The sequence below is a fragment of the Manis javanica genome, chromosome 7 (genome assembly GCF_040802235.1).
Source record: "Manis javanica isolate MJ-LG chromosome 7, MJ_LKY, whole genome shotgun sequence".
NCBI lineage: Eukaryota > Metazoa > Chordata > Mammalia > Pholidota > Manidae > Manis > Manis javanica.
Window position 1 is genome coordinate 92,684,297 of NC_133162.1, and position 69,833 is coordinate 92,754,129.

Here is a 69,833-nt window from a genome sequence, read left to right on the forward strand (position 1 = left end):
CGTGCAACCTCCTCCTCTGTGATACGGAAATCTAAGTAAACATTCCAGTAGAAGGCTGTCCTCTCTGTTCGCCCTCTACCTGGCAGACTTCGACTCGGACGAATTTGGCACTAGGCACACGGGAAGGTGGAGAAGATGCTGTGAAATGAGAGCAGCAGAGGCAAGTCGGCACTGGATTCAGGTAACGTGGGAGAAAGAGAGCAGTGCAGGACGCCTCATTACAGAAATCATTCAAGGTGTTGGAGTGGCTGCAGAGACTGTGCTTGCCAAGTGTTTTCCGTGCCTGTGCTGTGCGTCTGCCCTCTAAGCGCCTCGAATGAAGTCTGCAGTGTACGGCTCCCTCCTGCTGAGCGTCAGCTGCTCGCTTGTGTAGCCACTGAGCCGTAAGGCCTCGGTGAGGCAGCCTGGCTGACGAGAGAAACGCTTGCATACCATGAATTCCGCATGGCAGTGTGAAACGGCGCTTTCTCTCTGCTCCTGCCCGGCTGCCTCCGAGAGGTGCAGGTAGTCCGTGGATGTGGGGCGGGGCGGAGCGTGGGGCGGGGCGGTGGTGCCCTATATAAGTGGGCCTCCCGTGCCTCAGAGCCCAAGCTCTGAGAACCAGGTGAACGCACTGGCCTTCAGGCTCCAAGCAACACGGCCGGCAAGAGGTGTGTGTGAAGCGTCTCCGCAGGCTTGTTGCGGTTGGGCCCTAAAGCCTCGGAGGTGCGGTCCTGCAGAGGAGTCTCCGAGGCTGTCTCAGTCCCAGTGACTTTCTGCTCAGACTAATCCAGATTGACAGCTAAACACTGCTGTGGCAAGGTGAGCTTCTTATATATACTTGTACTCCCGGACACAGGGATACTGTGAAGAGGTCATCCGCCCAGCCTCAGGGGAGGAAGCAGAGCGAGTTGCTTTTGGCACAGCGTTGGAAGCAGGACGGCTGGGCGTTCTGCTCGACGGGCCTGAAGCAGGCAGCACCGGGAGCCTCTGTCAGGTACGCTGCTCTTTAGGGCTAGTGAAGGTGAACTCAGACCTGCAACGGAAACTGCTCCGCGGTACACAAGCTCTAACTTCACGACCTAAGCCTTTCGGTTGCTTTCTGCTCCCTCACGCAGAGCGGGATGGCAAAAACCTAGGTGTGCGGGGTGTCCTCTGTGAATGCGCTTGACGTCCAAGAGATGCGTGCGCGGTGAATAGGACGTGCAGCTGTATGTGGGGGCAGATGCTTTCGGGGCTCCTTACAAGCTGATCATCCGTTCATGAGCACAGAGCTCTGCTCGGGGCCGGAGGTCTGTCCACCTGAACTAACCATGGGCAGCATACCTCTGCGATGTGCGGGGAGAAACCCAAGCTTTGCTGGAATTCTCAGGCTAAATACTTACGGGCAGTCCTGAGACTTGCGCATTCAGGCACACTGAAGAAAGCCTCTCGTGCTGGGCTTGTTTTCTCCATAGGTTTGTAGTCCTGCGGGAGGGCATCGTATACTGAGGGTGATGGAAGAGGACGCACGGAGGTGCCTCGTCCCGGTGAGTAATCGAAGTGCCCTGAATATGCCTTTGCAGTCAAGACTCAGGAACTGCTGCGGGAGGGCCTTACGCCAGACACTGCTTGGGATGCATTCCATTGGTCACTGAGGAGACCCTCGTTGAGAGAGGACCACGCTGCTACCCCTTGCGTGCAAACTCCTCCTCTGTGATACGGAGATCTAAGTAAACATTCCAGTAGAAGGCTGTCCTCTCTGTTCGCCCTCTACCTGGCAGACTTCGACTAGGACGAATTTGGCACTAGGCACACGGGAAGGTGTAGAAGAAGATGCTGTGAAATGAGAGAGCAGAGGCAAGTCGACACTGGATTCAGGTAACGTGGGAGAAAGAGAGCAGTGCAGGACGCCTCATTACAGGAATCATTCAAGGTGTCGGAGTGGATGCGGAGACTGAGCTTGCCTAGTGTTTTCCGTGCCTGTGCTGTGCTGTGCGTCTGCCCTCTAAGCGCCTCGAATGAAGTCTGCAGTGTACGGCTCCCTCCTGCTGAGCGTCAGCTGCTCGCTTGTGTAGCCACTGAGCCGTAAGGCCTCGGGGAGGCTGCCTGGCTGACGAGAGAAACGCTTGCATACCATGAATTCCGCGTGGCAGTGCGAAAAGGCGCTTTATCTCTGCTCCTGCCCGGCTGCCTCCGAGAGGTGCAGGTAGACCGTGGATGTGGGGCTGTGCGGAGCGTGGGTCGGGGCGGTGGTGCCCTATATAAGTCGGGCACCCGTGGTTCAGAGCCCAAGCTCTGAGAACCAGGTGCACGCACTGGCCTTCAGGCCCCAAGCAACACGGCCGGCAAGAGGTGTGTGTGAAGCCTCTCCGCAGGCTTGCTGCGGTTGGGCCCTATAGCCTCGGAGGTGCGGTCCTGCAGAGGAGGCTCCGAGGCTGTTTCAGCCCCAGTGACTTGCTGCTCAGACAAATCCAGATTGACAGCTACACACTGCTGTGGCAAGGTGAGCTGCTTATATATACTTGTACTCCCCGACACAGGGAGAGTGTGAAGAGGTCTTCAGCCCAGCCTCAGGGGAGGAAGCAGAGCGAGTTGCTTTCGGCACAGCGTTGGAAGCAGGACGGCTGGGCGTTCTGCTCGAAGGGCCTGAAGCAGGCAGCACCGGGAGCCTCTGTCAGGTACGCTGCTCTTTAGGGCTAGTGAAGGTGAACTTAGACCTGCAACGGAAACTTCTCCGGTGTACACAAGCTCTAACTTCACGACCTAAGCCTTTCGGTTGCTTTCTGCTCCCTCACGCAGAGCGGGATGGCAAAAACCTAGGTGTGCGGCGTGTCCTCTGTGAATGCGCTTGACGTCCAAGAGATGCGTGCGCCGTGAATAGGACGTGAGCTGTATGTGGGGGCAGTTGCTTTCGGGGCTCCTTACAAGCTGGTCATCCGTTCATGAGCACAGAGCTCTGCTCGGGGCCGGAGGTCTGTCCACCTGAACTAACCATGGGCAGCATACCTCTGCGATCTGCGGGGAGAAACCGACCCTTTGCTGGGTTTCTCAGGCTAAATGCTTACTGGCAGTCCTGAGACTTGCGCATTCAAGCACCCTGAAGAAAGCCTCTCGTGCTGGGCTTGTTTTCTCCATAGGTTTGTAGTCCTGCGAGAGGGCATCGTATACTGACCGTGATGGTAGAGGAAGCACGGAGCTGCCTCGTCCCGGTGAGTATTCGAAGTGCCCTGAAGATGTCTTTGTAGTCAAGTGTCAGGAACTGCTGCGGGAGGGCCTTACGCCAGACACTGCTTGGGACGCATTCCACAGGTCACTGAGGAGACCCTCGTTGAGAGAAGACCACGCTGCTACCCCTTGCGTGCAACCTCCTCCTCTGTGATACGGAAATCTAAGTAAACATTCCAGTAGAAGGCTGTCCTCTCTGTTCGCCCTCTACCTGGCAGACTTCGACTCGGACGAATTTGGCACTAGGCACACGGGAAGGTGGAGAAGATGCTGTGAAATGAGAGCAGCAGAGGCAAGTCGGCACTGGATTCAGGTAACGTGGGAGAAAGAGAGCAGTGCAGGACGCCTCATTACAGAAATCATTCAAGGTGTTGGAGTGGCTGCAGAGACTGTGCTTGCCAAGTGTTTTCCGTGCCTGTGCTGTGCGTCTGCCCTCTAAGCGCCTCGAATGAAGTCTGCAGTGTACGGCTCCCTCCTGCTGAGCGTCAGCTGCTCGCTTGTGTAGCCACTGAGCCGTAAGGCCTCGGTGAGGCAGCCTGGCTGACGAGAGAAACGCTTGCATACCATGAATTCCGCATGGCAGTGTGAAACGGCGCTTTCTCTCTGCTCCTGCCCGGCTGCCTCCGAGAGGTGCAGGTAGTCCGTGGATGTGGGGCGGGGCGGAGCGTGGGGCGGGGCGGTGGTGCCCTATATAAGTGGGCCTCCCGTGCCTCAGAGCCCAAGCTCTGAGAACCAGGTGAACGCACTGGCCTTCAGGCTCCAAGCAACACGGCCGGCAAGAGGTGTGTGTGAAGCGTCTCCGCAGGCTTGTTGCGGTTGGGCCCTAAAGCCTCGGAGGTGCGGTCCTGCAGAGGAGTCTCCGAGGCTGTCTCAGTCCCAGTGACTTTCTGCTCAGACTAATCCAGATTGACAGCTAAACACTGCTGTGGCAAGGTGAGCTTCTTATATATACTTGTACTCCCGGACACAGGGATACTGTGAAGAGGTCATCCGCCCAGCCTCAGGGGAGGAAGCAGAGCGAGTTGCTTTTGGCACAGCGTTGGAAGCAGGACGGCTGGGCGTTCTGCTCGACGGGCCTGAAGCAGGCAGCACCGGGAGCCTCTGTCAGGTACGCTGCTCTTTAGGGCTAGTGAAGGTGAACTCAGACCTGCAACGGAAACTGCTCCGCGGTACACAAGCTCTAACTTCACGACCTAAGCCTTTCGGTTGCTTTCTGCTCCCTCACGCAGAGCGGGATGGCAAAAACCTAGGTGTGCGGGGTGTCCTCTGTGAATGCGCTTGACGTCCAAGAGATGCGTGCGCGGTGAATAGGACGTGCAGCTGTATGTGGGGGCAGATGCTTTCGGGGCTCCTTACAAGCTGATCATCCGTTCATGAGCACAGAGCTCTGCTCGGGGCCGGAGGTCTGTCCACCTGAACTAACCATGGGCAGCATACCTCTGCGATGTGCGGGGAGAAACCCAAGCTTTGCTGGAATTCTCAGGCTAAATACTTACGGGCAGTCCTGAGACTTGCGCATTCAGGCACACTGAAGAAAGCCTCTCGTGCTGGGCTTGTTTTCTCCATAGGTTTGTAGTCCTGCGGGAGGGCATCGTATACTGAGGGTGATGGAAGAGGACGCACGGAGGTGCCTCGTCCCGGTGAGTAATCGAAGTGCCCTGAATATGCCTTTGCAGTCAAGACTCAGGAACTGCTGCGGGAGGGCCTTACGCCAGACACTGCTTGGGATGCATTCCATTGGTCACTGAGGAGACCCTCGTTGAGAGAGGACCACGCTGCTACCCCTTGCGTGCAAACTCCTCCTCTGTGATACGGAGATCTAAGTAAACATTCCAGTAGAAGGCTGTCCTCTCTGTTCGCCCTCTACCTGGCAGACTTCGACTAGGACGAATTTGGCACTAGGCACACGGGAAGGTGTAGAAGAAGATGCTGTGAAATGAGAGAGCAGAGGCAAGTCGACACTGGATTCAGGTAACGTGGGAGAAAGAGAGCAGTGCACGACGCCCCATTACAGGAACCATACAAGGTGTCGGAGGGGAAGCGGAGCCTGAGCTTGCCTAGTGTTTTCCGTGCCTGTGCTGTGCTGTGCGTCTGCCCTCTAAGCGCCTCGAATGAAGTCTGCAGTGTACGGCTCCCTCCTGCTGAGCGTCAGCTGCTCGCTTGGGTAGCCACTGAGCCGTAAGGCCTCGGTGAGGCTGCCTGGCTGACGAGAGAAACGCTTGCATACCATGAATTCCGCGTGGCAGTGCGAAAAGGCGCTTTATCTCTGCTCCTGCCCGGCTGCCTCCGAGAGGTGCAGGTAGACCGTGGATGTGGGGCTGTGCGGAGCGTGGGTCGGGGCGGTGGTGCCCTATATAAGTCGGCCTCCCGTGATTCAGAGCCCAAGCTCTGAGAACCAGGTGCACGCACTGGCCTTCAGGCCCCAAGCAACACGGCCGGCAAGAGGTGTGTGTGAAGCCTCTCCGCAGGCTTGCTGCGGTTGGGCCCTATAGCCTCGGAGGTGCGGTCCTGCAGAGGAGGCTCCGAGGCTGTTTCAGCCCCAGTGACTTGCTGCTCAGACAAATCCAGATTGACAGCTACACACTGCTGTGGCAAGGTGAGCTGCTTATATATACTTGTACTCCCCGACACAGGGAGAGTGTGAAGAGGTCTTCAGCCCAGCCTCAGGGGAGGAAGCAGAGCGAGTTGCTTTCGGCACAGCGTTGGAAGCAGGACGGCTGGGCGTTCTGCTCGAAGGGCCTGAAGCAGGCAGCACCGGGAGCCTCTGTCAGGTACGCTGCTCTTTAGGGCTAGTGAAGGTGAACTTAGACCTGCAACGGAAACTTCTCCGGGGTACACAAGCTCTAACTTCACGACCTAAGCCTTTCGGTTGCTTTCTGCTCCCTCACGCAGAGCGGGATGGCAAAAACCTAGGTGTGCGGCGTGTCCTCTGTGAATGCGCTTGACGTCCAAGAGATGCGTGCGCCGTGAATAGGACGTGAGCTGTATGTGGGGGCAGTTGCTTTCGGGGCTCCTTACAAGCTGGTCATCCGTTCATGAGCACAGAGCTCTGCTCGGGGCCGGAGGTCTGTCCACCTGAACTAACCATGGGCAGCATACCTCTGCGATCTGCGGGGAGAAACCGACCCTTTGCTGGGTTTCTCAGGCTAAATGCTTACTGGCAGTCCTGAGACTTGCGCATTCAAGCACCCTGAAGAAAGCCTCTCGTGCTGGGCTTGTTTTCTCCATAGGTTTGTAGTCCTGCGAGAGGGCATCGTATACTGACCGTGATGGTAGAGGAAGCACGGAGCTGCCTCGTCCCGGTGAGTATTCGAAGTGCCCTGAAGATGTCTTTGTAGTCAAGTGTCAGGAACTGCTGCGGGAGGGCCTTACGCCAGACACTGCTTGGGACGCATTCCACAGGTCACTGAGGAGACCCTCGTTGAGAGAAGACCACGCTGCTACCCCTTGCGTGCAACCTCCTCCTCTGTGATACGGAAATCTAAGTAAACATTCCAGTAGAAGGCTGTCCTCTCTGTTCGCCCTCTACCTGGCAGACTTCGACTCGGACGAATTTGGCACTAGGCACACGGGAAGGTGGAGAAGATGCTGTGAAATGAGAGCAGCAGAGGCAAGTCGGCACTGGATTCAGGTAACGTGGGAGAAAGAGAGCAGTGCAGGACGCCTCATTACAGAAATCATTCAAGGTGTTGGAGTGGCTGCAGAGACTGTGCTTGCCAAGTGTTTTCCGTGCCTGTGCTGTGCGTCTGCCCTCTAAGCGCCTCGAATGAAGTCTGCAGTGTACGGCTCCCTCCTGCTGAGCGTCAGCTGCTCGCTTGTGTAGCCACTGAGCCGTAAGGCCTCGGTGAGGCAGCCTGGCTGACGAGAGAAACGCTTGCATACCATGAATTCCGCATGGCAGTGTGAAACGGCGCTTTCTCTCTGCTCCTGCCGGGCTGCCTCCGAGAGGTGCAGGTAGTCCGTGGATGTGGGGCGGGGCGGAGCGTGGGGCGGGGCGGTGGTGCCCTATATAAGTGGGCCTCCCGTGCCTCAGAGCCCAAGCTCTGAGAACCAGGTGAACGCACTGGCCTTCAGGCTCCAAGCAACACGGCCGGCAAGAGGTGTGTGTGAAGCGTCTCCGCAGGCTTGTTGCGGTTGGGCCCTAAAGCCTCGGAGGTGCGGTCCTGCAGAGGAGTCTCCGAGGCTGTCTCAGTCCCAGTGACTTTCTGCTCAGACTAATCCAGATTGACAGCTAAACACTGCTGTGGCAAGGTGAGCTTCTTATATATACTTGTACTCCCGGACACAGGGATACTGTGAAGAGGTCATCCGCCCAGCCTCAGGGGAGGAAGCAGAGCGAGTTGCTTTTGGCACAGCGTTGGAAGCAGGACGGCTGGGCGTTCTGCTCGACGGGCCTGAAGCAGGCAGCACCGGGAGCCTCTGTCAGGTACGCTGCTCTTTAGGGCTAGTGAAGGTGAACTCAGACCTGCAACGGAAACTGCTCCGCGGTACACAAGCTCTAACTTCACGACCTAAGCCTTTCGGTTGCTTTCTGCTCCCTCACGCAGAGCGGGATGGCAAAAACCTAGGTGTGCGGGGTGTCCTCTGTGAATGCGCTTGACGTCCAAGAGATGCGTGCGCGGTGAATAGGACGTGCAGCTGTATGTGGGGGCAGATGCTTTCGGGGCTCCTTACAAGCTGATCATCCGTTCATGAGCACAGAGCTCTGCTCGGGGCCGGAGGTCTGTCCACCTGAACTAACCATGGGCAGCATACCTCTGCGATGTGCGGGGAGAAACCCAAGCTTTGCTGGAATTCTCAGGCTAAATACTTACGGGCAGTCCTGAGACTTGCGCATTCAGGCACACTGAAGAAAGCCTCTCGTGCTGGGCTTGTTTTCTCCATAGGTTTGTAGTCCTGCGGGAGGGCATCGTATACTGAGGGTGATGGAAGAGGACGCACGGAGGTGCCTCGTCCCGGTGAGTAATCGAAGTGCCCTGAATATGCCTTTGCAGTCAAGACTCAGGAACTGCTGCGGGAGGGCCTTACGCCAGACACTGCTTGGGATGCATTCCATTGGTCACTGAGGAGACCCTCGTTGAGAGAGGACCACGCTGCTACCCCTTGCGTGCAAACTCCTCCTCTGTGATACGGAGATCTAAGTAAACATTCCAGTAGAAGGCTGTCCTCTCTGTTCGCCCTCTACCTGGCAGACTTCGACTAGGACGAATTTGGCACTAGGCACACGGGAAGGTGTAGAAGAAGATGCTGTGAAATGAGAGAGCAGAGGCAAGTCGACACTGGATTCAGGTAACGTGGGAGAAAGAGAGCAGTGCAGGACGCCTCATTACAGGAATCATTCAAGGTGTCGGAGTGGATGCGGAGACTGAGCTTGCCTAGTGTTTTCCGTGCCTGTGCTGTGCTGTGCGTCTGCCCTCTAAGCGCCTCGAATGAAGTCTGCAGTGTACGGCTCCCTCCTGCTGAGCGTCAGCTGCTCGCTTGTGTAGCCACTGAGCCGTAAGGCCTCGGTGAGGCTGCCTGGCTGACGAGAGAAACGCTTGCATACCATGAATTCCGCGTGGCAGTGCGAAAAGGCGCTTTATCTCTGCTCCTGCCCGGCTGCCTCCGAGAGGTGCAGGTAGACCGTGGATGTGGGGCTGTGCGGAGCGTGGGTCGGGGCGGTGGTGCCCTATATAAGTCGGCCTCCCGTGATTCAGAGCCCAAGCTCTGAGAACCAGGTGCACGCACTGGCCTTCAGGCCCCAAGCAACACGGCCGGCAAGAGGTGTGTGTGAAGGCTCTCCGCAGGCTTGCTGCGGTTGGGCCCTATAGCCTCGGAGGTGCGGTCCTGCAGAGGAGGCTCCGAGGCTGTTTCAGCCCCAGTGACTTGCTGCTCAGACAAATCCAGATTGACAGCTACACACTGCTGTGGCAAGGTGAGCTGCTTATATATACTTGTACTCCCCGACACAGGGAGAGTGTGAAGAGGTCTTCAGCCCAGCCTCAGGGGAGGAAGCAGAGCGAGTTGCTTTCGGCACAGCGTTGGAAGCAGGACGGCTGGGCGTTCTGCTCGAAGGGCCTGAAGCAGGCAGCACCGGGAGCCTCTGTCAGGTACGCTGCTCTTTAGGGCTAGTGAAGGTGAACTTAGACCTGCAACGGAAACTTCTCCGGGGTACACAAGCTCTAACTTCACGACCTAAGCCTTTCGGTTGCTTTCTGCTCCCTCACGCAGACCGGGATGGCAAAAACCTAGGTAAGCGGCGTGTACTCTGTGAATGCGCTTGACGTCCAAGAGATGCGTGCGCCGTGAATAGGACGTGAGCTGTATGTGGGGGCAGTTGCTTTCGGGGCTCCTTACAAGCTGGTCATCCGTTCATGAGCACAGAGCTCTGCTCGGGGCCGGAGGTCTGTCCACCTGAACTAACCATGGGCAGCATACCTCTGCGATCTGCGGGGAGAAACCGACCCTTTGCTGGGTTTCTCAGGCTAAATGCTTACTGGCAGTCCTGAGACTTGCGCATTCAAGCACCCTGAAGAAAGCCTCTCGTGCTGGGCTTGTTTTCTCCATAGGTTTGTAGTCCTGCGAGAGGGCATCGTATACTGACCGTGATGGTAGAGGAAGCACGGAGCTGCCTCGTCCCGGTGAGTATTCGAAGTGCCCTGAAGATGTCTTTGTAGTCAAGTGTCAGGAACTGCTGCGGGAGGGCCTTACGCCAGACACTGCTTGGGACGCATTCCACAGGTCACTGAGGAGACCCTCGTTGAGAGAAGACCACGCTGCTACCCCTTGCGTGCAACCTCCTCCTCTGTGATACGGAAATCTAAGTAAACATTCCAGTAGAAGGCTGTCCTCTCTGTTCGCCCTCTACCTGGCAGACTTCGACTCGGACGAATTTGGCACTAGGCACACGGGAAGGTGGAGAAGATGCTGTGAAATGAGAGCAGCAGAGGCAAGTCGGCACTGGATTCAGGTAACGTGGGAGAAAGAGAGCAGTGCAGGACGCCTCATTACAGAAATCATTCAAGGTGTTGGAGTGGCTGCAGAGACTGTGCTTGCCAAGTGTTTTCCGTGCCTGTGCTGTGCGTCTGCCCTCTAAGCGCCTCGAATGAAGTCTGCAGTGTACGGCTCCCTCCTGCTGAGCGTCAGCTGCTCGCTTGTGTAGCCACTGAGCCGTAAGGCCTCGGTGAGGCAGCCTGGCTGACGAGAGAAACGCTTGCATACCATGAATTCCGCATGGCAGTGTGAAACGGCGCTTTCTCTCTGCTCCTGCCCGGCTGCCTCCGAGAGGTGCAGGTAGTCCGTGGATGTGGGGCGGGGCGGAGCGTGGGGCGGGGCGGTGGTGCCCTATATAAGTGGGCCTCCCGTGCCTCAGAGCCCAAGCTCTGAGAACCAGGTGAACGCACTGGCCTTCAGGCTCCAAGCAACACGGCCGGCAAGAGGTGTGTGTGAAGCGTCTCCGCAGGCTTGTTGCGGTTGGGCCCTAAAGCCTCGGAGGTGCGGTCCTGCAGAGGAGTCTCCGAGGCTGTCTCAGTCCCAGTGACTTTCTGCTCAGACTAATCCAGATTGACAGCTAAACACTGCTGTGGCAAGGTGAGCTTCTTATATATACTTGTACTCCCGGACACAGGGATACTGTGAAGAGGTCATCCGCCCAGCCTCAGGGGAGGAAGCAGAGCGAGTTGCTTTTGGCACAGCGTTGGAAGCAGGACGGCTGGGCGTTCTGCTCGACGGGCCTGAAGCAGGCAGCACCGGGAGCCTCTGTCAGGTACGCTGCTCTTTAGGGCTAGTGAAGGTGAACTCAGACCTGCAACGGAAACTGCTCCGCGGTACACAAGCTCTAACTTCACGACCTAAGCCTTTCGGTTGCTTTCTGCTCCCTCACGCAGAGCGGGATGGCAAAAACCTAGGTGTGCGGGGTGTCCTCTGTGAATGCGCTTGACGTCCAAGAGATGCGTGCGCGGTGAATAGGACGTGCAGCTGTATGTGGGGGCAGATGCTTTCGGGGCTCCTTACAAGCTGATCATCCGTTCATGAGCACAGAGCTCTGCTCGGGGCCGGAGGTCTGTCCACCTGAACTAACCATGGGCAGCATACCTCTGCGATGTGCGGGGAGAAACCCAAGCTTTGCTGGAATTCTCAGGCTAAATACTTACGGGCAGTCCTGAGACTTGCGCATTCAGGCACACTGAAGAAAGCCTCTCGTGCTGGGCTTGTTTTCTCCATAGGTTTGTAGTCCTGCGGGAGGGCATCGTATACTGAGGGTGATGGAAGAGGACGCACGGAGGTGCCTCGTCCCGGTGAGTAATCGAAGTGCCCTGAATATGCCTTTGCAGTCAAGACTCAGGAACTGCTGCGGGAGGGCCTTACGCCAGACACTGCTTGGGATGCATTCCATTGGTCACTGAGGAGACCCTCGTTGAGAGAGGACCACGCTGCTACCCCTTGCGTGCAAACTCCTCCTCTGTGATACGGAGATCTAAGTAAACATTCCAGTAGAAGGCTGTCCTCTCTGTTCGCCCTCTACCTGGCAGACTTCGACTAGGACGAATTTGGCACTAGGCACACGGGAAGGTGTAGAAGAAGATGCTGTGAAATGAGAGAGCAGAGGCAAGTCGACACTGGATTCAGGTAACGTGGGAGAAAGAGAGCAGTGCAGGACGCCTCATTACAGGAATCATTCAAGGTGTCGGAGTGGATGCGGAGACTGAGCTTGCCTAGTGTTTTCCGTGCCTGTGCTGTGCTGTGCGTCTGCCCTCTAAGCGCCTCGAATGAAGTCTGCAGTGTACGGCTCCCTCCTGCTGAGCGTCAGCTGCTCGCTTGTGTAGCCACTGAGCCGTAAGGCCTCGGTGAGGCTGCCTGGCTGACGAGAGAAACGCTTGCATACCATGAATTCCGCGTGGCAGTGCGAAAAGGCGCTTTATCTCTGCTCCTGCCCGGCTGCCTCCGAGAGGTGCAGGTAGACCGTGGATGTGGGGCTGTGCGGAGCGTGGGTTGGGGCGGTGGTGCCCTATATAAGTCGGCCTCCCGTGATTCAGAGCCCAAGCTCTGAGAACCAGGTGCACGCACTGGCCTTCAGGCCCCAAGCAACACGGCCGGCAAGAGGTGTGTGTGAAGCCTCTCCGCAGGCTTGGTGCGGTTGGCCCCTATACCCTCGGAGGCGCGGTCCAGCAGAGGAGGCTCCGAGGTTGTTTCAGCCCCAGTGATTTGCTGCTCAGACAAATCCAGATTGACAGCTACACAGTGCTGTGGCAAGGTGAGCTGCTTATATATACTTGTACTCCCCGACACAGGGAGAGTGTGAAGAGGTCTTCAGCCCAGCCTCAGGGGAGGAAGCAGAGCGAGTTGCTTTCGGCACAGCGTTGGAAGCAGGACGGCTGGGCGTTCTGCTCGAAGGGCCTGAAGCAGGCAGCACCGGGAGCCTCTGTCAGGTACGCTGCTCTTTAGGGCTAGTGAAGGTGAACTTAGACCTGCAACGGAAACTTCTCCGGGGTACACAAGCTCTAACTTCACGACCTAAGCCTTTCGGTTGCTTTCTGCTCCCTCACGCAGAGCGGGATGGCAAAAACCTAGGTGTGCGGCGTGTCCTCTGTGAATGCGCTTGACGTCCAAGAGATGCGTGCGCCGTGAATAGGACGTAAGCTGTATGTGGGGGCAGTTGCTTTCGGGGCTCCTTACAAGCTGGTCATCCGTTCATGAGCACAGAGCTCTGCTCGGGGCCGGAGGTCTGTCCACCTGAACTAACCATGGGCAGCATACCTCTGCGATCTGCGGGGAGAAACCGACCCTTTGCTGGGTTTCTCAGGCTAAATGCTTACTGGCAGTCCTGAGACTTGCGCATTCAAGCACCCTGAAGAAAGCCTCTCGTGCTGGGCTTGTTTTCTCCATAGGTTTGTAGTCCTGCGAGAGGGCATCGTATACTGACCGTGATGGTAGAGGAAGCACGGAGCTGCCTCGTCCCGGTGAGTATTCGAAGTGCCCTGAAGATGTCTTTGTAGTCAAGTGTCAGGAACTGCTGCGGGAGGGCCTTACGCCAGACACTGCTTGGGACGCATTCCACAGGTCACTGAGGAGACCCTCGTTGAGAGAAGACCACGCTGCTACCCCTTGCGTGCAACCTCCTCCTCTGTGATACGGAAATCTAAGTAAACATTCCAGTAGAAGGCTGTCCTCTCTGTTCGCCCTCTACCTGGCAGACTTCGACTCGGACGAATTTGGCACTAGGCACACGGGAAGGTGGAGAAGATGCTGTGAAATGAGAGCAGCAGAGGCAAGTCGGCACTGGATTCAGGTAACGTGGGAGAAAGAGAGCAGTGCAGGACGCCTCATTACAGAAATCATTCAAGGTGTTGGAGTGGCTGCAGAGACTGTGCTTGCCAAGTGTTTTCCGTGCCTGTGCTGTGCGTCTGCCCTCTAAGCGCCTCGAATGAAGTCTGCAGTGTACGGCTCCCTCCTGCTGAGCGTCAGCTGCTCGCTTGTGTAGCCACTGAGCCGTAAGGCCTCGGTGAGGCAGCCTGGCTGACGAGAGAAACGCTTGCATACCATGAATTCCGCATGGCAGTGTGAAACGGCGCTTTCTCTCTGCTCCTGCCCGGCTGCCTCCGAGAGGTGCAGGTAGTCCGTGGATGTGGGGCGGGGCGGAGCGTGGGGCGGGGCGGTGGTGCCCTATATAAGTGGGCCTCCCGTGCCTCAGAGCCCAAGCTCTGAGAACCAGGTGAACGCACTGGCCTTCAGGCTCCAAGCAACACGGCCGGCAAGAGGTGTGTGTGAAGCGTCTCCGCAGGCTTGTTGCGGTTGGGCCCTAAAGCCTCGGAGGTGCGGTCCTGCAGAGGAGTCTCCGAGGCTGTCTCAGTCCCAGTGACTTTCTGCTCAGACTAATCCAGATTGACAGCTAAACACTGCTGTGGCAAGGTGAGCTTCTTATATATACTTGTACTCCCGGACACAGGGATACTGTGAAGAGGTCATCCGCCCAGCCTCAGGGGAGGAAGCAGAGCGAGTTGCTTTTGGCACAGCGTTGGAAGCAGGACGGCTGGGCGTTCTGCTCGACGGGCCTGAAGCAGGCAGCACCGGGAGCCTCTGTCAGGTACGCTGCTCTTTAGGGCTAGTGAAGGTGAACTCAGACCTGCAACGGAAACTGCTCCGCGGTACACAAGCTCTAACTTCACGACCTAAGCCTTTCGGTTGCTTTCTGCTCCCTCACGCAGAGCGGGATGGCAAAAACCTAGGTGTGCGGGGTGTCCTCTGTGAATGCGCTTGACGTCCAAGAGATGCGTGCGCGGTGAATAGGACGTGCAGCTGTATGTGGGGGCAGATGCTTTCGGGGCTCCTTACAAGCTGATCATCCGTTCATGAGCACAGAGCTCTGCTCGGGGCCGGAGGTCTGTCCACCTGAACTAACCATGGGCAGCATACCTCTGCGATGTGCGGGGAGAAACCCAAGCTTTGCTGGAATTCTCAGGCTAAATACTTACGGGCAGTCCTGAGACTTGCGCATTCAGGCACACTGAAGAAAGCCTCTCGTGCTGGGCTTGTTTTCTCCATAGGTTTGTAGTCCTGCGGGAGGGCATCGTATACTGAGGGTGATGGAAGAGGACGCACGGAGGTGCCTCGTCCCGGTGAGTAATCGAAGTGCCCTGAATATGCCTTTGCAGTCAAGACTCAGGAACTGCTGCGGGAGGGCCTTACGCCAGACACTGCTTGGGATGCATTCCATTGGTCACTGAGGAGACCCTCGTTGAGAGAGGACCACGCTGCTACCCCTTGCGTGCAAACTCCTCCTCTGTGATACGGAGATCTAAGTAAACATTCCAGTAGAAGGCTGTCCTCTCTGTTCGCCCTCTACCTGGCAGACTTCGACTAGGACGAATTTGGCACTAGGCACACGGGAAGGTGTAGAAGAAGATGCTGTGAAATGAGAGAGCAGAGGCAAGTCGACACTGGATTCAGGTAACGTGGGAGAAAGAGAGCAGTGCAGGACGCCTCATTACAGGAATCATTCAAGGTGTCGGAGTGGATGCGGAGACTGAGCTTGCCTAGTGTTTTCCGTGCCTGTGCTGTGCTGTGCGTCTGCCCTCTAAGCGCCTCGAATGAAGTCTGCAGTGTACGGCTCCCTCCTGCTGAGCGTCAGCTGCTCGCTTGTGTAGCCACTGACCCGTAAGGCCTCGGTGAGGCTGCCTGGCTGACGAGAGAAACGCTTGCATACCATGAATTCCGCGTGGCAGTGCGAAAAGGCGCTTTATCTCTGCTCCTGCCCGGCTGCCTCCGAGAGGTGCAGGTAGACCGTGGATGTGGGGCTGTGCGGAGCGTGGGTCGGGGCGGTGGTGCCCTATATAAGTCGGCCTCCCGTGATTCAGAGCCCAAGCTCTGAGAACCAGGTGCACGCACTGGCCTTCAGGCCCCAAGCAACACGGCCGGCAAGAGGTGTGTGTGAAGCCTCTCCGCAGGCTTGCTGCGGTTGGGCCCTATAGCCTCGGAGGTGCGGTCCTGCAGAGGAGGCTCCGAGGCTGTTTCAGCCCCAGTGACTTGCTGCTCAGACAAATCCAGATTGACAGCTACACACTGCTGTGGCAAGGTGAGCTGCTTATATATACTTGTACTCCCCGACACAGGGAGAGTGTGAAGAGGTCTTCAGCCCAGCCTCAGGGGAGGAAGCAGAGCGAGTTGCTTTCGGCACAGCGTTGGAAGCAGGACGGCTGGGCGTTCTGCTCGAAGGGCCTGAAGCAGGCAGCACCGGGAGCCTCTGTCAGGTACGCTGCTCTTTAGGGCTAGTGAAGGTGAACTTAGACCTGCAACGGAAACTTCTCCGGGGTACACAAGCTCTAACTTCACGACCTAAGCCTTTCGGTTGCTTTCTGCTCCCTCACGCAGAGCGGGATGGCAAAAACCTAGGTGTGCGGCGTGTCCTCTGTGAATGCGCTTGACGTCCAAGAGATGCGTGCGCCGTGAATAGGACGTGAGCTGTATGTGGGGGCAGTTGCTTTCGGGGCTCCTTACAAGCTGGTCATTCGTTCATGAGCTCAGAGCTCTGCTCGGGGCCGGAGGTCTGTCCACCTGAACTAACCATGGGCAGCATACCTCTGCGATCTGCGGGGAGAAACCGACCCTTTGCTGGGTTTCTCAGGCTAAATGCTTACTGGCAGTCCTGAGACTTGCGCATTCAAGCACCCTGAAGAAAGCCTCTCGTGCTGGGCTTGTTTTCTCCATAGGTTTGTAGTCCTGCGAGAGGGCATCGTATACTGACCGTGATGGTAGAGGAAGCACGGAGCTGCCTCGTCCCGGTGAGTATTCGAAGTGCCCTGAAGATGTCTTTGTAGTCAAGTGTCAGGAACTGCTGCGGGAGGGCCTTACGCCAGACACTGCTTGGGACGCATTCCACAGGTCACTGAGGAGACCCTCGTTGAGAGAAGACCACGCTGCTACCCCTTGCGTGCAACCTCCTCCTCTGTGATACGGAAATCTAAGTAAACATTCCAGTAGAAGGCTGTCCTCTCTGTTCGCCCTCTACCTGGCAGACTTCGACTCGGACGAATTTGGCACTAGGCACACGGGAAGGTGGAGAAGATGCTGTGAAATGAGAGCAGCAGAGGCAAGTCGGCACTGGATTCAGGTAACGTGGGAGAAAGAGAGCAGTGCAGGACGCCTCATTACAGAAATCATTCAAGGTGTTGGAGTGGCTGCAGAGACTGTGCTTGCCAAGTGTTTTCCGTGCCTCTGCTGTGCGTCTGCCCTCTAAGCGCCTCGAATGAAGTCTGCAGTGTACGGCTCCCTCCTGCTGAGCGTCAGCTGCTCGCTTGTGTAGCCACTGAGCCGTAAGGCCTCGGTGAGGCAGCCTGGCTGACGAGAGAAACGCTTGCATACCATGAATTCCGCATGGCAGTGTGAAACGGCGCTTTCTCTCTGCTCCTGCCCGGCTGCCTCCGAGAGGTGCAGGTAGTCCGTGGATGTGGGGCGGGGCGGAGCGTGGGGCGGGGCGGTGGTGCCCTATATAAGTGGGCCTCCCGTGCCTCAGAGCCCAAGCTCTGAGAACCAGGTGAACGCACTGGCCTTCAGGCTCCAAGCAACACGGCCGGCAAGAGGTGTGTGTGAAGCGTCTCCGCAGGCTTGTTGCGGTTGGGCCCTAAAGCCTCGGAGGTGCGGTCCTGCAGAGGAGTCTCCGAGGCTGTCTCAGTCCCAGTGACTTTCTGCTCAGACTAATCCAGATTGACAGCTAAACACTGCTGTGGCAAGGTGAGCTTCTTATATATACTTGTACTCCCGGACACAGGGATACTGTGAAGAGGTCATCCGCCCAGCCTCAGGGGAGGAAGCAGAGCGAGTTGCTTTTGGCACAGCGTTGGAAGCAGGACGGCTGGGCGTTCTGCTCGACGGGCCTGAAGCAGGCAGCACCGGGAGCCTCTGTCAGGTACGCTGCTCTTTAGGGCTAGTGAAGGTGAACTCAGACCTGCAACGGAAACTGCTCCGCGGTACACAAGCTCTAACTTCACGACCTAAGCCTTTCGGTTGCTTTCTGCTCCCTCACGCAGAGCGGGATGGCAAAAACCTAGGTGTGCGGGGTGTCCTCTGTGAATGCGCTTGACGTCCAAGAGATGCGTGCGCGGTGAATAGGACGTGCAGCTGTATGTGGGGGCAGATGCTTTCGGGGCTCCTTACAAGCTGATCATCCGTTCATGAGCACAGAGCTCTGCTCGGGGCCGGAGGTCTGTCCACCTGAACTAACCATGGGCAGCATACCTCTGCGATGTGCGGGGAGAAACCCAAGCTTTGCTGGAATTCTCAGGCTAAATACTTACGGGCAGTCCTGAGACTTGCGCATTCAGGCACACTGAAGAAAGCCTCTCGTGCTGGGCTTGTTTTCTCCATAGGTTTGTAGTCCTGCGGGAGGGCATCGTATACTGAGGGTGATGGAAGAGGACGCACGGAGGTGCCTCGTCCCGGTGAGTAATCGAAGTGCCCTGAATATGCCTTTGCAGTCAAGACTCAGGAACTGCTGCGGGAGGGCCTTACGCCAGACACTGCTTGGGATGCATTCCATTGGTCACTGAGGAGACCCTCGTTGAGAGAGGACCACGCTGCTACCCCTTGCGTGCAAACTCCTCCTCTGTGATACGGAGATCTAAGTAAACATTCCAGTAGAAGGCTGTCCTCTCTGTTCGCCCTCTACCTGGCAGACTTCGACTAGGACGAATTTGGCACTAGGCACACGGGAAGGTGTAGAAGAAGATGCTGTGAAATGAGAGAGCAGAGGCAAGTCGACACTGGATTCAGGGAACGTGGGAGAAAGAGAGCAGTGCAGCACGCCTCATTACAGGAATCATTCAAGGTGTCGGAGTGGATGCGGAGACTGAGCTTGCCTAGTGTTTTCCGTGCCTGTGCTGTGCTGTGCGTCTGCCCTCTAAGCGCCTCGAATGAAGTCTGCAGTGTACGGCTCCCTCCTGCTGAGCGTCAGCTGCTCGCTTGTGTAGCCACTGAGCCGTAAGGCCTCGGTGAGGCTGCCTGGCTGACGAGAGAAACGCTTGCATACCATGAATTCCGCGTGGCAGTGCGAAAAGGCGCTTTATCTCTGCTCCTGCCCGGCTGCCTCCGAGAGGTGCAGGTAGACCGTGGATGTGGGGCTGTGCGGAGCGTGGGTCGGGGCGGTGGTGCCCTATATAAGTCGGCCTCCCGTGATTCAGAGCCCAAGCTCTGAGAACCAGGTGCACGCACTGGCCTTCAGGCCCCAAGCAACACGGCCGGCAAGAGGTGTGTGTGAAGCCTCTCCGCAGGCTTGCTGCGGTTGGGCCCTATAGCCTCGGAGGTGCGGTCCTGCAGAGGAGGCTCCGAGGCTGTTTCAGCCCCAGTGACTTGCTGCTCAGACAAATCCAGATTGACAGCTACACACTGCTGTGGCAAGGTGAGCTGCTTATATATACTTGTACTCCCCGACACAGGGAGAGTGTGAAGAGGTCTTCAGCCCAGCCTCAGGGGAGGAAGCAGAGCGAGTTGCTTTCGGCACAGCGTTGGAAGCAGGACGGCTGGGCGTTCTGCTCGAAGGGCCTGAAGCAGGCAGCACCGGGAGCCTCTGTCAGGTACGCTGCTCTTTAGGGCTAGTGAAGGTGAACTTAGACCTGCAACGGAAACTTCTCCGGGGTACACAAGCTCTAACTTCACGACCTAAGCCTTTCGGTTGCTTTCTGCTCCCTCACGCAGAGCGGGATGGCAAAAACCTAGGTGTGCGGCGTGTCCTCTGTGAATGCGCTTGACGTCCAAGAGTGGCGTGCGCCGTGAATAGGACGAGAGCTGTATGTGCGGGCTGTTGCATTCGGGGCACCTTACAAGCTGGTCATCCGCTCATGAGCACAGAGCTCTGCTCGGGGCCGGAGGTCTGTCCACCTGAACTAACCATGGGCAGCATACCTCTGCGATCTGCGGGGAGAAACCGACCCTTTGCTGGGTTTCTCAGGCTAAATGCTTACTGGCAGTCCTGAGACTTGCGCATTCAAGCACCCTGAAGAAAGCCTCTCGTGCTGGGCTTGTTTTCTCCATAGGTTTGTAGTCCTGCGAGAGGGCATCGTATACTGACCGTGATGGTAGAGGAAGCACGGAGCTGCCCCGTCCCGGTGAGTATTCGAAGTGCCCTGAAGATGTCTTTGTAGTCAAGTGTCAGGAACTGCTGCGGGAGGGCCTTACGCCAGACACTGCTTGGGACGCATTCCACAGGTCACTGAGGAGACCCTCGTTGAGAGAAGACCACGCTGCTACCCCTTGCGTGCAACCTCCTCCTCTGTGATACGGAAATCTAAGTAAACATTCCAGTAGAAGGCTGTCCTCTCTGTTCGCCCTCTACCTGGCAGACTTCGACTCGGACGAATTTGGCACTAGGCACACGGGAAGGTGGAGAAGATGCTGTGAAATGAGAGCAGCAGAGGCAAGTCGGCACTGGATTCAGGTAACGTGGGAGAAAGAGAGCAGTGCAGGACGCCTCATTACAGAAATCATTCAAGGTGTTGGAGTGGCTGCAGAGACTGTGCTTGCCAAGTGTTTTCCGTGCCTGTGCTGTGCGTCTGCCCTCTAAGCGCCTCGAATGAAGTCTGCAGTGTACGGCTCCCTCCTGCTGAGCGTCAGCTGCTCGCTTGTGTAGCCACTGAGCCGTAAGGCCTCGGTGAGGCAGCCTGGCTGACGAGAGAAACGCTTGCATACCATGAATTCCGCATGGCAGTGTGAAACGGCGCTTTCTCTCTGCTCCTGCCCGGCTGCCTCCGAGAGGTGCAGGTAGTCCGTGGATGTGGGGCGGGGCGGAGCGTGGGGCGGGGCGGTGGTGCCCTATATAAGTGGGCCTCCCGTGCCTCAGAGCCCAAGCTCTGAGAACCAGGTGAACGCACTGGCCTTCAGGCTCCAAGCAACACGGCCGGCAAGAGGTGTGTGTGAAGCGTCTCCGCAGGCTTGTTGCGGTTGGGCCCTAAAGCCTCGGAGGTGCGGTCCTGCAGAGGAGTCTCCGAGGCTGTCTCAGTCCCAGTGACTTTCTGCTCAGACTAATCCAGATTGACAGCTAAACACTGCTGTGGCAAGGTGAGCTTCTTATATATACTTGTACTCCCGGACACAGGGATACTGTGAAGAGGTCATCCGCCCAGCCTCAGGGGAGGAAGCAGAGCGAGTTGCTTTTGGCACAGCGTTGGAAGCAGGACGGCTGGGCGTTCTGCTCGACGGGCCTGAAGCAGGCAGCACCGGGAGCCTCTGTCAGGTACGCTGCTCTTTAGGGCTAGTGAAGGTGAACTCAGACCTGCAACGGAAACTGCTCCGCGGTACACAAGCTCTAACTTCACGACCTAAGCCTTTCGGTTGCTTTCTGCTCCCTCACGCAGAGCGGGATGGCAAAAACCTAGGTGTGCGGGGTGTCCTCTGTGAATGCGCTTGACGTCCAAGAGATGCGTGCGCGGTGAATAGGACGTGCAGCTGTATGTGGGGGCAGATGCTTTCGGGGCTCCTTACAAGCTGATCATCCGTTCATGAGCACAGAGCTCTGCTCGGGGCCGGAGGTCTGTCCACCTGAACTAACCATGGGCAGCATACCTCTGCGATGTGCGGGGAGAAACCCAAGCTTTGCTGGAATTCTCAGGCTAAATACTTACGGGCAGTCCTGAGACTTGCGCATTCAGGCACACTGAAGAAAGCCTCTCGTGCTGGGCTTGTTTTCTCCATAGGTTTGTAGTCCTGCGGAGAGGGCATCGTATACTGAGGGTGATGGAAGAGGACGCACGGAGGTGCCTCGTCCCGGTGAGTAATCGAAGTGCCCTGAATATGCCTTTGCAGTCAAGACTCAGGAACTGCTGCGGGAGGGCCTTACGCCAGACACTGCTTGGGATGCATTCCATTGGTCACTGAGGAGACCCTCGTTGAGAGAGGACCACGCTGCTACCCCTTGCGTGCAAACTCCTCCTCTGTGATACGGAGATCTAAGTAAACATTCCAGTAGAAGGCTGTCCTCTCTGTTCGCCCTCTACCTGGCAGACTTCGACTAGGACGAATTTGGCACTAGGCACACGGGAAGGTGTAGAAGAAGATGCTGTGAAATGAGAGAGCAGAGGCAAGTCGACACTGGATTCAGGTAACGTGGGAGAAAGAGAGCAGTGCAGGACGCCTCATTACAGGAATCATTCAAGGTGTCGGAGTGGATGCGGAGACTGAGCTTGCCTAGTGTTTTCCGTGGCTCTGCTGTGCTGTGCGTCTGCCCTCTAAGCGCCTCGAATGAAGTCTGCAGTGTACGGCTCCCTCCTGCTGAGCGTCAGCTGCTCGCTTGTGTAGCCACTGAGCCGTAAGGCCTCGGTGAGGCTGCCTGGCTGACGAGAGAAACGCTTGCATACCATGAATTCCGCGTGGCAGTGCGAAAAGGCGGTTTATCTCTGCTCCTGCCCGGCTCCCTCCGAGAGGTGCAGGTAGACCGTGGATGTGGGGCTGTGCGGAGCGTGGGTCGGGGCAGTGGTGCCCTATATAAGTCGGCCTCCCGTGATTCAGAGCCCAAGCTCTGAGAACCAGGTGCACGCACTGGCCTTCAGGCCCCAAGCAACACGGCCGGCAAGAGGTGTGTGTGAAGCCTCTCCGCAGGCTTGCTGCGGTTGGGCCCTATAGCCTCGGAGGTGCGGGTCCTGCAGAGGAGGCTCCGAGGCTGTTTCAGCCCCAGTGACTTGCTGCTCAGACAAATCCAGATTGACAGCTACACACTGCTGTGGCAAGGTGAGCTGCTTATATATACTTGTACTCCCCGACACAGGGAGAGTGTGAAGAGGTCTTCAGCCCAGGCTCAGGGGAGGAAGCAGAGCGAGTTGCTTTCGGCCCAGCGTTGGAAGCAGGACGGCTGGGCGTTCTGCTCGAAGGGCCTGAAGCAGGCAGCACCGGGAGCCTCTGTCAGGTACGCTGCTCTTTAGGGCTAGTGAAGGTGAACTTAGACCTGCAACGGAAACTTCTCCGGGGTACACAAGCTCTAACTTCACGACCTAAGCCTTTCGGTTGCTTTCTGCTCCCTCACGCAGAGCGGGATGGCAAAAACCTAGGTGTGCGGCGTGTCCTCTGTGAATGCGCTTGACGTCCAAGAGATGCGTGCGCCGTGAATAGGACGTGAGCTGTATGTGGGGGCAGTTGCTTTCGGGGCTCCTTACAAGCTGGTCATCCGTTCATGAGCACAGAGCTCTGCTCGGGGCCGGAGGTCTGTCCACCTGAACTAACCATGGGCAGCATACCTCTGCGATCTGCGGGGAGAAACCGACCCTTTGCTGGGTTTCTCAGCCTAAATGCTTACTGGCAGTCCTGAGACTTGCGCATTCAAGCACCCTGAAGAAAGCCTCTCGTGCTGGGCTTGTTTTCTCCATAGGTTTGTAGTCCTGCGAGAGGGCATCGTATACTGACCGTGATGGTAGAGGAAGCACGGAGCTGCCTCGTCCCGGTGAGTATTCGAAGTGCCCTGAAGATGTCTTTGTAGTCAAGTGTCAGGAACTGCTGCGGGAGGGCCTTACGCCAGACACTGCTTGGGACGCATTCCACAGTTCACTGAGGAGACCCTCGTTGAGAGAAGACCACGCTGTTACCCCTTGCGTGCAACCTCCTCCTCTGTGATACGGAAATCTAAGTAAACATTCCAGTAGAAGGCTGTCCTCTCTGTTCGCCCTCTACCTGGCAGACTTCGACTAGGACGAATTTGGCACTAGGCACACGGGAAGGTGTAGAAGATGCTGTGAAATGAGAGCAGCAGAGGCAAGTCGGCACTGGATTCAGGTAACGTGGGAGAAAGAGAGCAGTGCAGGACGCCTCATTACAGAAATCATTCAAGGTGTTGGAGTGGCTGCAGAGACTGTGCTTGCCAAGTGTTTTCCGTGCCTGTGCTGTGCGTCTGCCCTCTAAGCGCCTCGAATGAAGTCTGCAGTGTACGGCTCCCTCCTGCTGAGCGTCAGCTGCTCGCTTGTGTAGCCACTGAGCCGTAAGGCCTCGGTGAGGCAGCCTGGCTGACGAGAGAAACGCTTGCATACCATGAATTCCGCATGGCAGTGTGAAACGGCGCTTTCTCTCTTGCTCCTGCCCGGCTGCCTCCGAGAGGTGCAGGTAGTCCGTGGATGTGGGGCGGGGCGGAGCGTGGGGCGGGGGCGGTGGTGCCCTATATAAGTGGGCCTCCCGTGCCTCAGAGCCCAAGCTCTGAGAACCAGGTGAACGCACTGGCCTTCAGGCTCCAAGCAACACGGCCGGCAAGAGGTGTGTGTGAAAGCGTCTCCGCAGGCTTGTGGCGGTTGGGCCCTAAAGCCTCGGAGGTGCGGTCCTGCAGAGGAGTCTCCGAGGCTGTCTCAGTCCCAGTGACTTTCTGCTCAGACTAATCCAGATTGACAGCTAAACACTGCTGTGGCAAGGTGAGCTTCTTATATATACTTGTACTCCCGGACACAGGGATACTGTGAAGAGGTCATCCGCCCAGCCTCAGGGGAGGAAGCAGAGCGAGTTGCTTTTGGCACAGCGTTGGAAGCAGGACGGCTGGGCGTTCTGCTCGACGGGCCTGAAGCAGGCAGCACCGGGAGCCTCTGTCAGGTACGCTGCTCTTTAGGGCTAGTGAAGGTGAACTCAGACCTGCAACGGAAACTGCTCCGCGGTACACAAGCTCTAACTTCACGACCTAAGCCTTTCGGTTGCTTTCTGCTCCCTCACGCAGAGCGGGATGGCAAAAACCTAGGTGTGCGGGGTGTCCTCTGTGAATGCGCTTGACGTCCAAGAGATGCGTGCGCGGTGAATAGGACGTGCAGCTGTATGTGGGGGCAGATGCTTTCGGGGCTCCTTACAAGCTGATCATCCGTTCATGAGCACAGAGCTCTGCTCGGGGCCGGAGGTCTGTCCACCTGAACTAACCATGGGCAGCATACCTCTGCGATGTGGGGGGAGAAACCCAAGCTTTGCTGGAATTCTCAGGCTAAATACTTACGGGCAGTCCTGAGACTTGCGCATTCAGGCACACTGAAGAAAGCCTCTCGTGCTGGGCTTGTTTTCTCCATAGGTTTGTAGTCCTGCGGGAGGGCATCGTATACTGAGGGTGATGGAAGAGGACGCACGGAGGTGCCTCGTCCCGGTGAGTAATCGAAGTGCCCTGAATATGCCTTTGCAGTCAAGACTCAGGAACTGCTGCGGGAGGGCCTTACGCCAGACACTGCTTGGGATGCATTCCATTGGTCACTGAGGAGACCCTCGTTGAGAGAGGACCACGCTGCTACCCCTTGCGTGCAAACTCCTCCTCTGTGATACGGAGATCTAAGTAAACATTCCAGTAGAAGGCTGTCCTCTCTGTTCGCCCTCTACCTGGCAGACTTCGACTAGGACGAATTTGGCACTAGGCACACGGGAAGGTGTAGAAGAAGATGCTGTGAAATGAGAGAGCAGAGGCAAGTCGACACTGGATTCAGGTAACGTGGGAGAAAGAGAGCAGTGCAGGACGCCTCATTACAGGAATCATTCAAGGTGTCGGAGTGGATGCGGAGACTGAGCTTGCCTAGTGTTTTCCGTGCCTGTGCTGTGCTGTGCGTCTGCCCTCTAAGCGCCTCGAATGAAGTCTGCAGTGTACGGCTCCCTCCTGCTGAGCGTCAGCTGCTCGCTTGTGTAGCCACTGAGCCGTAAGGCCTCGGTGAGGCTGCCTGGCTGACGAGAGAAACGCTTGCATACCATGAATTCCGCGTGGCAGTGCGAAAAGGCGCTTTATCTCTGCTCCTGCCCGGCTGCCTCCGAGAGGTGCAGGTAGACCGTGGATGTGGGGCTGTGCGGAGCGTGGGTCGGGGCGGTGGTGCCCTATATAAGTCGGCCTCCCGTGATTCAGAGCCCAAGCTCTGAGAACCAGGTGCACGCACTGGCCTTCAGGCCCCAAGCAACACGGCCGGCAAGAGGTGTGTGTGAAGCCTCTCCGCAGGCTTGCTGCGGTTGGGCCCTATAGCCTCGGAGGTGCGGTCCTGCAGAGGAGGCTCCGAGGCTGTTTCAGCCCCAGTGACTTGCTGCTCAGACAAATCCAGATTGACAGCTACACACTGCTGTGGCAAGGTGAGCTGCTTATATATACTTGTACTCCCCGACACAGGGAGAGTGTGAAGAGGTCTTCAGCCCAGCCTCAGGGGAGGAAGCAGAGCGAGTTGCTTTCGGCACAGCGTTGGAAGCAGGACGGCTGGGCGTTCTGCTCGAAGGGCCTGAAGCAGGCAGCACCGGGAGCCTCTGTCAGGTACGCTGCTCTTTAGGGCTAGTGAAGGTGAACTTAGACCTGCAACGGAAACTTCTCCGGGGTACACAAGCTCTAACTTCACGACCTAAGCCTTTCGGTTGCTTTCTGCTCCCTCACGCAGAGCGGGATGGCAAAAACCTAGGTGTGCGGCGTGTCCTCTGTGAATGCGCTTGACGTCCAAGAGATGCGTGCGCCGTGAATAGGACGTGAGCTGTATGTGGGGGCAGTTGCTTTCGGGGCTCCTTACAAGCTGGTCATCCGTTCATGAGCACAGAGCTCTGCTCGGGGCCGGAGGTCTGTCCACCTGAACTAACCATGGGCAGCATACCTCTGCGATCTGCGGGGAGAAACCGACCCTTTGCTGGGTTTCTCAGGCTAAATGCTTACTGGCAGTCCTGAGACTTGCGCATTCAAGCACCCTGAAGAAAGCCTCTCGTGCTGGGCTTGTTTTCTCCATAGGTTTGTAGTCCTGCGAGAGGGCATCGTATACTGACCGTGATGGTAGAGGAAGCACGGAGCTGCCTCGTCCCGGTGAGTATTCGAAGTGCCCTGAAGATGTCTTTGTAGTCAAGTGTCAGGAACTGCTGCGGGAGGGCCTTACGCCAGACACTGCTTGGGACGCATTCCACAGGTCACTGAGGAGACCCTCGTTGAGAGAAGACCACGCTGCTACCCCTTGCGTGCAACCTCCTCCTCTGTGATACGGAAATCTAAGTAAACATTCCAGTAGAAGGCTGTCCTCTCTGTTCGCCCTCTACCTGGCAGACTTCGACTAGGACGAATTTGGCACTAGGCACACGGGAAGGTGGAGAAGATGCTGTGAAATGAGAGCAGCAGAGGCAAGTCGGCACTGGATTCAGGTAACGTGGGAGAAAGAGAGCAGTGCAGGACCCCTCATTACAGAAATCATTCAAGGTGTTGGAGTGGCTGCAGAGACTGTGCTTGCCAAGTGTTTTCCGTGCCTGTGCTGTGCGTCTGCCCTCTAAGCGCCTCGAATGAAGTCTGCAGTGTACGGCTCCCTCCTGCTGAGCGTCAGCTGCTCGCTTGTGTAGCCACTGAGCCGTAAGGCCTCGGTGAGGCAGCCTGGCTGACGAGAGAAACGCTTGCATACCATGAATTCCGCATGGCAGTGTGAAACGGCGCTTTCTCTCTGCTCCTGCCCGGCTGCCTCCGAGAGGTGCAGGTAGTCCGTGGATGTGGGGCGGGGCGGAGCGTGGGGCGGGGCGGTGGTGCCCTATATAAGTGGGCCTCCCGTGCCTCAGAGCCCAAGCTCTGAGAACCAGGTGAACGCACTGGCCTTCAGGCTCCAAGCAACACGGCCGGCAAGAGGTGTGTGTGAAGCGTCTCCGCAGGCTTGTTGCGGTTGGGCCCTAAAGCCTCGGAGGTGCGGTCCTGCAGAGGAGTCTCCGAGGCTGTCTCAGTCCCAGTGACTTTCTGCTCAGACTAATCCAGATTGACAGCTAAACACTGCTGTGGCAAGGTGAGCTTCTTATATATACTTGTACTCCCGGACACAGGGATACTGTGAAGAGGTCATCCGCCCAGCCTCAGGGGAGGAAGCAGAGCGAGTTGCTTTTGGCACAGCGTTGGAAGCAGGACGGCTGGGCGTTCTGCTCGACGGGCCTGAAGCAGGCAGCACCGGGAGCCTCTGTCAGGTACGCTGCTCTTTAGGGCTAGTGAAGGTGAACTCAGACCTGCAACGGAAACTGCTCCGCGGTACACAAGCTCTAACTTCACGACCTAAGCCTTTCGGTTGCTTTCTGCTCCCTCACGCAGAGCGGGATGGCAAAAACCTAGGTGTGCGGGGTGTCCTCTGTGAATGCGCTTGACGTCCAAGAGATGCGTGCGCGGTGAATAGGACGTGCAGCTGTATGTGGGGGCAGATGCTTTCGGGGCTCCTTACAAGCTGATCATCCGTTCATGAGCACAGAGCTCTGCTCGGGGCCGGAGGTCTGTCCACCTGAACTAACCATGGGCAGCATACCTCTGCGATGTGCGGGGAGAAACCCAAGCTTTGCTGGAATTCTCAGGCTAAATACTTACGGGCAGTCCTGAGACTTGCGCATTCAGGCACACTGAAGAAAGCCTCTCGTGCTGGGCTTGTTTTCTCCATAGGTTTGTAGTCCTGCGGGAGGGCATCGTATACTGAGGGTGATGGAAGAGGACGCACGGAGGTGCCTCGTCCCGGTGAGTAATCGAAGTGCCCTGAATATGCCTTTGCAGTCAAGACTCAGGAACTGCTGCGGGAGGGCCTTACGCCAGACACTGCTTGGGATGCATTCCATTGGTCACTGAGGAGACCCTCGTTGAGAGAGGACCACGCTGCTACCCCTTGCGTGCAAACTCCTCCTCTGTGATACGGAGATCTAAGTAAACATTCCAGTAGAAGGCTGTCCTCTCTGTTCGCCCTCTACCTGGCAGACTTCGACTAGGACGAATTTGGCACTAGGCACACGGGAAGGTGTAGAAGAAGATGCTGTGAAATGAGAGAGCAGAGGCAAGTCGACACTGGATTCAGGTAACGTGGGAGAAAGAGAGCAGTGCAGGACGCCTCATTACAGGAATCATTCAAGGTGTCGGAGTGGATGCGGAGACTGAGCTTGCCTAGTGTTTTCCGTGCCTGTGCTGTGCTGTGCGTCTGCCCTCTAAGCGCCTCGAATGAAGTCTGCAGTGTACGGCTCCCTCCTGCTGAGCGTCAGCTGCTCGCTTGTGTAGCCACTGAGCCGTAAGGCCTCGGTGAGGCTGCCTGGCTGACGAGAGAAACGCTTGCATACCATGAATTCCGCGTGGCAGTGCGAAAAGGCGCTTTATCTCTGCTCCTGCCCGGCTGCCTCCGAGAGGTGCAGGTAGACCGTGGATGTGGGGCTGTGCGGAGCGTGGGTCGGGGCGGTGGTGCCCTATATAAGTCGGCCTCCCGTGATTCAGAGCCCAAGCTCTGAGAACCAGGTGCACGCACTGGCCTTCAGGCCCCAAGCAACACGGCCGGCAAGAGGTGTGTGTGAAGCCTCTCCGCAGGCTTGCTGCGGTTGGGCCCTATAGCCTCGGAGGTGCGGTCCTGCAGAGGAGGCTCCGAGGCTGTTTCAGGCCCAGTGACTTGCTGCTCAGACAAATCCAGATTGACAGCTACACACTGCTGTGGCAAGGTGAGCTGCTTATATATACTTGTACTCCCCGACACAGGGAGAGTGTGAAGAGGTCTTCAGCCCAGCCTCAGGGGAGGAAGCAGAGCGAGTTGCTTTCGGCACAGCGTTGGAAGCAGGACGGCTGGGCGTTCTGCTCGAAGGGCCTGAAGCAGGCAGCACCGGGAGCCTCTGTCAGGTACGTTGCTCTTTAGGGCTAGTGAAGGTGAACTTAGACCTGCAACGGAAACTTCTCCCGGGTACACAACCTCTAACTTCACGACCTAAGCCTTTCGCTTGCTTTCTGCTCCCTCACGCAGAGCGGGATGGCAAAAACCTAGGTGTGCGGCGTGTCCTCTGTGAATGCGCTTGACGTCCAAGAGAAGCGTGCGCCGTGAATAGGAAGTGAGCTGTATGTGGGGGCAGTTGCTTTCGGGGCTCCTTACAAGTTGGTCATCCGTTCATGAGCACAGAGCTCTGCTCGGGGCCGGAGGTCTGTCCACCTGAACTAACCATGGGCAGCATACCTCTGCGATCTGCGGGGAGAAACCGACCCTTTGCTGGGTTTCTCAGGCTAAATGCTTACTGGCAGTCCTGAGACTTGCGCATTCAAGCACCCTGAAGAAAGCCTCTCGTGCTGGGCTTGTTTTCTCCATAGGTTTGTAGTCCTGCGAGAGGGCATCGTATACTGACCGTGATGGTAGAGGAAGCACGGAGCTGCCTCGTCCCGGTGAGTATTCGAAGTGCCCTGAAGATGTCTTTGTAGTCAAGTGTCAGGAACTGCTGCGGGAGGGCCTTACGCCAGACACTGCTTGGGACGCATTCCACAGGTCACTGAGGAGACCCTCGTTGAGAGAAGACCACGCTGCTACCCCTTGCGTGCAACCTCCTCCTCTGTGATACGGAAATCTAAGTAAACATTCCAGTAGAAGGCTGTCCTCTCTGTTCGCCCTCTACCTGGCAGACTTCGACTAGGACGAATTTGGCACTAGGCACACGGGAAGGTGGAGAAGATGCTGTGAAATGAGAGCAGCAGAGGCAAGTCGGCACTGGATTCAGGTAACGTGGGAGAAAGAGAGCAGTGCAGGACGCCTCATTACAGAAATCATTCAAGGTGTTGGAGTGGCTGCAGAGACTGTGCTTGCCAAGTGTTTTCCGTGCCTGTGCTGTGCGTCTGCCCTCTAAGCGCCTCGAATGAAGTCTGCAGTGTACGGCTCCCTCCTGCTGAGCGTCAGCTGCTCGCTTGTGTAGCCACTGAGCCGTAAGGCCTCGGTGAGGCAGCCTGGCTGACGAGAGAAACGCTTGCATACCATGAATTCCGCATGGCAGTGTGAAACGGCGCTTTCTCTCTGCTCCTGCCCGGCTACCTCCGAGAGGTGCAGGTAGTCCGTGGATGTGGGGCGGGGCGGAGCGTGGGGCGGGGCGGTGGTGCCCTATATAAGTGGGCCTCCCGTGCCTCAGAGCCCAAGCTCTGAGAACCAGGTGAACGCACTGGCCTTCAGGCTCCAAGCAACACGGCCGGCAAGAGGTGTGTGTGAAGCGTCTCCGCAGGCTTGTTGCGGTTGGGCCCTAAAGCCTCGGAGGTGCGGTCCTGCAGAGGAGTCTCCGAGGCTGTCTCAGTCCCAGTGACTTTCTGCTCAGACTAATCCAGATTGACAGCTAAACACTGCTGTGGCAAGGTGAGCTTCTTATATATACTTGTACTCCCGGACACAGGGATACTGTGAAGAGGTCATCCGCCCAGCCTCAGGGGAGGAAGCAGAGCGAGTTGCTTTTGGCACAGCGTTGGAAGCAGGACGGCTGGGCGTTCTGCTCGACGGGCCTGAAGCAGGCAGCACCGGGAGCCTCTGTCAGGTACGCTGCTCTTTAGGGCTAGTGAAGGTGAACTCAGACCTGCAACGGAAACTGCTCCGCGGTACACAAGCTCTAACTTCACGACCTAAGCCTTTCGGTTGCTTTCTGCTCCCTCACGCAGAGCGGGATGGCAAAAACCTAGGTGTGCGGGGTGTCCTCTGTGAATGCGCTTGACGTCCAAGAGATGCGTGCGCGGTGAATAGGACGTGCAGCTGTATGTGGGGGCAGATGCTTTCGGGGCTCCTTACAAGCTGATCATCCGTTCATGAGCACAGAGCTCTGCTCGGGGCCGGAGGTCTGTCCACCTGAACTAACCATGGGCAGCATACCTCTGCGATGTGCGGGGAGAAACCCAAGCTTTGCTGGAATTCTCAGGCTAAATACTTACGGGCAGTCCTGAGACTTGCGCATTCAGGCACACTGAAGAAAGCCTCTCGTGCTGGGCTTGTTTTCTCCATAGGTTTGTAGTCCTGCGGGAGGGCATCGTATACTGAGGGTGATGGAAGAGGACGCACGGAGGTGCCTCGTCCCGGTGAGTAATCGAAGTGCCCTGAATATGCCTTTGCAGTCAAGACTCAGGAACTGCTGCGGGAGGGCCTTACGCCAGACACTGCTTGGGATGCATTCCATTGGTCACTGAGGAGACCCTCGTTGAGAGAGGACCACGCTGCTACCCCTTGCGTGCAAACTCCTCCTCTGTGATACGGAGATCTAAGTAAACATTCCAGTAGAAGGCTGTCCTCTCTGTTCGCCCTCTACCTGGCAGACTTCGACTAGGACGAATTTGGCACTAGGCACACGGGAAGGTGTAGAAGAAGATGCTGTGAAAGGAGAGAGCAGAGGCAAGTCGACACTGGATTCAGGTAACGTGGGAGAAAGAGAGCAGTGCAGGACGCCTCATTACAGGAATCATTCAAGGTGTGGGAGTGGATGCGGAGCCTGAGCTTGCCTAGTGTTTTCCGTGCCTGTGCTGTGCTGTGCGTCTGCCCTCTAAGCGCCTCGAATGAAGTGTGCAGTGTACGGCTCCCTCCTGCTGAGCGTCAGCTGCTCGCTTGTGTAGCCACTGAGCCGTAAGGCCTCGGTGAGGCTGCCTGGCTGACGAGAGAAACGCTTGCATACCATGAATTCCGCGTGGCAGTGCGAAAAGGCGCTTTATCTCTGCTCCTGCCCGGCTGCCTCCGAGAGGTGCAGGTAGACCGTGGATGTGGGGCTGTGCGGAGCGTGGGTCGGGGCGGTGGTGCCCTATATAAGTCGGCCTCCCGTGATTCAGAGCCCAAGCTCTGAGAACCAGGTGCACGCACTGGCCTTCAGGCCCCAAGCAACACGGCCGGCAAGAGGTGTGTGTGAAGCCTCTCCGCAGGCTTGCTGCGGTTGGGCCCTATAGCCTCGGAGGTGCGGTCCTGCAGAGGAGGCTCCGAGGCTGTTTCAGCCCCAGTGACTTGCTGCTCAGACAAATCCAGATTGACAGCTACACACTGCTGTGGCAAGGTGAGCTGCTTATATATACTTGTACTCCCCGACACAGGGAGAGTGTGAAGAGGTCTTCAGCCCAGCCTCAGGGGAGGAAGCAGAGCGAGTTGCTTTCGGCACAGCGTTGGAAGCAGGACGGCTGGGCGTTCTGCTCGAAGGGCCTGAAGCAGGCAGCACCGGGAGCCTCTGTCAGGTACGCTGCTCTTTAGGGCTAGTGAAGGTGAACTTAGACCTGCAACGGAAACTTCTCCGGGGTACACAAGCTCTAACTTCACGACCTAAGCCTTTCGGTTGCTTTCTGCTCCCTCACGCAGAGCGGGATGGCAAAAACCTAGGTGTGCGGCGTGTCCTCTGTGAATGCGCTTGACGTCCAAGAGATGCGTGCGCCGTGAATAGGACGTGAGCTGTATGTGGGGGCAGTTGCTTTCGGGGCTCCTTACAAGCTGGTCATCCGTTCATGAGCACAGAGCTCTGCTCGGGGCCGGAGGTCTGTCCACCTGAACTAACCATGGGCAGCATACCTCTGCGATCTGCGGGGAGAAACCGACCCTTTGCTGGGTTTCTCAGGCTAAATGCTTACTGGCAGTCCTGAGACTTGCGCATTCAAGCACCCTGAAGAAAGCCTCTCGTGCTGGGCTTGTTTTCTCCATAGGTTTGTAGTCCTGCGAGAGGGCATCGTATACTGACCGTGATGGTAGAGGAAGCACGGAGCTGCCTCGTCCCGGTGAGTATTCGAAGTGCCCTGAAGATGTCTTTGTAGTCAAGTGTCAGGAACTGCTGCGGGAGGGCCTTACGCCAGACACTGCTTGGGACGCATTCCACAGGTCACTGAGGAGACCCTCGTTGAGAGAAGACCACGCTGCTACCCCTTGCGTGCAACCTCCTCCTCTGTGATACGGAAATCTAAGTAAACATTCCAGTAGAAGGCTGTCCTCTCTGTTCGCCCTCTACCTGGCAGACTTCGACTCGGACGAATTTGGCACTAGGCACACGGGAAGGTGGAGAAGATGCTGTGAAATGAGAGCAGCAGAGGCAAGTCGGCACTGGATTCAGGTAACGTGGGAGAAAGAGAGCAGTGCAGGACGCCTCATTACAGAAATCATTCAAGGTGTTGGAGTGGCTGCAGAGACTGTGCTTGCCAAGTGTTTTCCGTGCCTGTGCTGTTCGTCTGCCCTCTAAGCGCCTCGAATGAAGTCTGCAGTGTACGGCTCCCTCCTGCTGAGCGTCAGCTGCTCGCTTGTGTAGCCACTGAGCCGTAAGGCCTCGGTGAGGCAGCCTGGCTGACGAGAGAAACGCTTGCATACCATGAATTCCGCATGGCAGTGTGAAACGGCGCTTTCTCTCTGCTCCTGCCCGGCTGCCTCCGAGAGGTGCATGTAGTACGTGGATGTGGGGCGGGGCGGAGCGTGGGGCGGGGCGGTGGTGCCCTATATAAGTGGGCCTCCCGTGCCTCAGAGCCCAAGCTCTGAGAACCAGGTGAACGCACTGGCCTTCAGGCTCCAAGCAACACGGCCGGCAAGAGGTGTGTGTGAAGCGTCTCCGCAGGCTTGTTGCGGTTGGGCCCTAAAGCCTCGGAGGTGCGGTCCTGCAGAGGAGTCTCCGAGGCTGTCTCAGTCCCAGTGACTTTCTGCTCAGACTAATCCAGATTGACAGCTAAACACTGCTGTGGCAAGGTGAGCTTCTTATATATACTTGTACTCCCGGACACAGGGATACTGTGAAGAGGTCATCCGCCCAGCCTCAGGGGAGGAAGCAGAGCGAGTTGCTTTTGGCACAGCGTTGGAAGCAGGACGGCTGGGCGTTCTGCTCGACGGGCCTGAAGCAGGCAGCACCGGGAGCCTCTGTCAGGTACGCTGCTCTTTAGGGCTAGTGAAGGTGAACTCAGACCTGCAACGGAAACTGCTCCGCGGTACACAAGCTCTAACTTCACGACCTAAGCCTTTCGGTTGCTTTCTGCTCCCTCACGCAGAGCGGGATGGCAAAAACCTAGGTGTGCGGGGTGTCCTCTGTGAATGCGCTTGACGTCCAAGAGATGCGTGCGCGGTGAATAGGACGTGCAGCTGTATGTGGGGGCAGATGCTTTCGGGGCTCCTTACAAGCTGATCATCCGTTCATGAGCACAGAGCTCTGCTCGGGGCCGGAGGTCTGTCCACCTGAACTAACCATGGGCAGCATACCTCTGCGATGTGCGGGGAGAAACCCAAGCTTTGCTGGAATTCTCAGGCTAAATACTTACGGGCAGTCCTGAGACTTGCGCATTCAGGCACACTGAAGAAAGCCTCTCGTGCTGGGCTTGTTTTCTCCATAGGTTTGTAGTCCTGCGGGAGGGCATCGTATACTGAGGGTGATGGAAGAGGACGCACGGAGGTGCCTCGTCCCGGTGAGTAATCGAAGTGCCCTGAATATGCCTTTGCAGTCAAGACTCAGGAACTGCTGCGGGAGGGCCTTACGCCAGACACTGCTTGGGATGCATTCCATTGGTCACTGAGGAGACCCTCGTTGAGAGAGGACCACGCTGCTACCCCTTGCGTGCAAACTCCTCCTCTGTGATACGGAGATCTAAGTAAACATTCCAGTAGAAGGCTGTCCTCTCTGTTCGCCCTCTACCTGGCAGACTTCGACTAGGACGAATTTGGCACTAGGCACACGGGAAGGTGTAGAAGAAGATGCTGTGAAATGAGAGAGCAGAGGCAAGTCGACACTGGATTCAGGTAACGTGGGAGAAAGAGAGCAGTGCAGGACGCCTCATTACAGGAATCATTCAAGGTGTCGGAGTGGATGCGGAGACTGAGCTTGCCTAGTGTTTTCCGTGCCTGTGCTGTGCTGTGCGTCTGCCCTCTAAGCGCCTCGAATGAAGTCTGCAGTGTACGGCTCCCTCCTGCTGAGCGTCAGCTGCTCGCTTGTGTAGCCACTGAGCCGTAAGGCCTCGGTGAGGCTGCCTGGCTGACGAGAGAAACGCTTGCATACCATGAATTCCGCGTGGCAGTGCGAAAAGGCGCTTTATCTCTGCTCCTGCCCGGCTGCCTCCGAGAGGTGCAGGTAGACCGTGGATGTGGGGCTGTGCGGAGCGTGGGTCGGGGCGGTGGTGCCCTATATAAGTCGGCCTCCCGTGATTCAGAGCCCAAGCTCTGAGAACCAGGTGCACGCACTGGCCTTCAGGCCCCAAGCAACACGGCCGGCAAGAGGTGTGTGTGAAGCCTCTCCGCAGGCTTGCTGCGGTTGGGCCCTATAGCCTCGGAGGTGCGGTCCTGCAGAGGAGGCTCCGAGGCTGTTTCAGCCCCAGTGACTTGCTGCTCAGACAAATCCAGATTGACAGCTACACACTGCTGTGGCAAGGTGAGCTGCTTATATATACTTGTACTCCCCGACACAGGGAGAGTGTGAAGAGGTCTTCAGCCCAGCCTCAGGGGAGGAAGCAGAGCGAGTTGCTTTCGGCACAGCGTTGGAAGCAGGACGGCTGGGCGTTCTGCTCGAAGGGCCTGAAGCAGGCAGCACCGGGAGCCTCTGTCAGGTACGCTGCTCTTTAGGGCTAGTGAAGGTGAACTTAGACCTGCAACGGAAACTTCTCCGGGGTACACAAGCTCTAACTTCACGACCTAAGCCTTTCGGTTGCTTTCTGCTCCCTCACGCAGAGCGGGATGGCAAAAACCTAGGTGTGCGGCGTGTCCTCTGTGAATGCGCTTGACGTCCAAGAGATGCGTGCGCCGTGAATAGGACGTGAGCTGTATGTGGGGGCAGTTGCTTTCGGGGCTCCTTACAAGCTGGTCATCCGTTCATGAGCACAGAGCTCTGCTCGGGGCCGGAGGTCTGTCCACCTGAACTAACCATGGGCAGCATACCTCTGCGATCTGCGGGGAGAAACCGACCCTTTGCTGGGTTTCTCAGGCTAAATGCTTACTGGCAGTCCTGAGACTTGCGCATTCAAGCACCCTGAAGAAAGCCTCTCGTGCTGGGCTTGTTTTCTCCATAGGTTTGTAGTCCTGCGAGAGGGCATCGTATACTGACCGTGATGGTAGAGGAAGCACGGAGCTGCCTCGTCCCGGTGAGTATTCGAAGTGCCCTGAAGATGTCTTTGTAGTCAAGTGTCAGGAACTGCTGCGGGAGGGCCTTACGCCAGACACTGCTTGGGACGCATTCCACAGGTCACTGAGGAGACCCTCGTTGAGAGAAGACCACGCTGCTACCCCTTGCGTGCAACCTCCTCCTCTGTGATACGGAAATCTAAGTAAACATTCCAGTAGAAGGCTGTCCTCTCTGTTCGCCCTCTACCTGGCAGACTTCGACTCGGACGAATTTGGCACTAGGCACACGGGAAGGTGGAGAAGATGCTGTGAAATGAGAGCAGCAGAGGCAAGTCGGCACTGGATTCAGGTAACGTGGGAGAAAGAGAGCAGTGCAGGACGCCTCATTACAGAAATCATTCAAGGTGTTGGAGTGGCCGCAGAGACTGTGCTTGCCAAGTGTTTTCCGTGCCTGTGCTGTGCGTCTGCCCTCTAAGCGCCTCGAATGAAGTCTGCAGTGTACGGCTCCCTCCTGCTGAGCGTCAGCTGCTCGCTTGTGTAGCCACTGAGCCGTAAGGCCTCGGTGAGGCAGCCTGGCTGACGAGAGAAACGCTTGCATACCATGAATTCCGCATGGCAGTGTGAAACGGCGCTTTCTCTCTGCTCCTGCCCGGCTGCCTCCGAGAGGTGCAGGTAGTCCGTGGATGTGGGGCGGGGCGGAGCGTGGGGCGGGGCGGTGGTGCCCTATATAAGTGGGCCTCCCGTGCCTCAGAGCCCAAGCTCTGAGAACCAGGTGAACGCACTGGCCTTCAGGCTCCAAGCAACACGGCCGGCAAGAGGTGTGTGTGAAGCGTCTCCGCAGGCTTGTTGCGGTTGGGCCCTAAAGCCTCGGAGGTGCGGTCCTGCAGAGGAGTCTCCGAGGCTGTCTCAGTCCCAGTGACTTTCTGCTCAGACTAATCCAGATTGACAGCTAAACACTGCTGTGGCAAGGTGAGCTTCTTATATATACTTGTACTCCCGGACACAGGGATACTGTGAAGAGGTCATCCGCCCAGCCTCAGGGGAGGAAGCAGAGCGAGTTGCTTTTGGCACAGCGTTGGAAGCAGGACGGCTGGGCGTTCTGCTCGACGGGCCTGAAGCAGGCAGCACCGGGAGCCTCTGTCAGGTACGCTGCTCTTTAGGGCTAGTGAAGGTGAACTCAGACCTGCAACGGAAACTGCTCCGCGGTACACAAGCTCTAACTTCACGACCTAAGCCTTTCGGTTGCTTTCTGCTCCCTCACGCAGAGCGGGATGGCAAAAACCTAGGTGTGCGGGGTGTCCTCTGTGAATGCGCTTGACGTCCAAGAGATGCGTGCGCGGTGAATAGGACGTGCAGCTGTATGTGGGGGCAGATGCTTTCGGGGCTCCTTACAAGCTGATCATCCGTTCATGAGCACAGAGCTCTGCTCGGGGCCGGAGGTCTGTCCACCTGAACTAACCATGGGCAGCATACCTCTGCGATGTGCGGGGAGAAACCCAAGCTTTGCTGGAATTCTCAGGCTAAATACTTACGGGCAGTCCTGAGACTTGCGCATTCAGGCACACTGAAGAAAGCCTCTCGTGCTGGGCTTGTTTTCTCCATAGGTTTGTAGTCCTGCGGGAGGGCATCGTATACTGAGGGTGATGGAAGAGGACGCACGGAGGTGCCTCGTCCCGGTGAGTAATCGAAGTGCCCTGAATATGCCTTTGCAGTCAAGACTCAGGAACTGCTGCGGGAGGGCCTTACGCCAGACACTGCTTGGGATGCATTCCATTGGTCACTGAGGAGACCCTCGTTGAGAGAGGACCACGCTGCTACCCCTTGCGTGCAAACTCCTCCTCTGTGATACGGAGATCTAAGTAAACATTCCAGTAGAAGGCTGTCCTCTCTGTTCGCCCTCTACCTGGCAGACTTCGACTAGGACGAATTTGGCACTAGGCACACGGGAAGGTGTAGAAGAAGATGCTGTGAAATGAGAGAGCAGAGGCAAGTCGACACTGGATTCAGGTAACGTGGGAGAAAGAGAGCAGTGCAGGACGCCTCATTACAGGAATCATTCAAGGTGTCGGAGTGGATGCGGAGACTGAGCTTGCCTAGTGTTTTCCGTGCCTGTGCTGTGCTGTGCGTCTGCCCTCTAAGCGCCTCGAATGAAGTCTGCAGTGTACGGCTCCCTCCTGCTGAGCGTCAGCTGCTTGCTTGTGTAGCCACTGAGCCGTAAGGCCTCGGTGAGGCTGCCTGGCTGACGAGAGAAACGCTTGGATACCATGAATTCCGCGTGGCAGTGCGAAAAGGCGCTTTATCTCTGCTCCTGCCCGGCTGCCTCCGAGAGGTGCAGGTAGACCGTGGATGTGGGGCTGTGCGGAGCGTGGGTCGGGGCGGTGGTGCCCTATATAAGTCGGCCTCCCGTGATTCAGAGCCCAAGCTCTGAGAACCAGGTGCACGCACTGGCCTTCAGGCCCCAAGCAACACGGCCGGCAAGAGGTGTGTGTGAAGCCTCTCCGCAGGCTTGCTGCGGTTGGGCCCTATAGCCTCGGAGGTGCGGTCCTGCAGAGGAGGCTCCGAGGCTGTTTCAGCCCCAGTGACTTGCTGCTCAGACAAATCCAGATTGACAGCTACACACTGCTGTGGCAAGGTGAGCTGCTTATATATACTTGTACTCCCCGACACAGGGAGAGTGTGAAGAGGTCTTCAGCCCAGCCTCAGGGGAGGAAGCAGAGCGAGTTGCTTTCGGCACAGCGTTGGAAGCAGGACGGCTGGGCGTTCTGCTCGAAGGGCCTGAAGCAGGCAGCACCGGGAGCCTCTGTCAGGTACGCTGCTCTTTAGGGCTAGTGAAGGTGAACTTAGACCTGCAACGGAAACTTCTCCGGGGTACACAAGCTCTAACTTCACGACCTAAGCCTTTCGGTTGCTTTCTGCTCCCTCACGCAGAGCGGGATGGCAAAAACCTAGGTGTGCGGCGTGTCCTCTGTGAATGCGCTTGACGTCCAAGAGATGCGTGCGCCGTGAATAGGACGTGAGCTGTATGTGGGGGCAGTTGCTTTCGGGGCTCCTTACAAGCTGGTCATCCGTTCATGAGCACAGAGCTCTGCTCGGGGCCGGAGGTCTGTCCACCTGAACTAACCATGGGCAGCATACCTCTGCGATCTGCGGGGAGAAACCGACCCTTTGCTGGGTTTCTCAGGCTAAATGCTTACTGGCAGTCCTGAGACTTGCGCATTCAAGCACCCTGAAGAAAGCCTCTCGTGCTGGGCTTGTTTTCTCCATAGGTTTGTAGTCCTGCGAGAGGGCATCGTATACTGACCGTGATGGTAGAGGAAGCACGGAGCTGCCTCGTCCCGGTGAGTATTCGAAGTGCCCTGAAGATGTCTTTGTAGTCAAGTGTCAGGAACTGCTGCGGGAGGGCCTTACGCCAGACACTGCTTGGGACGCATTCCACAGGTCACTGAGGAGACCCTCGTTGAGAGAAGACCACGCTGCTACCCCTTGCGTGCAACCTCCTCCTCTGTGATACGGAAATCTAAGTAAACATTCCAGTAGAAGGCTGTCCTCTCTGTTCGCCCTCTACCTGGCAGACTTCGACTCGGACGAATTTGGCACTAGGCACACGGGAAGGTGGAGAAGATGCTGTGAAATGAGAGCAGCAGAGGCAAGTCGGCACTGGATTCAGGTAACGTGGGAGAAAGAGAGCAGTGCAGGACGCCTCATTACAGAAATCATTCAAGGTGTTGGAGTGGCTGCAGAGACTGTGCTTGCCAAGTGTTTTCCGTGCCTGTGCTGTGCGTCTGCCCTCTAAGCGCCTCGAATGAAGTCTGCAGTGTACGGCTCCCTCCTGCTGAGCGTCAGCTGCTCGCTTGTGTAGCCACTGAGCCGTAAGGCCTCGGTGAGGGAGGCTGGCTGACGAGAGAAACGCTTGCATACCATGAATTCCGCATGGCAGTGTGAAACGGCACTTTCTCTCTGCTCCTGCCCGGCTGCCTCCGAGAGGTGCAGGTAGTCCGTGGATGTGGGGCGGGGCGGAGCGTGGGGCGGGGCGGTGGTGCCCTATATAAGTGGGCCTCCCGTGCCTCAGAGCCCAAGCTCTGAGAACCAGGTGAACGCACTGGCCTTCAGGCTCCAAGCAACACGGCCGGCAAGAGGTGTGTGTGAAGCGTCTCCGCAGGCTTGTTGCGGTTGGGCCCTAAAGCCTCGGAGGTGCGGTCCTGCAGAGGAGTCTCCGAGGCTGTCTCAGTCCCAGTGACTTTCTGCTCAGACTAATCCAGATTGACAGCTAAACACTGCTGTGGCAAGGTGAGCTTCTTATATATACTTGTACTCCCGGACACAGGGATACTGTGAAGAGGTCATCCGCCCAGCCTCAGGGGAGGAAGCAGAGCGAGTTGCTTTTGGCACAGCGTTGGAAGCAGGACGGCTGGGCGTTCTGCTCGACGGGCCTGAAGCAGGCAGCACCGGGAGCCTCTGTCAGGTACGCTGCTCTTTAGGGCTAGTGAAGGTGAACTCAGAGCTGGAACGGAAATTGCTCCGCGCTACACAAGCTCTAACTTCACGACCTAAGCCTTTCGGTTGCTTTCTGCTCCCTCACGCAGAGCGGGATGGCAAAAACCTAGGTGTGCGGGGTGTCCTCTGTGAATGCGCTTGACGTCCAAGAGATGCGTGCGCGGTGAATAGGACGTGCAGCTGTATGTGGGGGCAGATGCTTTCGGGGCTCCTTACAAGCTGATCATCCGTTCATGAGCACAGAGCTCTGCTCGGGGCCGGAGGTCTGTGCACCTGAACTAACCATGGGCAGCATACCTCTGCGATGTGCGGGGAGAAACCCAAGCTTTGCTGGAATTCTCAGGCTAAATACTTACGGGCAGTCCTGAGACTTGCGCATTCAGGCACACTGAAGAAAGCCTCTCGTGCTGGGCTTGTTTTCTCCATAGGTTTGTAGTCCTGCGGGAGGGCATCGTATACTGAGGGTGATGGAAGAGGACGCACGGAGGTGCCTCGTCCCGGTGAGTAATCGAAGTGCCCTGAATATGCCTTTGCAGTCAAGACTCAGGAACTGCTGCGGGAGGGCCTTACGCCAGACACTGCTTGGGATGCATTCCATTGGTCACTGAGGAGACCCTCGTTGAGAGAGGACCACGCTGCTACCCCTTGCGTGCAAACTCCTCCTCTGTGATACGGAGATCTAAGTAAACATTCCAGTAGAAGGCTGTCCTCTCTGTTCGCCCTCTACCTGGCAGACTTCGACTAGGACGAATTTGGCACTAGGCACACGGGAAGGTGTAGAAGAAGATGCTGTGAAATGAGAGAGCAGAGGCAAGTCGACACTGGATTCAGGTAACGTGGGAGAAAGAGAGCAGTGCAGGACGCCTCATTACAGGAATCATTCAAGGTGTTGGAGTGGATGCGGAGACTGAGCTTGCCTAGTGTTTTCCGTGCCTGTGCTGTGCTGTGCGTCTGCCCTCTAAGCGCCTCGAATGAAGTCTGCAGTGTACGGCTCCCTCCTGCTGAGCGTCAGCTGCTCGCTTGTGTAGCCACTGAGCCGTAAGGCCTCGGTGAGGCTGCCTGGCTGACGAGAGAAACGCTTGCATACCATGAATTCCGCGTGGCAGTGCGAAAAGGCGCTTTATCTCTGCTCCTGCCCGGCTGCCTCCGAGAGGTGCAGGTAGACCGTGGATGTGGGGCTGTGCGGAGCGTGGGTTGGGGCGGTGGTGCCCTATATAAGTCGGCCTCCCGTGATTCAGAGCCCAAGCTCTGAGAACCAGGTGCACGCACTGGCCTTCAGGCCCCAAGCAACACGGCCGGCAAGAGGTGTGTGTGAAGCCTCTCCGCAGGCTTGCTGCGGTTGGGCCCTATAGCCTCGGAGGTGCGGTCCTGCAGAGGAGGCTCCGAGGCTGTTTCAGCCCCAGTGACTTGCTGCTCAGACAAATCCAGATTGACAGCTACACACTGCTGTGGCAAGGTGAGCTGCTTATATATACTTGTACTCCCCGACACAGGGAGAGTGTGAAGAGGTCTTCAGCCCAGCCTCAGGGGAGGAAGCAGAGCGAGTTGCTTTCGGCACAGCGTTGGAAGCAGGACGGCTGGGCGTTCTGCTCGAAGGGCCTGAAGCAGGCAGCACCGGGAGCCTCTGTCAGGTACGCTGCTCTTTAGGGCTAGTGAAGGTGAACTTAGACCTGCAACGGAAACTTCTCCGGGGTACACAAGCTCTAACTTCACGACCTAAGCCTTTCGGTTGCTTTCTGCTCCCTCACGCAGAGCGGGATGGCAAAAACCTAGGTGTGCGGCGTGTCCTCTGTGAATGCGCTTGACGTCCAAGAGATGCGTGCGCCGTGAATAGGACGTGAGCTGTATGTGGGGGCAGTTGCTTTCGGGGCTCCTTACAAGCTGGTCATCCGTTCATGAGCACAGAGCTCTGCTCGGGGCCGGAGGTCTGTCCACCTGAACTAACCATGGGCAGCATACCTCTGCGATCTGCGGGGAGAAACCGACCCTTTGCTGGGTTTCTCAGGCTAAATGCTTACTGGCAGTCCTGAGACTTGCGCATTCAAGCACCCTGAAGAAAGCCTCTCGTGCTGGGCTTGTTTTCTCCATAGGTTTGTAGTCCTGCGAGAGGGCATCGTATACTGACCGTGATGGTAGAGGAAGCACGGAGCTGCCTCGTCCCGGTGAGTATTCGAAGTGCCCTGAAGATGTCTTTGTAGTCAAGTGTCAGGAACTGCTGCGGGAGGGCCTTACGCCAGACACTGCTTGGGACGCATTCCACAGGTCACTGAGGAGACCCTCGTTGAGAGAAGACCACGCTGCTACCCCTTGCGTGCAACCTCCTCCTCTGTGATACGGAAATCTAAGTAAACATTCCAGTAGAAGGCTGTCCTCTCTGTTCGCCCTCTACCTGGCAGACTTCGACTCGGACGAATTTGGCACTAGGCACACGGGAAGGTGGAGAAGATGCTGTGAAATGAGAGCAGCAGAGGCAAGTCGGCACTGGATTCAGGTAACGTGGGAGAAAGAGAGCAGTGCAGGACGCCTCATTACAGAAATCATTCAAGGTGTTGGAGTGGCTGCAGAGACTGTGCTTGCCAAGTGTTTTCCGTGCCTGTGCTGTGCGTCTGCCCTCTAAGCGCCTCGAATGAAGTCTGCAGTGTACGGCTCCCTCCTGCTGAGCGTCAGCTGCTCGCTTGTGTAGCCACTGAGCCGTAAGGCCTCGGTGAGGCAGCCTGGCTGACGAGAGAAACGCTTGCATACCATGAATTCCGCATGGCAGTGTGAAACGGCGCTTTCTCTCTGCTCCTGCCCGGCTGCCTCCGAGAGGTGCAGGTAGTCCGTGGATGTGGGGCGGGGCGGAGCGTGGGGCGGGGCGGTGGTGCCCTATATAAGTGGGCCTCCCGTGCCTCAGAGCCCAAGCTCTGAGAACCAGGTGAACGCACTGGCCTTCAGGCTCCAAGCAACACGGCCGGCAAGAGGTGTGTGTGAAGCGTCTCCGCAGGCTTGTTGCGGTTGGGCCCTAAAGCCTCGGAGGTGCGGTCCTGCAGAGGAGTCTCCGAGGCTGTCTCAGTCCCAGTGACTTTCTGCTCAGACTAATCCAGATTGACAGCTAAACACTGCTGTGGCAAGGTGAGCTTCTTATATATACTTGTACTCCCGGACACAGGGATACTGTGAAGAGGTCATCCGCCCAGCCTCAGGGGAGGAAGCAGAGCGAGTTGCTTTTGGCACAGCGTTGGAAGCAGGACGGCTGGGCGTTCTGCTCGACGGGCCTGAAGCAGGCAGCACCGGGAGCCTCTGTCAGGTACGCTGCTCTTTAGGGCTAGTGAAGGTGAACTCAGACCTGCAACGGAAACTGCTCCGCGGTACACAAGCTCTAACTTCACGACCTAAGCCTTTCGGTTGCTTTCTGCTCCCTCACGCAGAGCGGGATGGCAAAAACCTAGGTGTGCGGGGTGTCCTCTGTGAATGCGCTTGACGTCCAAGAGATGCGTGCGCGGTGAATAGGACGTGCAGCTGTATGTGGGGGCAGATGCTTTCGGGGCTCCTTACAAGCTGATCATCCGTTCATGAGCACAGAGCTCTGCTCGGGGCCGGAGGTCTGTCCACCTGAACTAACCATGGGCAGCATACCTCTGCGATGTGCGGGGAGAAACCCAAGCTTTGCTGGAATTCTCAGGCTAAATACTTACGGGCAGTCCTGAGACTTGCGCATTCAGGCACACTGAAGAAAGCCTCTCGTGCTGGGCTTGTTTTCTCCATAGGTTTGTAGTCCTGCGGGAGGGCATCGTATACTGAGGGTGATGGAAGAGGACGCACGGAGGTGCCTCGTCCCGGTGAGTAATCGAAGTGCCCTGAATATGCCTTTGCAGTCAAGACTCAGGAACTGCTGCGGGAGGGCCTTACGCCAGACACTGCTTGGGATGCATTCCATTGGTCACTGAGGAGACCCTCGTTGAGAGAGGACCACGCTGCTACCCCTTGCGTGCAAACTCCTCCTCTGTGATACGGAGATCTAAGTAAACATTCCAGTAGAAGGCTGTCCTCTCTGTTCGCCCTCTACCTGGCAGACTTCGACTAGGACGAATTTGGCACTAGGCACACGGGAAGGTGTAGAAGAAGATGCTGTGAAATGAGAGAGCAGAGGCAAGTCGACACTGGATTCAGGTAACGTGGGAGAAAGAGAGCAGTGCAGGACGCCTCATTACAGGAATCATTCAAGGTGTCGGAGTGGATGCGCAGACTGAGCTTGCCTAGTGTTTTCCGTGCCTGTGCTGTGCTGTGCGTCTGCCCTCTAAGCGCCTCGAATGAAGTCTGCAGTGTACGGCTCCCTCCTGCTGAGCGTCAGCTGCTCGCTTGTGTAGCCACTGAGCCGTAAGGCCTCGGTGAGGCTGCCTGGCTGACGAGAGAAACGCTTGCATACCATGAATTCCGCGTGGCAGTGCGAAAAGGCGCTTTATCTCTGCTCCTGCCCGGCTGCCTCCGAGAGGTGCAGGTAGACCGTGGATGTGGGGCTGTGCGGAGCGTGGGTCGGGGCGGTGGTGCCCTATATAAGTCGGCCTCCCGTGATTCAGAGCCCAAGCTCTGAGAACCAGGTGCACGCACTGGCCTTCAGGCCCCAAGCAACACGGCCGGCAAGAGGTGTGTGTGAAGCCTCTCCGCAGGCTTGCTGCGGTTGGGCCCTATAGCCTCGGAGGTGCGGTCCTGCAGAGGAGGCTCCGAGGCTGTTTCAGCCCCAGTGACTTGCTGCTCAGACAAATCCAGATTGACAGCTACACACTGCTGGGGCAAGGTGAGCTGCTTATATATACTTGTACTCCCCGACACAGGGAGAGTGTGAAGAGGTCTTCAGCCCAGCCTCAGGGGAGGAAGCAGAGCGAGTTGCTTTCGGCACAGCGTTGGAAGCAGGACGGCTGGGCGTTCTGCTCGAAGGGCCTGAAGCAGGCAGCACCGGGAGCCTCTGTCAGGTACGCTGCTCTTTAGGGCTAGTGAAGGTGAACTTAGACCTGCAACGGAAACTTCTCCGGGGTACACAAGCTCTAACTTCACGACCTAAGCCTTTCGGTTGCTTTCTGCTCCCTCACGCAGAGCGGGAAGGCAAAAACCTAGGTGTGCGGCGTGTCCTCTGTGAATGCGCTTGACGTCCAAGAGATGTGTGCGCCGTGAATAGGACGTGAGCTGTATGTGGGGGCAGTTGCTTTCGGGGCTCCTTACAAGCTGGTCATCCGTTCATGAGCACAGAGCTCTGCTCGGGGCCGGAGGTCTGTCCACCTGAACTAACCATGGGCAGCATACCTCTGCGATCTGCGGGGAGAAACCGACCCTTTGCTGGGTTTCTCAGGCTAAATGCTTACTGGCAGTCCTGAGACTTGCGCATTCAAGCACCCTGAAGAAAGCCTCTCGTGCTGGGCTTGTTTTCTCCATAGGTTTGTAGTCCTGCGAGAGGGCATCGTATACTGACCGTGATGGTAGAGGAAGCACGGAGCTGCCTCGTCCCGGTGAGTATTCGAAGTGCCCTGAAGATGTCTTTGTAGTCAAGTGTCAGGAACTGCTGCGGGAGGGCCTTACGCCAGACACTGCTTGGGACGCATTCCACAGGTCACTGAGGAGACCCTCGTTGAGAGAAGACCACGCTGCTACCCCTTGCGTGCAACCTCCTCCTCTGTGATACGGAAATCTAAGTAAACATTCCAGTAGAAGGCTGTCCTCTCTGTTCGCCCTCTACCTGGCAGACTTCGACTCGGACGAATTTGGCACTAGGCACACGGGAAGGTGTGGAGAAGATGCTGTGAAATGAGAGCAGCAGAGGCAAGTCGGCACTGGATTCAGGTAACGTGGGAGAAAGAGAGCAGTGCAGGACGCCTCATTACAGGAATCATTCAAGGTGTCGGAGTGGATGCGGAGACTGAGCTTGCCTAGTGTTTTCCGTGCCTGTGCTGTGCTGTGCGTCTGCCCTCTAAGCGCCTCGAATGAAGTCTGCAGTGTACGGCTCCCTCCTGCTGAGCGTCAGCTGCTCGCTTGTGTAGCCACTGAGCCGTAAGGCCTCGGTGAGGCTGCCTGGCTGACGAGAGAAACGCTTGCATACCATGAATTCCGTGTGGCAGTGCGAAAAGGCGCTTTATCTCTGCTCCTGCCCGGCTGCCTCCGAGAGGTGCAGGTAGACCGTGGATGTGGGGCTGTGCGGAGCGTGGGTCGGGGCGGTGGTGCCCTATATAAGTCGGCCTCCCGTGGTTCAGAGCCCAAGCTCTGAGAACCAGGTGCACGCACTGGCCTTCAGGCCCCAAGCACCACGGCCGGCAAGAGGTGTGTGTGAAGCCTCTCCGCAGGCTTGCTGCGGTTGGGCCCTATAGCCTCGGAGGTGCGGTCCTGCAGAGGAGGCTCCGAGGCTGTTTCAGCCCCAGTGACTTGCTGCTCAGACAAATCCAGATTGACAGCTACACACTGCTGTGGCAAGGTGAGCTGCTTATATATACTTGTACTCCCCGACACAGGGAGAGTGTGAAGAGGTCTTCAGCCCAGCCTCAGGGGAGGAAGCAGAGCGAGTTGCTTTCGGCACAGCGTTGGAAGCAGGACGGCTGGGCGTTCTGCTCGAAGGGCCTGTAGCAGGCAGCACCGGGAGCCTCTGTCAGGTACGCTGCTCTTTAGGGCTAGTGAAGGTGAACTTAGACCTGCAACGGAAACTTCTCCGGGGTACACAAGCTCTAACTTCACGACCTAAGCCTTTCGGTTGCTTTCTGCTCCCTCACGCAGAGCGGGATGGCAAAAACCTAGGTGTGCGGCGTGTCCTCTGTGAATGCGCTTGACGTCCAAGAGATGCGTGCGCCGTGAATAGGACGTGAGCTGTATGTGGGGGCAGTTGCTTTCGGGGCTCCTTACAAGCTGGTCATCCGTTCATGAGCACAGAGCTCTGCTCGGGGCCGGAGGTCTGTCCACCTGAACTAACCATGGGCAGCATACCTCTGCGATCTGCGTGGAGAAACCGACCCTTTGCTGGGTTTCTCAGGCTAAATGCTTACTGGCAGTCCTGAGACTTGCGCATTCAAGCACCCTGAAGAAAGCCTCTCGTGCTGGGCTTGTTTTCTCCATAGGTTTGTAGTCCTGCGAGAGGGCATCGTATACTGACCGTGATGGTAGAGGAAGCACGGAGCTGCCTCGTCCCGGTGAGTATTCGAAGTGCCCTGAAGATGTCTTTGTAGTCAAGTGTCAGGAACTGCTGCGGGAGGGCCTTACGCCAGACACTGCTTGGGACGCATTCCACAGGTCACTGAGGAGACCCTCGTTGAGAGAAGACCACGCTGCTACCCCTTGCGTGCAACCTCCTCCTCTGTGATACGGAAATCTAAGTAAACATTCCAGTAGAAGGCTGTCCTCTCTGTTCGCCCTCTACCTGGCAGACTTCGACTCGGACGAATTTGGCACTAGGCACACGGGAAGGTGGAGAAGATGCTGTGAAATGAGAGCAGCAGAGGCAAGTCGGCACTGGATTCAGGTAACGTGGGAGAAAGAGAGCAGTGCAGGACGCCTCATTACAGAAATCATTCAAGGTGTTGGAGTGGCTGCAGAGACTGTGCTTGCCAAGTGTTTTCCGTGCCTGTGCTGTGCGTCTGCCCTCTAAGCGCCTCGAATGAAGTCTGCAGTGTACGGCTCCCTCCTGCTGAGCGTCAGCTGCTCGCTTGTGTAGCCACTGAGCCGTAAGGCCTCGGTGAGGCAGCCTGGCTGACGAGAGAAACGCTTGCATACCATGAATTCCGCATGGCAGTGTGAAACGGCGCTTTCTCTCTGCTCCTGCCCGGCTGCCTCCGAGAGGTGCAGGTAGTCCGTGGATGTGGGGCGGGGCGGAGCGTGGGGCGGGGCGGTGGTGCCCTATATAAGTGGGCCTCCCGTGCCTCAGAGCCCAAGCTCTGAGAACCAGGTGAACGCACTGGCCTTCAGGCTCCAAGCAACACGGCCGGCAAGAGGTGTGTGTGAAGCGTCTCCGCAGGCTTGTTGCGGTTGGGCCCTAAAGCCTCGGAGGTGCGGTCCTGCAGAGGAGTCTCCGAGGCTGTCTCAGTCCCAGTGACTTTCTGCTCAGACTAATCCAGATTGACAGCTAAACACTGCTGTGGCAAGGTGAGCTTCTTATATATACTTGTACTCCCGGACACAGGGATACTGTGAAGAGGTCATCCGCCCAGCCTCAGGGGAGGAAGCAGAGCGAGTTGCTTTTGGCACAGCGTTGGAAGCAGGACGGCTGGGCGTTCTGCTCGACGGGCCTGAAGCAGGCAGCACCGGGAGCCTCTGTCAGGTACGCTGCTCTTTAGGGCTAGTGAAGGTGAACTCAGACCTGCAACGGAAACTGCTCCGCGGTACACAAGCTCTAACTTCACGACCTAAGCCTTTCGGTTGCTTTCTGCTCCCTCACGCAGAGCGGGATGGCAAAAACCTAGGTGTGCGGGGTGTCCTCTGTGAATGCGCTTGACGTCCAAGAGATGCGTGCGCGGTGAATAGGACGTGCAGCTGTATGTGGGGGCAGATGCTTTCGGGGCTCCTTACAAGCTGGTCATCCGTTCATGAGCACAGAGCTCTGCTCGGGGCCGGAGGTCTGTCCACCTGAACTAACCATGGGCAGCATACCTCTGCGATGTGCGGGGAGAAACCCAAGCTTTGCTGGAATTCTCAGGCTAAATACTTACGGGCAGTCCTGAGACTTGCGCATTCAGGCACACTGAAGAAAGCCTCTCGTGCTGGGCTTGTTTTCTCCATAGGTTTGTAGTCCTGCGGGAGGGCATCGTATACTGAGGGTGATGGAAGAGGACGCACGGAGGTGCCTCGTCCCGGTGAGTAATCGAAGTGCCCTGAATATGCCTTTGCAGTCAAGACTCAGGAACTGCTGCGGGAGGGCCTTACGCCAGACACTGCTTGGGATGCATTCCATTGGTCACTGAGGAGACCCTCGTTGAGAGAGGACCACGCTGCTACCCCTTGCGTGCAAACTCCTCCTCTGTGATACGGAGCTCTAAGTAAACATTCCAGTAGAAGGCTGTCCTCTCTGTTCGCCCTCTACCTGGCAGACTTCGACTAGGACGAATTTGGCACTAGGCACACGGGAAGGTGTAGAAGAAGATGCTGTGAAATGAGAGAGCAGAGGCAAGTCGACACTGGATTCAGGTAACGTGGGAGAAAGAGAGCAGTGCAGGACGCCTCATTACAGGAATCATTCAAGGTGTCGGAGTGGATGCGGAGACTGAGCTTGCCTAGTGTTTTCCGTGCCTGTGCTGTGCTGTGCGTCTGCCCTCTAAGCGCCTCGAATGAAGTCTGCAGTGTACGGCTCCCTCCTGCTGAGCGTCAGCTGCTCGCTTGTGTAGCCACTGAGCCGTAAGGCCTCGGTGAGGCTGCCTGGCTGACGAGAGAAACGCTTGCATACCATGAATTCCGCGTGGCAGTGCGAAAAGGCGCTTTATCTCTGCTCCTGCCCGGCTGCCTCCGAGAGGTGCAGGTAGACCGTGGATGTGGGGCTGTGCGGAGCGTGGGTCGGGGCGGTGGTGCCCTATATAAGTCGGCCTCCCGTGATTCAGAGCCCAAGCTCTGAGAACCAGGTGCACGCACTGGCCTTCAGGCCCCAAGCAACACGGCCGGCAAGAGGTGTGTGTGAAGCCTCTCCGCAGGCTTGCTGCGGTTGGGCCCTATAGCCTCGGAGGTGCGGTCCTGCAGAGGAGGCTCCGAGGCTGTTTCAGCCCCAGTGACTTGCTGCTCAGACAAATCCAGATTGACAGCTACACACTGCTGTGGCAAGGTGAGCTGCTTATATATACTTGTACTCCCCGACACAGGGAGAGTGTGAAGAGGTCTTCAGCCCAGCCTCAGGGGAGGAAGCAGAGCGAGTTGCTTTCGGCACAGCGTTGGAAGCAGGACGGCTGGGCGTTCTGCTCGAAGGGCCTGAAGCAGGCAGCACCGGGAGCCTCTGTCAGGTACGCTGCTCTTTAGGGCTAGTGAAGGTGAACTTAGACCTGCAACGGAAACTTCTCCGGGGTACACAAGCTCTAACTTCACGACCTAAGCCTTTCGGTTGCTTTCTGCTCCCTCACGCAGAGCGGGATGGCAAAAACCTAGGTGTGCGGTGTGTCCTCTGTGAATGCGCTTGACGTCCAAGAGATGCGTGCGCCGTGAATAGGACGTGAGCTGTATGTGGGGGCAGTTGCTTTCGGGGCTCCTTACAAGCTGGTCATCCGTTCATGAGCACAGAGCTCTGCTCGGGGCCGGAGGTCTGTCCACCTGAACTAACCATGGGCAGCATACCTCTGCGATCTGCGGGGAGAAACCGACCCTTTGCTGGGTTTCTCAGGCTAAATGCTTACTGGCAGTCCTGAGACTTGCGCATTCAAGCACCCTGAAGAAAGCCTCTCGTGCTGGGCTTGTTTTCTCCATAGGTTTGTAGTCCTGCGAGAGGGCATCGTATACTGACCGTGATGGTAGAGGAAGCACGGAGCTGCCTCGTCCCGGTGAGTATTCGAAGTGCCCTGAAGATGTCTTTGTAGTCAAGTGTCAGGAACTGCTGCGGGAGGGCCTTCCGCCAGACACTGCTCGGGACGCATTCCACACGTCACTGAGGAGACCCTCGTTGAGAGAAGACCACGCTGCTACCCCTTGCGTGCAACCTCCTCCTCTGTGATACGGAAATCTAAGTAAACATTCCAGTAGAAGGCTGTCCTCTCTGTTCGCCCTCTACCTGGCAGACTTCGACTCGGACGAATTTGGCACTAGGCACACGGGAAGGTGGAGAAGATGCTGTGAAATGAGAGCAGCAGAGGCAAGTCGGCACTGGATTCAGGTAACGTGGGAGAAAGAGAGCAGTGCAGGACGCCTCATTACAGAAATCATTCAAGGTGTTGGAGTGGCTGCAGAGACTGTGCTTGCCAAGTGTTTTCCGTGCCTGTGCTGTGCGTCTGCCCTCTAAGCGCCTCGAATGAAGTCTGCAGTGTACGGCTCCCTCCTGCTGAGCGTCAGCTGCTCGCTTGTGTAGCCACTGAGCCGTAAGGCCTCGGTGAGGCAGCCTGGCTGACGAGAGAAACGCTTGCATACCATGAATTCCGCATGGCAGTGTGAAACGGCGCTTTCTCTCTGCTCCTGCCCGGCTGCCTCCGAGAGGTGCAGGTAGTCCGTGGATGTGGGGCGGGGCGGAGCGTGGGGCGGGGCGGTGGTGCCCTATATAAGTGGGCCTCCCGTGCCTCAGAGCCCAAGCTCTGAGAACCAGGTGAACGCACTGGCCTTCAGGCTCCAAGCAACACGGCCGGCAAGAGGTGTGTGTGAAGCGTCTCCGCAGGCTTGTTGCGGTTGGGCCCTAAAGCCTCGGAGGTGCGGTCCTGCAGAGGAGTCTCCGAGGCTGTCTCAGTCCCAGTGACTTTCTGCTCAGACTAATCCAGATTGACAGCTAAACACTGCTGTGGCAAGGTGAGCTTCTTATATATACTTGTACTCCCGGACACAGGGATACTGTGAAGAGGTCATCCGCCCAGCCTCAGGGGAGGAAGCAGAGCGAGTTGCTTTTGGCACAGCGTTGGAAGCAGGACGGCTGGGCGTTCTGCTCGACGGGCCTGAAGCAGGCAGCACCGGGAGCCTCTGTCAGGTACGCTGCTCTTTAGGGCTAGTGAAGGTGAACTCAGACCTGCAACGGAAACTGCTCCGCGGTACACAAGCTCTAACTTCACGACCTAAGCCTTTCGGTTGCTTTCTGCTCCCTCACGCAGAGCGGGATGGCAAAAACCTAGGTGTGCGGGGTGTCCTCTGTGAATGCGCTTGACGTCCAAGAGATGCGTGCGCGGTGAATAGGACGTGCAGCTGTATGTGGGGGCAGATGCTTTCGGGGCTCCTTACAAGCTGGTCATCCGTTCATGAGCACAGAGCTCTGCTCGGGGCCGGAGGTCTGTCCACCTGAACTAACCATGGGCAGCATACCTCTGCGATGTGCGGGGAGAAACCCAAGCTTTGCTGGAATTCTCAGGCTAAATACTTACGGGCAGTCCTGAGACTTGCGCATTCAGGCACACTGAAGAAAGCCTCTCGTGCTGGGCTTGTTTTCTCCATAGGTTTGTAGTCCTGCGGGAGGGCATCGTATACTGAGGGTGATGGAAGAGGACGCACGGAGGTGCCTCGTCCCGGTGAGTAATCGAAGTGCCCTGAATATGCCTTTGCAGTCAAGACTCAGGAACTGCTGCGGGAGGGCCTTACGCCAGACACTGCTTGGGATGCATTCCATTGGTCACTGAGGAGACCCTCGTTGAGAGAGGACCACGCTGCTACCCCTTGCGTGCAAACTCCTCCTCTGTGATACGGAGATCTAAGTAAACATTCCAGTAGAAGGCTGTCCTCTCTGTTCGCCCTCTACCTGGCAGACTTCGACTAGGACGAATTTGGCACTAGGCACACGGGAAGGTGTAGAAGAAGATGCTGTGAAATGAGAGAGCAGAGGCAAGTCGACACTGGATTCAGGTAACGTGGGAGAAAGAGAGCAGTGCAGGACGCCTCATTACAGGAATCATTCAAGGTGTCGGAGTGGATGCGGAGACTGAGCTTGCCTAGTGTTTTCCGTGCCTGTGCTGTGCTGTGCGTCTGCCCTCTAAGCGCCTCGAATGAAGTCTGCAGTGTACGGCTCCCTCCTGCTGAGCGTCAGCTGCTCGCTTGTGTAGCCACTGAGCCGTAAGGCCTCGGTGAGGCTGCCTGGCTGACGAGAGAAACGCTTGCATACCATGAATTCCGCGTGGCAGTGCGAAAAGGCGCTTTATCTCTGCTCCTGCCCGGCTGCCTCCGAGAGGTGCAGGTAGACCGTGGATGTGGGGCTGTGCGGAGCGTGGGTCGGGGCGGTGGTGCCCTATATAAGTCGGCCTCCCGTGATTCAGAGCCCAAGCTCTGAGAACCAGGTGCACGCACTGGCCTTCAGGCCCCAAGCAACACGGCCGGCAAGAGGTGTGTGTGAAGCCTCTCCGCAGGCTTGCTGCGGTTGGGCCCTATAGCCTCGGAGGTGCGGTCCTGCAGAGGAGGCTCCGAGGCTGTTTCAGCCCCAGTGACTTGCTGCTCAGACAAATCCAGATTGACAGCTACACACTGCTGTGGCAAGGTGAGCTGCTTATATATACTTGTACTCCCCGACACAGGGAGAGTGTGAAGAGGTCTTCAGCCCAGCCTCAGGGGAGGAAGCAGAGCGAGTTGCTTTCGGCACAGCGTTGGAAGCAGGACGGCTGGGCGTTCTGCTCGAAGGGCCTGAAGCAGGCAGCACCGGGAGCCTCTGTCAGGTACGCTGCTCTTTAGGGCTAGTGAAGGTGAACTTAGACCTGCAACGGAAACTTCTCCGGGGTACACAAGCTCTAACTTCACGACCTAAGCCTTTCGGTTGCTTTCTGCTCCCTCACGCAGAGCGGGATGGCAAAAACCTAGGTGTGCGGCGTGTCCTCTGTGAATGCGCTTGACGTCCAAGAGATGCGTGCGCCGTGAATAGGACGTGAGCTGTATGTGGGGGCAGTTGCTTTCGGGGCTCCTTACAAGCTGGTCATCCGTTCATGAGCACAGAGCTCTGCTCGGGGCCGGAGGTCTGTCCACCTGAACTAACCATGGGCAGCATACCTCTGCGATCTGCGGGGAGAAACCGACCCTTTGCTGGGTTTCTCAGGCTAAATGCTTACTGGCAGTCCTGAGACTTGCGCATTCAAGCACCCTGAAGAAAGCCTCTCGTGCTGGGCTTGTTTTCTCCATAGGTTTGTAGTCCTGCGAGAGGGCATCGTATACTGACCGTGATGGTAGAGGAAGCACGGAGCTGCCTCGTCCCGGTGAGTATTCGAAGTGCCCTGAAGATGTCTTTGTAGTCAAGTGTCAGGAACTGCTGCGGGAGGGCCTTACGCCAGACACTGCTTGGGACGCATTCCACAGGTCACTGAGGAGACCCTCGTTGAGAGAAGACCACGCTGCTACCCCTTGCGTGCAACCTCCTCCTCTGTGATACGGAAATCTAAGTAAACATTCCAGTAGAAGGCTGTCCTCTCTGTTCGCCCTCTACCTGGCAGACTTCGACTCGGACGAATTTGGCACTAGGCACACGGGAAGGTGGAGAAGATGCTGTGAAATGAGAGCAGCAGAGGCAAGTCGGCACTGGATTCAGGTAACGTGGGAGAAAGAGAGCAGTGCAGGACGCCTCATTACAGAAATCATTCAAGGTGTTGGAGTGGCTGCAGAGACTGTGCTTGCCAAGTGTTTTCCGTGCCTGTGCGGTGCGTCTGCCCTCTAAGCGCCTCGAATGAAGTCTGCAGTGTACGGCTCCCTCCTGCTGAGCGTCAGCTGCTCGCTTGTGTAGCCACTGAGCCGTAAGGCCTCGGTGAGGCAGCCTGGCTGACGAGAGAAACGCTTGCATACCATGAATTCCGCATGGCAGTGTGAAACGGCGCTTTCTCTCTGCTCCTGCCCGGCTGCCTCCGAGAGGTGCAGGTAGTCCGTGGATGTGGGGCGGGGCGGAGCGTGGGGCGGGGCGGTGGTGCCCTATATAAGTGGGCCTCCCGTGCCTCAGAGCCCAAGCTCTGAGAACCAGGTGAACGCACTGGCCTTCAGGCTCCAAGCAACACGGCCGGCAAGAGGTGTGTGTGAAGCGTCTCCGCAGGCTTGTTGCGGTTGGGCCCTAAAGCCTCGGAGGTGCGGTCCTGCAGAGGAGTCTCCGAGGCTGTCTCAGTCCCAGTGACTTTCTGCTCAGACTAATCCAGATTGACAGCTAAACACTGCTGTGGCAAGGTGAGCTTCTTATATATACTTGTACTCCCGGACACAGGGATACTGTGAAGAGGTCATCCGCCCAGCCTCAGGGGAGGAAGCAGAGCGAGTTGCTTTTGGCACAGCGTTGGAAGCAGGACGGCTGGGCGTTCTGCTCGACGGGCCTGAAGCAGGCAGCACCGGGAGCCTCTGTCAGGTACGCTGCTCTTTAGGGCTAGTGAAGGTGAACTCAGACCTGCAACGGAAACTGCTCCGCGGTACACAAGCTCTAACTTCACGACCTAAGCCTTTCGGTTGCTTTCTGCTCCCTCACGCAGAGCGGGATGGCAAAAACCTAGGTGTGCGGGGTGTCCTCTGTGAATGCGCTTGACGTCCAAGAGATGCGTGCGCGGTGAATAGGACGTGCAGCTGTATGTGGGGGCAGATGCTTTCGGGGCTCCTTACAAGCTGGTCATCCGTTCATGAGCACAGAGCTCTGCTCGGGGCCGGAGGTCTGTCCACCTGAACTAACCATGGGCAGCATACCTCTGCGATGTGCGGGGAGAAACCCAAGCTTTGCTGGAATTCTCAGGCTAAATACTTACGGGCAGTCCTGAGACTTGCGCATTCAGGCACACTGAAGAAAGCCTCTCGTGCTGGGCTTGTTTTCTCCATAGGTTTGTAGTCCTGCGGGAGGGCATCGTATACTGAGGGTGATGGAAGAGGACGCACGGAGGTGCCTCGTCCCGGTGAGTAATCGAAGTGCCCTGAATATGCCTTTGCAGTCAAGACTCAGGAACTGCTGCGGGAGGGCCTTACGCCAGACACTGCTTGGGATGCATTCCATTGGTCACTGAGGAGACCCTCGTTGAGAGAGGACCACGCTGCTACCCCTTGCGTGCAAACTCCTCCTCTGTGATACGGAGATCTAAGTAAACATTCCAGTAGAAGGCTGTCCTCTCTGTTCGCCCTCTACCTGGCAGACTTCGACTAGGACGAATTTGGCACTAGGCACACGGGAAGGTGTAGAAGAAGATGCTGTGAAATGAGAGAGCAGAGGCAAGTCGACACTGGATTCAGGTAACGTGGGAGAAAGAGAGCAGTGCAGGACGCCTCATTACAGGAATCATTCAAGGTGTCGGAGTGGATGCGGAGACTGAGCTTGCCTAGTGTTTTCCGTGCCTGTGCTGTGCTGTGCGTCTGCCCTCTAAGCGCCTCGAATGAAGTCTGCAGTGTACGGCTCCCTCCTGCTGAGCGTCAGCTGCTCGCTTGTGTAGCCACTGAGCCGTAAGGCCTCGGTGAGGCTGCCTGGCTGACGAGAGAAACGCTTGCATACCATGAATTCCGCGTGGCAGTGCGAAAAGGCGCTTTATCTCTGCTCCTGCCCGGCTGCCTCCGAGAGGTGCAGGTAGACCGTGGATGTGGGGCTGTGCGGAGCGTGGGTCGGGGCGGTGGTGCCCTATATAAGTCGGCCTCCCGTGATTCAGAGCCCAAGCTCTGAGAACCAGGTGCACGCACTGGCCTTCAGGCCCCAAGCAACACGGCCGGCAAGAGGTGTGTGTGAAGCCTCTCCGCAGGCTTGCTGCGGTTGGGCCCTATAGCCTCGGAGGTGCGGTCCTGCAGAGGAGGCTCCGAGGCTGTTTCAGCCCCAGTGACTTGCTGCTCAGACAAATCCAGATTGACAGCTACACACTGCTGTGGCAAGGTGAGCTGCTTATATATACTTGTACTCCCCGACACAGGGAGAGTGTGAAGAGGTCTTCAGCCCAGCCTCAGGGGAGGAAGCAGAGCGAGTTGCTTTCGGCACAGCGTTGGAAGCAGGACGGCTGGGCGTTCTGCTCGAAGGGCCTGAAGCAGGCAGCACCGGGAGCCTCTGTCAGGTACGCTGCTCTTTAGGGCTAGTGAAGGTGAACTTAGACCTGCAACGGAAACTTCTCCGGGGTACACAAGCTCTAACTTCACGACCTAAGCCTTTCGGTTGCTTTCTGCTCCCTCACGCAGAGCGGGATGGCAAAAACCTAGGTGTGCGGCGTGTCCTCTGTGAATGCGCTTGACGTCCAAGAGATGCGTGCGCCGTGAATAGGACGTGAGCTGTATGTGGGGGCAGTTGCTTTCGGGGCTCCTTACAAGCTGGTCATCCATTCATGAGCACAGAGCTCTGCTCGGGGCCGGAGGTCTGTCCACCTGAACTAACCATGGGCAGCATACCTCTGCGATCTGCGGGGAGAAACCGACCCTTTGCTGGGTTTCTCAGGCTAAATGCTTACTGGCAGTCCTGAGACTTGCGCATTCAAGCACCCTGAAGAAAGCCTCTTGTGCTGGGCTTGTTTTCTCCATAGGTTTGTAGTCCTGCGAGAGGGCATCGTATACTGACCGTGATGGTAGAGGAAGCACGGAGCTGCCTCGTCCCGGTGAGTATTCGAAGTGCCCTGAAGATGTCTTTGTAGTCAAGTGTCAGGAACTGCTGCGGGAGGGCCTTACGCCAGACACTGCTTGGGACGCATTCCACAGGTCACTGAGGAGACCCTCGTTGAGAGAAGACCACGCTGCTACCCCTTGCGTGCAACCTCCTCCTCTGTGATACGGAAATCTAAGTAAACATTCCAGTAGAAGGCTGTCCTCTCTGTTCGCCCTCTACCTGGCAGACTTCGACTAGGACGAATTTGGCACTAGGCACACGGGAAGGTGGAGAAGATGCTGTGAAATGAGAGCAGCAGAGGCAAGTCGGCACTGGATTCAGGTAACGTGGGAGAAAGAGAGCAGTGCAGGACGCCTCATTACAGAAATCATTCAAGGTGTTGGAGTGGCTGCAGAGACTGTGCTTGCCAAGTGTTTTCCGTGCCTGTGCTGTGCGTCTGCCCTCTAAGCGCCTCGAATGAAGTCTGCAGTGTACGGCTCCCTCCTGCTGAGCGTCAGCTGCTCGCTTGTGTAGCCACTGAGCCGTAAGGCCTCGGTGAGGCAGCCTGGCTGACGAGAGAAACGCTTGCATACCATGAATTCCGCATGGCAGTGTGAAACGGCGCTTTCTCTCTGCTCCTGCCCGGGTACCTCCGAGAGGTGCAGGTAGTCCGTGGATGTGGGGCGGGGCGGAGCGAGGGGCGGGGCGGTGGTGCCCTATATAAGTGGGCCTCCCGTGCCTCAGAGCCCAAGCTCTGAGAACCAGGTGAACGCACTGGCCTTCAGGCTCCAAGCAACACGGCCGGCAAGAGGTGTGTGTGAAGCGTCTCCGCAGGCTTGTTGCGGTTGGGCCCTAAAGCCTCGGAGGTGCGGTCCTGCAGAGGAGTCTCCGAGGCTGTCTCAGTCCCAGTGACTTTCTGCTCAGACTAATCCAGATTGACAGCTAAACACTGCTGTGGCAAGGTGAGCTTCTTATATATACTTGTACTCCCGGACACAGGGATACTGTGAAGAGGTCATCCGCCCAGCCTCAGGGGAGGAAGCAGAGCGAGTTGCTTTTGGCACAGCGTTGGAAGCAGGACGGCTGGGCGTTCTGCTCGACGGGCCTGAAGCAGGCAGCACCGGGAGCCTCTGTCAGGTACGCTGCTCTTTAGGGCTAGTGAAGGTGAACTCAGACCTGCAACGGAAACTGCTCCGCGGTACACAAGCTCTAACTTCACGACCTAAGCCTTTCGGTTGCTTTCTGCTCCCTCACGCAGAGCGGGATGGCAAAAACCTAGGTGTGCGGGGTGTCCTCTGTGAATGCGCTTGACGTCCAAGAGATGCGTGCGCGGTGAATAGGACGTGCAGCTGTATGTGGGGGCAGATGCTTTCGGGGCTCCTTACAAGCTGATCATCCGTTCATGAGCACAGAGCTCTGCTCGGGGCGGGAGGTCTGTCCACCTGAACTAACCATGGGCAGCATACCTCTGCGATGTGCGGGGAGAAACCCAAGCTTTGCTGGAATTCTCAGGCTAAATACTTACGGGCAGTCCTGAGACTTGCGCATTCAGGCACACTGAAGAAAGCCTCTCGTGCTGGGCTTGTTTTCTCCATAGGTTTGTAGTCCTGCGGGATGGCACCGTATACTGAGGGTGATGGAAGAGGACGCACGGAGGTGCCTCGTCCCGGTGAGTAATCGAAGTGCCCTGAATATGCCTTTGCAGTCAAGACTCAGGAACTGCTGCGGGAGGGCCTTACGCCAGACACTGCTTGGGATGCATTCCATTGGTCACTGAGGAGACCCTCGTTGAGAGAGGACCACGCTGCTACCCCTTGCGTGCAAACTCCTCCTCTGTGATACGGAGATCTAAGTAAACATTCCAGTAGAAGGCTGTCCTCTCTGTTCGCCCTCTACCTGGCAGACTACGACTAGGACGAATTTGACACTAGGCACACGGGAGGGGGTAGAAGAAGAAGCTGTGAAAAGAGAGAGCAGTGTCAAGTCGACACTGGATTCAGGTAACGTGGGAGAAAGAGAGCAGTGCAGGACGCCTCATTACAGGAATCATTCAAGGTGTCGGAGTGGATGCGGAGACTGAGCTTGCCTAGTGTTTTCCGTGCCTGTGCTGTGCTGTGCGTCTGCCCTCTAAGCGCCTCGAATGAAGTCTGCAGTGTACGGCTCCCTCCTGCTGAGCGTCAGCTGCTCGCTTGTGTAGCCACTGAGCCGTAAGGCCTCGGTGAGGCTGCCTGGCTGACGAGAGAAACGCTTGCATACCATGAATTCCGCGTGGCAGTGCGAAAAGGCGCTTTATCTCTGCTCCTGCCCGGCTGCCTCCGAGAGGTGCAGGTAGACCGTGGATGTGGGGCTGTGCGGAGCGTGGGTCGGGGCGGTGGTGCCCTATATAAGTCGGCCTCCCGTGATTCAGAGCCCAAGCTCTGAGAACCAGGTGCACGCACTGGCCTTCAGGCCCCAAGCAACACGGCCGGCAAGAGGTGTGTGTGAAGCCTCTCCGCAGGCTTGCTGCGGTTGGGCCCTATAGCCTCGGAGGTGTGGTCCTGCAGAGGAGGCTCCGAGGCTGTTTCAGCCCCAGTGACTTGCTGCTCAGACAAATCCAGATTGACAGCTACACACTGCTGTGGCAAGGTGAGCTGCTTATATATACTTGTACTCCCCGACACAGGGAGAGTGTGAAGAGGTCTTCAGCCCAGCCTCAGGGGAGGAAGCAGAGCGAGTTGCTTTCGGCACAGCGTTGGAAGCAGGACGGCTGGGCGTTCTGCTCGAAGGGCCTGAAGCAGGCAGCACCGGGAGCCTCTGTCAGGTACGCTGCTCTTTAGGGCTAGTGAAGGTGAACTTAGACCTGCAACGGAAACTTCTCCGGGGTACACAAGCTCTAACTTCACGACCTAAGCCTTTCGGTTGCTTTCTGCTCCCTCACGCAGAGCGGGATGGCAAAAACCTAGGTGTGCGGCGTGTCCTCTGTGAATGCGCTTGACGTCCAAGAGATGCGTGCGCCGTGAATAGGACGTGAGCTGTATGTGGGGGCAGTTGCTTTCGGGGCTCCTTACAAGCTGGTCATCCGTTCATGAGCACAGAGCTCTGCTCGGGGCCGGAGGTCTGTCCACCTGAACTAACCATGGGCAGCATACCTCTGCGATCTGCGGGGAGAAACCGACCCTTTGCTGGGTTTCTCAGGCTAAATGCTTACTGGCAGTCCTGAGACTTGCGCATTCAAGCACCCTGAAGAAAGCCTCTTGTGCTGGGCTTGTTTTCTCCATAGGTTTGTAGTCCTGCGAGAGGGCATCGTATACTGACCGTGATGGTAGAGGAAGCACGGAGCTGCCTCGTCCCGGTGAGTATTCGAAGTGCCCTGAAGATGTCTTTGTAGTCAAGTGTCAGGAACTGCTGCGGGAGGGCCTTACGCCAGACACTGCTTGGGACGCATTCCACAGGTCACTGAGGAGACCCTCGTTGAGAGAAGACCACGCTGCTACCCCTTGCGTGCAACCTCCTCCTCTGTGATACGGAAATCTAAGTAAACATTCCAGTAGAAGGCTGTCCTCTCTGTTCGCCCTCTACCTGGCAGACTTCGACTAGGACGAATTTGGCACTAGGCACACGGGAAGGTGTAGAAGATGCTGTGAAATGAGAGCAGCAGAGGCAAGTCGGCACTGGATTCAGGTAACGTGGGAGAAAGAGAGCAGTGCAGGACGCCTCATTACAGAAATCATTCAAGGTGTTGGAGTGGCTGCAGAGACTGTGCTTGCCAAGTGTTTTCCGTGCCTGTGCTGTGCGTCTGCCCTCTAAGCGCCTCGAATGAAGTCTGCAGTGTACGGCTCCCTCCTGCTGAGCGTCAGCTGCTCGCTTGTGTAGCCACTGAGCCGTAAGGCCTCGGTGAGGCAGCCTGGCTGACGAGAGAAACGCTTGCATACCATGAATTCCGCATGGCAGTGTGAAACGGCGCTTTCTCTCTGCTCCTGCCCGGCTGCCTCCGAGAGGTGCAGGTAGTCCGTGGATGTGGGGCGGGGCGGAGCGTGGGGCGGGGCGGTGGTGCCCTATATAAGTGGGCCTCCCGTGCCTCAGAGCCCAAGCTCTGAGAACCAGGTGAACGCACTGGCCTTCAGGCTCCAAGCAACACGGCCGGCAAGAGGTGTGTGTGAAGCGTCTCCGCAGGCTTGTTGCGGTTGGGCCCTAAAGCCTCGGAGGTGCGGTCCTGCAGAGGAGTCTCCGAGGCTGTCTCAGTCCCAGTGACTTTCTGCTCAGACTAATCCAGATTGACAGCTAAACACTGCTGTGGCAAGGTGAGCTTCTTATATATACTTGTACTCCCGGACACAGGGATACTGTGAAGAGGTCATCCGCCCAGCCTCAGGGGAGGAAGCAGAGCGAGTTGCTTTTGGCACAGCGTTGGAAGCAGGACGGCTGGGCGTTCTGCTCGACGGGCCTGAAGCAGGCAGCACCGGGAGCCTCTGTCAGGTACGCTGCTCTTTAGGGCTAGTGAAGGTGAACTCAGACCTGCAACGGAAACTGCTCCGCGGTACACAAGCTCTAACTTCACGACCTAAGCCTTTCGGTTGCTTTCTGCTCCCTCACGCAGAGCGGGATGGCAAAAACCTAGGTGTGCGGGGTGTCCTCTGTGAATGCGCTTGACGTCCAAGAGATGCGTGCGCGGTGAATAGGACGTGCAGCTGTATGTGGGGGCAGATGCTTTCGGGGCTCCTTACAAGCTGGTCATCCGTTCATGAGCACAGAGCTCTGCTCGGGGCCGGAGGTCTGTCCACCTGAACTAACCATGGGCAGCATACCTCTGCGATGTGCGGGGAGAAACCCAAGCTTTGCTGGAATTCTCAGGCTAAATACTTACGGGCAGTCCTGAGACTTGCGCATTCAGGCACACTGAAGAAAGCCTCTCGTGCTGGGCTTGTTTTCTCCATAGGTTTGTAGTCCTGCGGGAGGGCATCGTATACTGAGGGTGATGGAAGAGGACGCACGGAGGTGCCTCGTCCCGGTGAGTAATCGAAGTGCCCTGAATATGCCTTTGCAGTCAAGACTCAGGAACTGCTGCGGGAGGGCCTTACGCCAGACACTGCTTGGGATGCATTCCATTGGTCACTGAGGAGACCCTCGTTGAGAGAGGACCACGCTGCTACCCCTTGCGTGCAAACTCCTCCTCTGTGATACGGAGCTCTAAGTAAACATTCCAGTAGAAGGCTGTCCTCTCTGTTCGCCCTCTACCTGGCAGACTTCGACTAGGACGAATTTGGCACTAGGCACACGGGAAGGTGTAGAAGAAGATGCTGTGAAATGAGAGAGCAGAGGCAAGTCGACACTGGATTCAGGTAACGTGGGAGAAAGAGAGCAGTGCAGGACGCCTCATTACAGGAATCATTCAAGGTGTCGGAGTGGATGCGGAGACTGAGCTTGCCTAGTGTTTTCCGTGCCTGTGCTGTGCTGTGCGTCTGCCCTCTAAGCGCCTCGAATGAAGTCTGCAGTGTACGGCTCCCTCCTGCTGAGCGTCAGCTGCTCGCTTGTGTAGCCACTGAGCCGTAAGGCCTCGGTGAGGCTGCCTGGCTGACGAGAGAAACGCTTGCATACCATGAATTCCGCGTGGCAGTGCGAAAAGGCGCTTTATCTCTGCTCCTGCCCGGCTGCCTCCGAGAGGTGCAGGTAGACCGTGGATGTGGGGCTGTGCGGAGCGTGGGTCGGGGCGGTGGTGCCCTATATAAGTCGGCCTCCCGTGATTCAGAGCCCAAGCTCTGAGAACCAGGTGCACGCACTGGCCTTCAGGCCCCAAGCAACACGGCCGGCAAGAGGTGTGTGTGAAGCCTCTCCGCAGGCTTGCTGCGGTTGGGCCCTATAGCCTCGGAGGTGTGGTCCTGCAGAGGAGGCTCCGAGGCTGTTTCAGCCCCAGTGACTTGCTGCTCAGACAAATCCAGATTGACAGCTACACACTGCTGTGGCAAGGTGAGCTGCTTATATATACTTGTACTCCCCGACACAGGGAGAGTGTGAAGAGGTCTTCAGCCCAGCCTCAGGGGAGGAAGCAGAGCGAGTTGCTTTCGGCACAGCGTTGGAAGCAGGACGGCTGGGCGTTCTGCTCGAAGGGCCTGAAGCAGGCAGCACCGGGAGCCTCTGTCAGGTACGCTGCTCTTTAGGGCTAGTGAAGGTGAACTTAGACCTGCAACGGAAACTTCTCCGGGGTACACAAGCTCTAACTTCACGACCTAAGCCTTTCGGTTGCTTTCTGCTCCCTCACGCAGAGCGGGATGGCAAAAACCTAGGTGTGCGGCGTGTCCTCTGTGAATGCGCTTGACGTCCAAGAGATGCGTGCGCCGTGAATAGGACGTGAGCTGTATGTGGGGGCAGTTGCTTTCGGGGCTCCTTACAAGCTGGTCATCCGTTCATGAGCACAGAGCTCTGCTCGGGGCCGGAGGTCTGTCCACCTGAACTAACCATGGGCAGCATACCTCTGCGATCTGCGGGGAGAAACCGACCCTTTGCTGGGTTTCTCAGGCTAAATGCTTACTGGCAGTCCTGAGACTTGCGCATTCAAGCACCCTGAAGAAAGCCTCTCGTGCTGGGCTTGTTTTCTCCATAGGTTTGTAGTCCTGCGAGAGGGCATCGTATACTGACCGTGATGGTAGAGGAAGCACGGAGCTGCCTCGTCCCGGTGAGTATTCGAAGTGCCCTGAAGATGTCTTTGTAGTCAAGTGTCAGGAACTGCTGCGGGAGGGCCTTACGCCAGACACTGCTTGGGACGCATTCCACAGGTCACTGAGGAGACCCTCGTTGAGAGAAGACCACGCTGCTACCCCTTGCGTGCAACCTCCTCCTCTGTGATACGGAAATCTAAGTAAACATTCCAGTAGAAGGCTGTCCTCTCTGTTCGCCCTCTACCTGGCAGACTTCGACTAGGACGAATTTGGCACTAGGCACACGGGAAGGTGTAGAAGATGCTGTGAAATGAGAGCAGCAGAGGCAAGTCGGCACTGGATTCAGGTAACGTGGGAGAAAGAGAGCAGTGCAGGACGCCTCATTACAGAAATCATTCAAGGTGTTGGAGTGGCTGCAGAGACTGTGCTTGCCAAGTGTTTTCCGTGCCTGTGCTGTGCGTCTGCCCTCTAAGCGCCTCGAATGAAGTCTGCAGTGTACGGCTCCCTCCTGCTGAGCGTCAGCTGCTCGCTTGTGTAGCCACTGAGCCGTAAGGCCTCGGTGAGGCAGCCTGGCTGACGAGAGAAACGCTTGCATACCATGAATTCCGCATGGCAGTGTGAAACGGCGCTTTCTCTCTGCTCCTGCCCGGCTGCCTCCGAGAGGTGCAGGTAGTCCGTGGATGTGGGGCGGGGCGGAGCGTGGGGCGGGGCGGTGGTGCCCTATATAAGTGGGCCTCCCGTGCCTCAGAGCCCAAGCTCTGAGAACCAGGTGAACGCACTGGCCTTCAGGCTCCAAGCAACACGGCCGGCAAGAGGTGTGTGTGAAGCGTCTCCGCAGGCTTGTTGCGGTTGGGCCCTAAAGCCTCGGAGGTGCGGTCCTGCAGAGGAGTCTCCGAGGCTGTCTCAGTCCCAGTGACTTTCTGCTCAGACTAATCCAGATTGACAGCTAAACACTGCTGTGGCAAGGTGAGCTTCTTATATATACTTGTACTCCCGGACACAGGGATACTGTGAAGAGGTCATCCGCCCAGCCTCAGGGGAGGAAGCAGAGCGAGTTGCTTTTGGCACAGCGTTGGAAGCAGGACGGCTGGGCGTTCTGCTCGACGGGCCTGAAGCAGGCAGCACCGGGAGCCTCTGTCAGGTACGCTGCTCTTTAGGGCTAGTGAAGGTGAACTCAGACCTGCAACGGAAACTGCTCCGCGGTACACAAGCTCTAACTTCACGACCTAAGCCTTTCGGTTGCTTTCTGCTCCCTCACGCAGAGCGGGATGGCAAAAACCTAGGTGTGCGGGGTGTCCTCTGTGAATGCGCTTGACGTCCAAGAGATGCGTGCGCGGTGAATAGGACGTGCAGCTGTATGTGGGGGCAGATGCTTTCGGGGCTCCTTACAAGCTGATCATCCGTTCATGAGCACAGAGCTCTGCTCGGGGCCGGAGGTCTGTCCACCTGAACTAACCATGGGCAGCATCCCTCTGCGATGTGCGGGGAGAAACCCAAGCTTTGCTGGAATTCTCAGGCTAAATACTTACGGGCAGTCCTAAGACTTGCGCATTCAGGCACACTGAAGAAAGCCTCTCGTGCTGGGCTTGTTTTCTCCATAGGTTTGTAGTCCTGCGGGAGGGCATCGTATACTGAGGGTGATGGAAGAGGACGCACGGAGGTGCCTCGTCCCGGTGAGTAATCGAAGTGCCCTGAATATGCCTTTGCAGTCAAGACTCAGGAACTGCTGCGGGAGGGCCTTACGCCAGACACTGCTTGGGATGCATTCCATTGGTCACTGAGGAGACCCTCGTTGAGAGAGGACCACGCTGCTACCCCTTGCGTGCAAACTCCTCCTCTGTGATACGGAGATCTAAGTAAACATTCCAGTAGAAGGCTGTCCTCTCTGTTCGCCCTCTACCTGGCAGACTTCGACTAGGACGAATTTGGCACTAGGTACACGGGAAGGTGTAGAAGAAAATGATGTGAAATGAGAGAGCAGAGGCAAGTCGACACTGAATCCAGGTACCGTGGGAGAAAGAGAGCAGTGCAGGACGCCACATTACAGGAATCATTCAAGGTGTCGGAGTGGATGCGGAGACTGAGCTTGCCTAGTGTTTTCCGTGCCTGTGCTGTGCTGTGCGTCTGCCCTCTAAGCGCCACGAATGAAGTCTGCAGTGTACGGCCCCCTCCTACTGAGCGTCAGCTGCTCGCTTGTGTAGCCACTGAGCCGTAAGGCCTCGGTGAGGCTGCCTGGCTGACGAGAGAAACGCTTGCATACCATGAATTCCGCGTGGCAGTGCGAAAAGGCGCTTTATCTCTGCTCCTGCCCGGCTGCCTCCGAGAGGTGCAGGTAGACCGTGGATGTGGGGCTGTGCGGAGCGTGGGTCGGGGCGGTGGTGCCCTATATAAGTCGGCCTCCCGTGATTCAGAGCCCAAGCTCTGAGAACCAGGTGCACGCACTGGCCTTCAGGCCCCAAGCAACACGGCCGGCAAGAGGTGTGTGTGAAGCCTCTCCGCAGGCTTGCTGCGGTTGGGCCCTATAGCCTCGGAGGTGCGGTCCTGCAGAGGAGGCTCCGAGGCTGTTTCAGCCCCAGTGACTTGCTGCTCAGACAAATCCAGATTGACAGCTACACACTGCTGTGGCAAGGTGAGCTGCTTATATATACTTGTACTCCCCGACACAGGGAGAGTGTGAAGAGGTCTTCAGCCCAGCCTCAGGGGAGGAAGCAGAGCGAGTTGCTTTCGGCACAGCGTTGGAAGCAGGACGGCTGGGCGTTCTGCTCGAAGGGCCTGAAGCAGGCAGCACCGGGAGCCTCTGTCAGGTACGCTGCTCTTTAGGGCTAGTGAAGGTGAACTTAGACCTGCAACGGAAACTTCTCCGGGGTACACAAGCTCTAACTTCACGACCTAAGCCTTTCGGTTGCTTTCTGCTCCCTCACGCAGAGCGGGATGGCAAAAACCTAGGTGTGCGGCGTGTCCTCTGTGAATGCGCTTGACGTCCAAGAGATGCGTGCGCCGTGAATAGGACGTGAGCTGTATGTGGGGGCAGTTGCTTTCGGGGCTCCTTACAAGCTGGTCATCCGTTCATGAGCACAGAGCTCTGCGGGGGGCCGGAGGTCTGTCCACCTGAACTAACCATGGGCAGCATACCTCTGCGATCTGCGGGGAGAAACCGACCCTTTGCTGGGTTTCTCAGGCTAAATGCTTACTGGCAGTCCTGAGACTTGCGCATTCAAGCACCCTGAAGAAAGCCTCTCGTGCTGGGCTTGTTTTCTCCATAGGTTTGTAGTCCTGCGAGAGGGCATCGTATACTGACCGTGATGGTAGAGGAAGCACGGAGCTGCCTCGTCCCGGTGAGTATTCGAAGTGCCCTGAAGATGTCTTTGTAGTCAAGTGTCAGGAACTGCTGCGGGAGGGCCTTACGCCAGACACTGCTTGGGACGCATTCCACAGGTCACTGAGGAGACCCTCGTTGAGAGAAGACCACGCTGCTACCCCTTGCGTGCAACCTCCTCCTCTGTGATACGGAAATCTAAGTAAACATTCCAGTAGAAGGCTGTCCTCTCTGTTCGCCCTCTACCTGGCAGACTTCGACTAGGACGAATTTGGCACTAGGCACACGGGAAGGTGGAGAAGATGCTGTGAAATGAGAGCAGCAGAGGCAAGTCGGCACTGGATTCAGGTAACGTGGGAGAAAGAGAGCAGTGCAGGACGCCTCATTACAGAAATCATTCAAGGTGTTGGAGTGGCTGCAGAGACTGTGCTTGCCAAGTGTTTTCCGTGCCTGTGCTGTGCGTCTGCCCTCTAAGCGCCTCGAATGAAGTCTGCAGTGTACGGCTCCCTCCTGCTGAGCGTCAGCTGCTCGCTTGTGTAGCCACTGAGCCGTAAGGCCTCGGTGAGGCAGCCTGGCTGACGAGAGAAACGCTTGCATACCATGAATTCCGCATGGCAGTGTGAAACGGCGCTTTCTCTCTGCTCCTGCCCGGCTGCCTCCGAGAGGTGCAGGTAGTCCGTGGATGTGGGGCGGGGCGGAGCGTGGGGCGGGGCGGTGGTGCCCTATATAAGTGGGCCTCCCGTGCCTCAGAGCCCAAGCTCTGAGAACCAGGTGAACGCACTGGCCTTCAGGCTCCAAGCAACACGGCCGGCAAGAGGTGTGTGTGAAGCGTCTCCGCAGGCTTGTTGCGGTTGGGCCCTAAAGCCTCGGAGGTGCGGTCCTGCAGAGGAGTCTCCGAGGCTGTCTCAGTCCCAGTGACTTTCTGCTCAGACTAATCCAGATTGACAGCTAAACACTGCTGTGGCAAGGTGAGCTTCTTATATATACTTGTACTCCCGGACACAGGGATACTGTGAAGAGGTCATCCGCCCAGCCTCAGGGGAGGAAGCAGAGCGAGTTGCTTTTGGCACAGCGTTGGAAGCAGGACGGCTGGGCGTTCTGCTCGACGGGCCTGAAGCAGGCAGCACCGGGAGCCTCTGTCAGGTACGCTGCTCTTTAGGGCTAGTGAAGGTGAACTCAGACCTGCAACGGAAACTGCTCCGCGGTACACAAGCTCTAACTTCACGACCTAAGCCTTTCGGTTGCTTTCTGCTCCCTCACGCAGAGCGGGATGGCAAAAACCTAGGTGTGCGGGGTGTCCTCTGTGAATGCGCTTGACGTCCAAGAGATGCGTGCGCGGTGAATAGGACGTGCAGCTGTATGTGGGGGCAGATGCTTTCGGGGCTCCTTACAAGCTGATCATCCGTTCATGAGCACAGAGCTCTGCTCGGGGCCGGAGGTCTGTCCACCTGAACTAACCATGGGCAGCATACCTCTGCGATGTGCGGGGAGAAACCCAAGCTTTGCTGGAATTCTCAGGCTAAATACTTACGGGCAGTCCTGAGACTTGCGCATTCAGGCACACTGAAGAAAGCCTCTCGTGCTGGGCTTGTTTTCTCCATAGGTTTGTAGTCCTGCGGGAGGGCATCGTATACTGAGGGTGATGGAAGAGGACGCACGGAGGTGCCTCGTCCCGGTGAGTAATCGAAGTGCCCTGAATATGCCTTTGCAGTCAAGACTCAGGAACTGCTGCGGGAGGGCCTTACGCCAGACACTGCTTGGGATGCATTCCATTGGTCACTGAGGAGACCCTCGTTGAGAGAGGACCACGCTGCTACCCCTTGCGTGCAAACTCCTCCTCTGTGATACGGAGATCTAAGTAAACATTCCAGTAGAAGGCTGTCCTCTCTGTTCGCCCTCTACCTGGCAGACTTCGACTAGGACGAATTTGGCACTAGGCACACGGGAAGGTGTAGAAGAAGATGCTGTGAAAT